The sequence below is a fragment of the Hemitrygon akajei genome, chromosome 25, assembly GCF_048418815.1.
Source record: "Hemitrygon akajei chromosome 25, sHemAka1.3, whole genome shotgun sequence".
In the NCBI taxonomy this organism is placed as follows: Eukaryota; Metazoa; Chordata; class Chondrichthyes; order Myliobatiformes; family Dasyatidae; genus Hemitrygon; species Hemitrygon akajei.
Window position 1 is genome coordinate 45899789 of NC_133148.1, and position 72089 is coordinate 45971877.

Below are 72089 nucleotides of genomic sequence, written 5' to 3' on the forward strand. Positions count from 1 at the left end.
GAATGTAAAACCAAGGCTGAATTTTTGAAAAAGTACAAAACTGCAAATGTTCACAAAAGATGAACAAAGCACAACTCCATAGCACATGAGTGTCAATTGTAAACTGACTGGCAAGAGCCTGCGATGCATCACTGGTGCAGATGGCTGGTGCCTGAGGATCAAACAAGTATCAAACTTGTATTGAACAGTTGTGGAACAACTACAGAACAAAAGTCCTTCTTTCCTAGTTTGACTTATTGAACATTTTTTTAAATTGAAAGCAGATTAATGTCAAAGAAGATAGCATTCTCCAAAAGATGTGCACGAAATAATAAAATCACTAAAAATAATTGCTAAGTTTTAGATTTATTCTCAGTAAATCCCATTTCTAGATCTAAGCTACTTGAACCCCTGTTATAGATTTTTTTTTCTACAAATTGGTTTTTGGTTAATACTTTTTGCATGAGTGGGGTTACTTTTTTATTATTATCACTGGGGTACAATGCACCACTGGTTGGCCATCCCTGATCTAGGTGATTGATACAGATGACAGACAATAATGGGCCCAGCACCAATTCCTGCAGAACTCCACCAGTCATAAGCCTTCAGTCAGAGAAGCAACCATCTGCTACCATCTCTGGCTTCTTCCACAAAGCCAATATCCAATCAAATTTACTGCCTCATCTTGACATATCTGTCAAATCCCTTAGGATTCTCCTTCACTTTGCCTGCTAGGGCAATCTTGTCCATTCTTTTAGCTCTTCTTATTTCTTTCTTAGGGGTTTTTTTGCAGTTATTATACCCCATAAATACCTCATTTGTTCCTACCTGCCTGACCCTGCTGAGCATTTCCTTTTTCTTCTTCACCAGGGCCTCAATATCTCTTGAAGACCAAGGCTCCCTAAACCTGTCATCATTGCCTTTTATTCTGACAGGCACATACAAGCAATGTGCTCTCAAAATTTCTGATTTGAAGGCTTCCCACTTACCAAGAACACCTTTGCCAGAAAACAGCCTGTCCCAACTCACACTTGCCAGATCCTTTCTGATACCATCAAAATTGGCCTTTCTCGAATTTAGAATCTGAACCTGTGAACCAGATTTATCTTTTTCCATATTTCTTTTGAAACTAATTGCATTTTGATCAGTAGATGCAAAGTGTTCCCTTACACAATCTACTGTCAGCTGCCCTGTCTCATTCCCAAAAAAGGCATCGAGTATTCCACACACTCTCGGTGGGACTTCTCCATGCCGATTAAGGAAACTTCCCTGTGTACATTTCACAAACTCCATCCCTTTTATAGAATGGGAGTCCAAGTCAATATGTGGAAAGTTGAAATGACCTACCATCACAACCTTATGTTTTTTACAACTGTCTGTGATCTCCCTACAAACTTGTACCTCTAAATCCTGTAGACTGTTGGGTGGTCTATAATATAGCCCCATTAACGTGGTCATAGCTTTCCTATTCCTCATTTCCACCCATAAAGCCTAAATAGAGGAGTTCTCCAGTCTCTCCTGACTGATCACAAGTAACACCATTCCTCTCCCTTTAATCCCTCCTGCATTGACTTGTCTAAAACAATGGAACTCTGGAATATTGAGCTGCCAGTCCTGCCTCTCCTGCAACCAAGTCTCACTAATGTTTACGGTATCATAATTCCTTATGTTAATCTATGACATGAGCTCATTTGCCTTTCCTATAAAATACTTGCTTTGAAATATACACAGCTGAGAACATTGCTCACACCGTGCTCAACCTTTTAATTCCTGACATCTATCTCCAGAATCTCTCCACTATCTTTCCTGACCCTCTGGTTCTCATCCCCTGCAACTCTAATTTAACCAGCCCCCACCCACACCCCCCATGCAGCATTAGTAAACCTTCCTGTGAGGATATTAGACCCCTTCAGTGCAGATGCAAACCATCTGCCCTGACAGACAGATGTTTAACTGCACCATTGCAACAGAACATTTCCCAACAATGATATGTTTCATTTAGTTAGCGTCACACATGAACCAGATGAGGAGCAGCAAAGTTAGTGGGGGCAAGGAGCCCTCACACAGTGATCCAACATCTTTGACACAAATATATTGTCTGATCAGTGGTTGGCACTCTCACCTCTTTGTCAGATGGCCGTAGGTTCTAATTTCTTTGACCATTAGTTGACAGCTGATCACTGGGACTCCTGATGCAGGAAGGGTTTAGACACCATAGATACAAAGACACCTATTTCTCCCCAAGTGTGCGTCACCTACCACACCTCATGTCGAAGGTTCCTTATTTCCTGTCTCCAAAAATCACAGCTAAAACATTTTCAAATCATATTTATTGCACTTGGATCGGTACATTGACACAAACAGAGATTTAATACATTGTGCAGTCCCACACAGGGTTGAAATCCATTCAAACATGGCAGAAGAAGGTCTTAGGATGTACGTACAAACTCAGAGGTTTGTGGTGAATCATGTTTGTTCCTTAATTTGGTTCTTGATCTTAATTTCATTCTTAATTATTTTAAAAGGTCCAGATCTTAAACATGTTTTAATCAGCAAAATAACCCTCTGTGATAATTAATAATCATAAAACTAACAAAACTAGGGTTTCATGGATTAAATCACGCAGTATTACACACAAGATTTAAAACTATCAGTCAGAACAAGTGAGACATTGACCAGGGTGGGTTTGCTGTGAGATTTATTGATGCTTCGGAACAGGTTGGTTGTGAGCGACTCATGACCCACCACACAGGAGAAAGTGGTGCCGCTCTTCCACTCCTCAGGAGAAACCTTCAGCTGACTGGTCATTGTGTTCCAGCCTCTTCTGGGGTCCTTGGTCACCGGCTGGTTCACAAACCCTGTCTTCAGAAGGGTGTCATTGGCCATCCAGGCCACATAGATGTCTGCGGGAGAGAACTTGGTGACCAGGCACATCAAGGTCACAGTCTGATCGGTGTCTACCTCATCCGATGATGGGGGGAGGAGGTAGACGTGAGGACGAGTCACAACACCACCTGGAACAGAGAGAATCTCAGTCAGAATGAATCTTCCAATAATTCCCTCCTTACCCAACACATTCTGGTCTTGTACCTACATGAACAATTTCTAAATCTGAGAGACTTCACTTTATCTGAAACTAAAGGCTTTTCCCTTTCTGCTCATCATTGGGATTTGTGGAGTGGAAATCTTGAACCTGCTGCATTTTACAGCTTCCAGCGAGGTTAGTCCATTCAGTTCAATCAATGGGAGTCGCTGAACACAGCAACTCGACAGAAAGTGGAACTCAGCCCCTGGACTTGCATCATCCTGTGCTGTTTGTTCCATCTCCCCTGGAGCAGGGGTGGCAGTCTCAGCTGTGTACGTGTAGAGGGAGTGAGAACCTGTGGACCTCTCTCCCACAGAAAGCACTTGAAGAATTATCATGTAATATATTCAAGAATGGGTTGGATGTACTTCTTCATGTGAATGGGTCAAAGGATATCTGGAGAAAATAGGAATATTGATTGAGTTTGGATGACCAGCTGAAACCAAACTGAATGGTTCAGATCGAGAGCCCCAGTGACCTGCTCCTGTTCTCATTTTCTATCGTCTATCACAGTGCTGGATGGTGATAAATCTGTTCAATTGCTGAGATCAGACTCACACTGAATTCTGTCCACACGTACCTGTGTCCTTCCTGATGGATTTCTTCACCGGTGTTGGCAAACTCTCGTCCTCTATCACACACGAGAACTCAGCCCCACTGTTCCACTCTGCAGCAGGGACAGTCAGTCTGCTGGTGATCATGTCTTCACCTCCATTGCTGTCTGGACCCAGAGTCCTCACCCCATCTTCCCTCTTCCTTCCGTCCACCTGCCAGGTTACACTGAATCCCTGTAAATCACTGTGAACCACCTCACACAGAATGGTTGCTGTCCTCTTTGTCCAGATCTCTTCGAAGGAAGGTTTGCTTAAAGTGACTGAGGGGTGGGTATCTGAACAGACATCTGGGAGAAACGTCACAATTATTATTTCCCCATTTCCCAATGGATGAATTTCTCACTGACAAGACCAGCATTTCTGTTCGTCTCTGGTCGATGATTTGCCAGTCCTATCAAGAGGAGATGAGACCAATCTACATTGGTGAAGAAAGGAATCTTCCCTAGGGTAGACACCCTGAGGGAATGTAAATGAACAAGATTGACCCTTGCATTGTTTTTGCAGTTTCATGGTCACTTAAACTGTTGCCAGCCCTTATTAAAACAAATACAGAAAATAACCAGTATTTCAGACTGTGTTGGTGGAACAGGAAACAGAGCAAAGTATCACGTGAAAATCTTGCAGAAAATACACTTCATATTACAGAATTTATGAGAAACATTTAGTTTTTGTGACTAATATTAAATGCACACTTTTTCTCTGTTAGGTGTAACTAACATTTGCTTCTGCTTTGTCAGAATGTTGTGTGTTCAAGCCGCCCTCCAGAGGCTTCTACACATTGTCCAGGCTGACTATTCCCACACAGGAGCAGAGGGAGAGCTGCTCTGCTGGAAATTCAGTCCCAGCTGAGACTCTAATCAGAGGCTGGGATTATGTTCAAAGGTAAAGGGAGGGAGCATTTTGAAGATGAGTATAAGCGATTTCCAGAGTGTCTGTCCAGTGAAATGATCTGGATTCTCCTCCAGTTCTGAAAGTATTTTCTGGGATACTATTGTTTCGATGGTGAAAATGTGGATTATGTTGGTTGAGAGCGGAAAACAAACCGATGATTGGCCAATTTAAGTGCCAAGCGAGATTAAAAAGATGATGGCATTGAGGCTGAGTCAATGGACAAACCGGTATTCAGCTCACTACTCTGTGAGGCTTCCCTCACCTCAGCACTGAACTGACTCTGCAGCTGCGGCCTGCAGCCATCGGCACTCACCTCAGCACTGAGCCTGGCTCCGTGGCCGTGGCCTGCAGCCATCGGTCTCCTGGACCGGTTGCAGTGCTGAACTGGTGACGTGGCTGTGGATTTACTTCAGGGGACTCTGCAGTTCAGGTTCAGTGGATTGTTTGTTTGAATCTTTATATTGTTTACACAATTTGTTCTTTCTTTTTCTCACATTGGATGTTTGACTCTGAATTCTATTCTGTTTCTTTGCTTTTTGAGTGTCTGCAACAAGAGAATCTCAAGGTTGTATATGGTGCACAGACTTTGATAATAAATGTACTTGGAATTTTATCAGTTCCCTCATATAACTATACCAGAACTACACTGTGATTTAGTGTTGACCTTGAATTCATAGCACAATGTAAACAATTTCAAAAATGGGGTGAGGAACCAGGACCCTACCTTGGACGTTCTTCACTTGCTTCTTGATACGGGTGTTGGAGGGGGGATGAATCACTGTACAGCTGAAGACTGATTCTGTCTCCCACTCCTGTAAACTCACGGTCAGGAAGTGTCTGGCACTGAAAGTCCACCCCTGCTCCAGAGCGGTCGGTGTAGCGGTGGTGTTGGAGGTGATCACGGTGTTGTGTTTCTCCCAGATGACATTTATTTGGTCCGGGTAGAACCCAGAGACCACACACTCCAGTGTGGCCGTTTTCCTTTTCTTGGTCTCTTCCTGAGGTGGAGGCAGCAGTCTGACCTTGGGACTTTTTATCTCGACTGGAATAGACAAGAAAACAGGAATTCTCAAACATTTTGACTCCGGTAACTAATGCTGGCCATTTAATTGCTGGTCTCTTGCCCACCTTTGGTACTATTGGTCCGTGCTGACACTTGGGAAGATGAAGGAGATTCCTGAGCAGAGCACTCGTACTCCACCCCACTGAACCACTCCTCCACACTGATCTGGAGTTCGCTGAGGACTCTGTATCGGGACCCGTCCCTCTCCGCTTGATGGGTGTGAATTCCTTTAGTTTTCTCCTTCCCGCCCACGTGCCAAGAGATGTGGATATCTTCGGGATCTGTACAGAGAACCGTGCACTTCACTGTCGAAGTCTTGCCGATCCACATCTCTTCAATGTCGGGATTTTGAATAAAGACTGACAATTCTGTGGATTAGAAATGGAAATGCTCAGAATCTTACTGGAGATATTTCTATTGGTTGCATTAGGTCAAGACAGATCATCAGTAAGATTGCTGCACTTAATGTAAACAGAAACACCCAGGACTGAATCACGTGTTTCACATTCCTCCAAGTTTTGATTCAGAAAAGAAAATCAGAACAAAGGATGTGCTAATCAGTTTTGAATCCCTTTCTAATAACTGTACCAATTGGTTCACTGTGAGACAGAGAAGCGTGCAGATTTCTCAGCAGAGATACAGCTCAGTATATTCTTTGCTTGGAGACTCAGTGCCATTGATCAGTAACAATGAACACTGTGAATCAATGAGAATCCCTTTCTCCATCTGGGCTGAGCCTGGGATTCATTCAGTTTAATAACTTCACATCCTGACATTCCAGTCTTACTGTGGCTGTGCCTCTCCTCATCTCTGCAACCTTCACCGCCAACACAAACTTCAGAAAACATCGTGTTCTTTCAACTCTGCTCCCTCATACACCTGCACTACTTCTGCTGGTGCCTGTGGTTTTAGCATTCCTGCTGACAAACATTGAAGCCGCTGTCTCTCTTGAAATGAGCAGCCATGGTCAGAGTGCGTTGTTAAGTTGCTGGGCTGATGAACTGGGAAAATAGTTTCAAATCCCAACCTGGTGGATGGGAGTGTAAATTTAATTCATCAGTGCTGTTTGGAATAGAAAGATGTCTATGGAGGTATTTGTAGTGTCATTCCCTGTGATCACTTCCGGAGAGAAGTCCCATCTGATCCGGCTGGTCTGTGACTCCAGACCTGCAGCAACACGGCTGAACCTGAATCACCATCAGGAATGAGGCAGCAAGTCCCTCAGTTCCAGAGTGATCAGTGATTGATAGGAAATGATAAGTGAATAAAACAGCTCTTTGATCAAGTGTTGGGTCACCTGTCCTCTGGGTTAGTGTCAGTTTTGTGTGATTGCACTCAAGTGAAGTTGCTGAGGCCGTCTCCCAATGCACGACCATCAGTTCACGTACACTGCAGCTCTCTGCACTTTGTGTACACCATTTACACACTCGGTCCCCTTTTGCTCTTTGACATTTAGTGTGGAGGCTGATTGTGTTTGTGTCATGGTTGAGTCCTTCAGTGAGACTGTGAGTCAGTGTCTTTGTCTGAAGAAAGAGCAGATGTAACACACACTGTCCAGTCTGACTGGGACGGATCATCTGACAAAGTATGATGTGTATTTCTTAACCTTTCTCATGTCAGTAAGATTATGAGCAATTTTCTTTTAAAACAGAAAGTCCATGGGTGTAGTCTAGATGATCATTGTTGTTGTGTAATATCACAAATCTGCAAACCTCGGTGTACACTGAAGGGTCACGGAATTGTGAATCCCAGTTTAATCAGCACTGTGATGTTGTTAAACGTGTTTTGGCAGATTTCTCAGTTCGGTCCCATATCAGCCTGGTCTTGATGTTCAGCAGTCCCTGGGAAATGCGATCCTCTCATAAAACCTGACGAAGTCAAGATCGCTCCCCTTATTGCTGAATTATTCCACAAGAAGCATAGCATTCTGACAGTGCTTGGGTAATTTTAACAAAACATTGTCCTTTCTGACATTCTTTGGGATCACTGTGTTTCCCTCTTGGACTGAATTCAGTGTCCCGCACGTGGATCAATGTAACTTTAACAAATTGTCTGATCCAGGAATTACACACAAAGCATGTCAGATTGGACAGGAGACTGGGTAGACCCCTGTGTCTTGTCTCACCAATTTGTCTTGTGCCCAACATTATCAAAGGGTCATCCGTCCTTTGACTGAGTCAATTTGGAATTTCAGCCCCATTCACCTTCATCACCTCGTGCCTCACAGCCACTGGGTGAAAAACAGGTTCCAGTTCTTGCTGACTGGAGTCAGACAGGAGGGAATCTGGCCAAGGAAACTAGAATTGGGATCTGAGTCACACTGAAGCAACAATGTCCACAAATGAATGAGTGTATGGACAACCAGAAACACAAGAGGTTCTACAGATGCTGGAGATCTTGAACAACACACACAAAATGCTGGAGGAACATGGGAAGTCAGGCAGTGTCTATGGAGGGAAATAAACAGTCGATCTTTCAGGCCAAGTGACTTCACCGGTACTGGAAAGGAAGGGGGCAGAAGCCAGAATAAGAGGTGGGTGGAGTGGAGAGGAATACATTCTGTCAGATGAGAGGTGAGACCAGGTGAGGGGGAAGGGTGTGGATGGGGAGGGGGTATGAAGTAGAAAGCTGGTAGACGATAAATGGAAGAGATAAATGGCTGAAGCAGAAGCAATCTGACAGGACAGTGGACCATGGAGGAAATGTTCAAGAGGAGGGGAACCAAATGTAGATGATGGGCAGATGAGGAGAAGTGATAGAATGAGGCAGTATCTAATATGGGGGATTAGAAAAAAAGGGGATTAAAGGACCGGGGGGAGATTACTGGAGGTTGCAGAAATTAGAACTCAAGCTATCAGGCTGGCAGATATCTGGATGGAATATGAGGTGTTGCTACTCCAACCTGACTTTGGCCTCACCAGGGCAGTAGAGGAGACCATGGACAAACATGTCAGAATGGGAATGGGAAGTCAAATTGAAAAAGGTGGCCACAAGGATAATAGAAAGTTAAATAGAAATGTGATTGGAGAGGTAGTCAGTTTGAATCGTGTTTTCTTCTCTCTTTGTTAAATTTCCATCCCAATGGATACCAGGGGCGGGTCGGGAATCCATGGATAAATGGATTGTTATGAAATTCAATGACGAATTGTATACACAGCCAATCACTTTATTTCACACTTTCCTGCAGAACAATGATACTGTAGGGTAGAACCATCGGAGAATGTTGCATTGAGATTACTCTGGTAAAAGAACCTTGGCACAGGCTCCGAAAAACAGCTGGGACATTTTCCACCTGGAAATGGAAGATTCATAGATTTAAATGTTAGATATTTTCAGCTCTTTTCCCATGCTTGGAAAAAAGGGAGCCCCACATATTCCCACTCTCTATCCTCTGTATATCGCATCCTATTGGGATGAGGTTGTGTCAGCCATGATAAATGCATGTGTTCTCTGAACCTGGTCAAGGATCTGAGGACACAAGGTCACAACATTCACTCGAGGATTGGGCATCAATTCAAAAATAATCCAGGCACCTACATTTCAGTGAGTGGTCAATCGACAGAAGAGTCTCTCAGGAAACACTGGAAACAGACTCTGGGGACTGAAGCAAATATGAAATTGCAGAGATATTTTTTGAGGAACTAACACTGAGAAGACAGTGAAAACTGGAAAGGGAGATTTTCTCCAGATGGTAAAGCATGGGACGTGAGCTTTGCTCACTAACTTATTTTCATTATAACTGCAAACAGAGACAACTAAAATTATTGAGACAGAATGGACAGGTGACCTCACCTTATACCTTTCCCACCCAGTAGATGGGGTTAAAGCTGCTGGTGATATGAGTTGATTCAAAGTGCAAAGATCATCTGTACATCACACAACCAGATTGACAGTAGGGACAGGAATTGTGTGGGAGTATCAGTTAGGTAGTTCAGTTAGGTAGTGCTGTAAGTTAATTAATTTTTCTTCAGACATCACTCACCCTCTTGATACGTCATGTTGACCTGACCACTAAAACCGGAAGGTGCGTGATTCACTTCACAAGTATATTCCTGTTTCTTGGTCCATTCCCGCACAGGCACTGTCAGGTAAGCGATTGTTTCAAATCCACCATCAGATCTCCGAGTGGAAGGGAGAACGATGCCTGCTTGGGCAGATCCAGCTTTTTTCCAGGATACTTTAACGTTGTCAGGAGAGAATCCAGATATCACACAGCCCAGGACAGCATTTGTTTGACTGTGGATCACCTCCCGGGATGGAACAAGGGAGCTGAGCTTCGGAGCTGTAACACATTTAATATCTGTCAGTACATGATTGCTTGGCCCATGCTTTAGATTTCATTCCCCCTCATCCCGGGCTAGTTCCCCAATTCCAGCCCTCTCAAGAATGTTGTTAATTTACTGATGATCTGATGGCTCACACCAGTGAGTGGGAGGGCTGGGTGTATCACTTGGGCCTCCCAGCAGTGTGTCCCACTATGCTATGATAATGCAGAGAGGTGGGTCATGGGGTTGAGGTGCAGACCTGCCGTGATCTAATTGTTTAATGGAGAATGACTGATACCAGCTCCTGTGAGCAGGAGTACATGGTGTGGTACTGTTTCCACTGGCGAGTTTGGGAAACACAATTTTACTTTCAATGGGAAAGAAGAACAGATGGACAGGAGGGAATTATTTTGTTGTATCTGCAAAGGCTGGTTCAGATCTGTGAGAAGATGGTTAAAGAAGGGCAGTGGGGTGGATTCCTTCATCACATTCACCAGGGATTGCTTTTACCAGAAGAGGGGGAAGCTGCAGGGTGGAGGGGAAAGTGCAGGAGGAGTGGGGTAAAGTTTAAATTGTTGTTCTATGTGCAGGGGTACGATGGGCCAGCGGTCTCTGTATGTGTACAGGAGCTGATCTGTAGGGAGGTTTTTGTGGGATGGGATGGTGGAGAGGTTCCTGAAAGGAGTGGATACACTGGAGGCAGATCAGCACAAGTTGTTTCCTCCACCCTCCACTGATACGGAGTTTCATTGAGTTCAGGAGGACGTCTCCCCCCATATCAATTCCATACGTTTTCTCACTGTCATTTTGGTGAGGAGTCATACTGCCGTTGTAAGATTAGAATAAAGGAGTTAATTGCCATGCCGAACATTATCTGACAAAGGTTCGTGTTCCAGATTTACGCTCTGAGATCAATGCAGCTTTTAAGAGAAAATTATGTCTCATACTAACATTGAGGTTTCTGGAACTCTGCTGTCACCGTCCCTGCCTTGCACGTGTAGACTTTATTCTTCTTCCAGTCTGCCGCAGAGACTTCGAGCAAGCTGCTCATCGTGTACTTTGAATTTTGCCCCAACACCGCCGGGTATTTCTTGATTCCTGTGGTGATGTCCCCACTGTTAGTGGACCATGTCTGACTGATGCTCTCAGGCTGATAGTCCTTGACCAGACAGAGGAGCCTGATGCCTTGGTCAGATTCTATGTTGCAGGAAGGAGTGATGTAGACTGATGGTGTGAACTTGACATCTGAAATAGAAAGAAATTCACAGAAGTTCTGTAAATAAATGCATTACTGGCAGAGGAGACATGTTATACATTACCATTACTAACTACTGTGCTGAAGTCTGAGACACATAAGCTGGGATGCCCACCCGACCCCTCCACTGTACTGTAGTAATTTTATGTATTGCACTGTACCTCAGCCACTAAAGAAAAACAAATTTCATGACAGATGTGAGTGAGGATAAACCTGATTCTGATGTGGGTCTCTATTGTGGACTGAGAGTGGGAAAGGGAAGGGAGTGAGAAGCATCAGAGAGACATTCCGGAAAGATCAATAAACCAATTGTTTTGAATCAAGTGACCTTGCCTGTTGTCTCAGAGCTGGTTGGAACTGCACCCGTGCCAACTGCTGCCCCTGCTCTTTCACCTGCCCCACACCCCTCCCATGGCATTCCACTCTCACCATTCCCAACATCCTTTGCTCTCACCAGATTTACAAACTCACTCTCCACTCCTCTTTGACAAATATGTTACTACGGAAAAGTCTTAGGCACGCTAGCAATATACATAGGCCCAAGATCTTTGCACAGTACTGTTTATAAATGAGTAATTTCCAAAATTATTCACCCCATGAAACAAAACTCTCACCACTTCAACACCCAGCTGGGAATCTGTGTCACTGAGCTCAGAGGCTATGGATCAGTCTCACAGTGGAGGCTTGAGCCCACAGTCACAAGTGTGCCCCAACACCCCACCCAGAACCGTACTGAGACAGTCATCCAATGTCCGATGTGAAGTCGATGCCAACATTGCGTTTGCCTTCTTTACCACAGACTCAACCTGTAAATTCACCTTCTGGGAGACTCGCACGAGGACTCCGAAGTCTTCTGCACTTCTGATGCACCCTCTGCACTACTTGATGCATCTGACACCGCCTCAAAATTCAACCCATGCAACTGAGGAAGAACTTCAACCGCACCGAGCCTGTGGGAATTACAAGCCAAACGCCTTCCCAACACACCAGGCCAAGAATCGCACTGAGATGAATGGTGACTGTGATCCTTTGACAAGTCTAGTCTGCGAGGGAATCATTGAGGTGGAATCCCCAGTTTAATCCTGGGAACTCCAGCAAGGCCCCGTGTCATGTGGTGGAGTGTGGTGACAGTTCTGGTGGCATCCGTCACTCAGTAAATCTTGGTGCACAGTGGTCTGTGGAACTGTGAGACTGACTCCAGTGTAAGTGGCTAGACACTGGTAAATGGTTCACTTCGGGAATGCCAGCTACAGCCAGCACCATTCAAACCACAGTATCTTCAGTTTCCCTTGTATTGAGCAGCAGGGGAAAGGGATGGTCAGCTGTGGTCTGAGGAACCTTGCTGCTGTTTATCAGCGTCAACCCCTCACAACAAGGGAGTTATGGGATCAAAGACCTGGGACCATCAGTAATCTGTGTCTATCTATTCATCTACCACACAGTCAGTAACTTTAAATTCCTGGGTGTCACTATCTCAGAGGACCTGTCCTGGACTCAGCATATAAATGTAATTGCAGAGGAAACAGGACAGTGCCTCTACTTCCTCAGGAGTCTGTGGAGATTTGGCATGATGTCTAAAACCTTGATAAACTTCTATAGATGTCTAGTGGAAAGTGTATTGACTGGCTGCATTACGGCCTGGTATGGGAACAGCAATGCCTTTGAATGGAAATTACTGCAAACGATAGTGGATTCAGCCCAGTACGTAATGGGTAAAGCACTCTCAACCATTGAGCACATCTACATGAAATGCTGTCGTAAGAAAGCAGCATCTATCATCAAAGATCCTCACCACCCAGGCCGGGCTCTTTTCTCACTGCTGCCATCAGGCAGAAGGAACAAGAGCCTCACGACTCACAGCACCAGTTTCAAGAACAGTTACTACCCTCAAGCATTCGGCTCTTGAATAAAAGAGGATATTTATGCTCATCTATTGAGATGTTCCCATAAATAATGATCTCACTTTAAGGGCTCTTTACCTTGTTATTTATTGCTATTTATTTAGGGTTCCATTTCAACAATTTATTGTCTTCTATGTTCTCGCTGTTTCATTGATCCTGTTTACAGTTACTATTCTATAGATTTGCTGAGTATGCCCACAAGAAAATGAATCTCAGAGTTGTATGTGGTGACATATATGTACCCTGATAATAAATTTTACTTTGAATTTTCAGACTTCAAATGAAGATTTTCCAATGGCGGGGAGCATTAGGATTTGTAGGCTAAAAGTGACCATTCCCTTCCAACATCACCCAAACAGACTAGATTGTCATGTTGTAGTTCCGCTTGTGGACAAGTGACACACTGCAGAAGTACTTGCTGGGTTGGTAAAGGCCCTGGGATGTTCTGGGGTTGTAGAAGCCAATAAAAAACAAATTGTTTTCATCAAAATAGGAAAGGTACGTTACATCCGGAGTTTCTCCGGTTACTGGATGATTTCTGGATGATTTCCCTCCAGGATGAATTTATATTCAGTAATATAAAACTGGAAACAGTGTAGTTGCCAGAAATCAGACTGACGGAGTTTGGTGAAAGGTCACTGATGTGAAACATTAACTCTGTTTCTCACCCCACAGATGTTGGCAGTGCAGGAGGCACAATAATGTCAGTCGGTGAGATTTGCAGCTGAGGATCTTTTACATCCCAGGACCAGCAGGTGGTAAGTACAGTTCTGTCTGGATCAGTGTTCCTCTGGGTCTTTATAAAAACACCCATCAAACTGATAGCAGGGTGCTGGGGTGAAGAGGGGAACTGGATCTGGGTGGGTCACAGGGTGCTGGGGTGGAGGGGAACTGGATCTGGGTGGGTCACAGGGTGCAGAGGTGAAGAGGGGAACTGGATCTGGGTGGGTCACAGGGTGCTGGGGTGAAGAGGGGAACTGTATCTGGGTGGGTCACAGGGTGCTGGGGTGGAGGGGAACTGGATCTCGATGGGTCACAGGAGCTGGGTATTTGTACAAAACGATCGATGGTGAATCAGCAGATCGGTGGAGGTTCAGTCTGATTTCAGTCTGTATTGTAGTAAGTGGATAGAACATCGGGGAGTATGAACAACAGATGGGCAATTTTATTTATTTATTCGTCTTTTGGAATCTGGGCTTTGCCGGTAAAGGCTGAATGAATTACACATCTGAGCTGTCATTCAGAGGGCTTTTGGAGACAAACACATTGATGGGTCATAAATAGGCTCATAGAACACATAGAACATGGAACATAGAAAACCTACAGCACAATACAGGCCCTTTGGCACACAAAGTTGTGCAGAACATGTCCCTACCTTAGAAATTAAGAACTAGGCTTACACATGGCCCTCTATTTTTCTGAGCTCCATGGACCTATCCAAAGGTCTCTTAAAAGACCCTATTGTATCTGCCTCCACCACCATTGCCGGCAGCCCATTCCACGCACTCACCACTCTCTGAGTAAAAAACTTACCCCTGGCATCTCTTCTGTACCTACTCCCCAGCAGCTTAAACCTGTGTCCTCTTGTTGCAACCATTTCATCCCTGGGAAAAAGCCTCTGACTATCCACACGATCAATGCCTCTCATCATCTTTTTCACCTCTATCATCCTCCATCGCCCCAAGGAGAAAAGGCCAAGTTCACTCAACCTGTTCTCATAAGGCATGCTCCCAATCCAGGAACCATCCTTGTAAATCTTCTCTGCACCCTTTCTATGGCTTCCACATCCTTCCTGTAGTGAGGCGACCAGAACTGAGCACAGTACTCCAAGTGGGGTCTGACCAGGGTCCTATATAGCTGCAAAGGGTAAGGATGGTAAGGACCAGAGATCTCCTTCCCTGAGGGACATCAGTAAAACTGAAGGGTCATCATTACTAATGACTAGATTTAAAAACAATACCAAACAATTACTAAGATGATGGAAATCTGACCACAGATCCAAATCTGTTGCAGAATATGATGAACTGAGTTTAGATTTGTCAGTTTTGTTGTGGTGGTAACCGTGGACTGTTCATCCATCCCTCTGCACTACTCATCTGTTTTGATGTACTGCCCTGTTTCCCATCACTCCGAATCCAACCTTGTGCCTGTCCATTGGATCACTGTGTCCACAGTGTCCTGGACAATATTTCTCCTTCAATAACATCACCAGAACAGACTGTCTGATCGTTCTCACCTTGCAGTTTGTGGATTCTGCTGTGTGCAGAGTGGCTCCACATTCCCGACTCTACAACAGGGCTGTACTTTGTAACTACTTCATTGCCTGTGAAGAGCTCGGGGACACCATGAAAGGTGTCTGTAAATGTCAGCACTTTATCTCACAGCCACTTTCACTGAATCACCAGCAACACTGGTTAATGTAGGAAAACACTCGTTAAACAAACCCAGTCGGGGGATGGAGGAGGGCAAGAAATTAGAGCAGTTGCTCCGTCTCTGAACTGAGAATAAGCAGTTCATTTGAACAGTAAAGTTCAACTCGTGTCCCGTGAGTGTGTGATGGGACAGGTTGGGGGAAGCTTCACTCTGGGTCTAACCTCTGCTGCCTCCGCCCTGGGAGGGATGGGACAGTGCAGAAGGATCTTTGTATCTAATCCGTGGCTGCCAGGACAAGACATGGGAACTGTAATCTGCATTTAACTCATGCTCTGTGTACTCTGGGGTGCTTGTTGGAATCCCTTTGAGGAAGCATTTCCCAGATTTACAAGATAAATACTGATTCCATTGAATGACAGAGCAGAGAGTGAGGCCATTCATCCGATAGTGTCTGTGCTTCCCTTTAGCTGAGCAAACCCAATAAACCCATTGGTCTCTCTGCTCTTCCCTGTATCCCTACAAAAGGCGGATCTCCTCCTGTTCCCTCTCTACACTCACTATTGGCCACCACCATCATTCAGGCGGCGTGTTCCAGATCACAAACGTTCATCAACAAACCTTCCCTTAAATGCTCGCCTACTACACATTATTGACTTGAACGCTTCCCTCCCCACCCCACCTGCACCACTCCCCCTCCCCCACCCACCAATGCAAGGCTGCCCGGAATGTGTGAAGGAATTGTGATTTCAATTCCCTGCCTTACCCTCCTGCACCACTTCCCCACTGCCTTCTCAACTCCAAAATTCTTCCCCACCATACCCCACCTCCTCACCCATCAGGGAATAAAACTAAAACCTTAATCCCATCAATTAATCCTGGGATATCGCCGATACTTTTGCTGTATCCCGGGACGGACCTCACACCGGACATTACATGATGGGACTGACACCCACCTGTACCCTGGGGATATTGAGCCATCAACCAGATCATACATGTGTAACCATTCCCTCAGATTATGTCTCAATCCCATTACCTTCAACATGAAAGCAGCCGACAGTAAAACCCGATCCCAATAACTTGACACTGAACAGATCCATTGTTGTCACTGACAGGGAACGAGTTCAACTGCACTGAAACGCTCAGCCCCTGAACGTGGCTTCAGTTGGTGCTGAGGATCAGAAGCCAGACTTGAACCAAACACTGAGCTCACTCAGCACAACCGGCCGGTGTCAAGGCACAGTCTGGTGACAAGATCCGACCCCATTCCCCTGAGCCTGTTCCCGGTCTGTGGACAGTTCACTGGTGGGGTGGGGTATGTACCCTTGTACTGTTACTGGGCTCTAGAGAAACCCGCCGGTTCGGGGAGATTCATGTACTCGCTCTAAATATCTCACTGATATCAGTTAAATCACCGAATTCGCCAAAACCGTAAATAAATAAAATACTAGTGCGTGAAGATACAATTGAGAAGTTGGTCTTACCTGAAGTCACTGTCAGCGAGGTTCCTCCGCCCCAGTAGTAAAGATAGTCACAGTGCTCCGTCTCCCCATTCACCCAGTGCAGTAACTTCACTTGCCCGTCACATCCAATAATCTCAGCAAAATGTCAACATGATCCCTGTCCGGACCGGGAGCAGCCGCTTCCTGGATTTCCATCCCAAACTCCGTCCTTGTCTCTTCCTGGCGTGTGATTAAAAGAGGCATTTTCACAGTTTTCCTGTCTGTGGACAACGGCTCCCGCCATCACCCGGAATCAGAGTCGAATCCTTTTTGAGCTTTTAGTTGTTCAGAAATGGACATTTACACCCAGCAGTCCGAGTCAGGCTTCAGGGATTTGACTCTGGGAAGCAGCAATGCGGAATCCGTGGAGACAGACTGCGCTGCAGACGCTCCTTTGTCGGGACCAGTTTCTGTTCAGCTCCCCGTCACCGTGCTCCATATCACAGTGCTTCACCGCAGGTCACAAACCGCCTTCATCACATCCAGCCCGAAATCCAGTGGATCCCAGAGCCGGCCAGCGGATTTATTAAACCCTCCCTCTGTGTCCGGGTATCCCACACAGCGGGTCCCAATCTCGGCCATCCCAGTCCTGAAGTGGAGATGATATAACCCACCGGGACCTTTCACTGGGCTTCCACTGACAGCTCCTCCTCGGTGGTCCCGTTCCCTTCGAGCACATCTCCAGTGGAACTTGTTCCCACTCCCAGATTATCCACTCGGGATCTGATCGATATTCACGGATCCCGGGGTAAAGGCCAGTGGAGGCACCCGAAGAGCGCAATTTAAAGAGTTTTGTTGCGGTAGGTTTGTGTATGGAGGGAGCCGCCATCTCTCACACTGTGCCACCCAGTTATAGTCACAGTGATACACCGCCGTACGATAACCTCCGCCCTCTCACTGTCTCCCAGCACAGTCACTCCTCAGTCAAACCGCACTAGAACACCAAAGTGTCTCTGATCATTAATGTTCCTCATGGCCCGACCATTTACTGTCACGTGTGGACGAAGGACCGACACCTGACCAGGTCGATCGGTGATCCCATTCCCACTCACGGCGCTTGGCTCCGAGCTGCCCTCTGAAGTGATCCGCTGAGCCCCTCGGCCCATCCATCCAGCATCTCTTCTCGGGAATCCCCGCTGACAACCCGCCTTCCATTGCGTGGACGAGCGGATGTGGCCCAGAACGACCGGGATACAGCTGTGGCGATCACTGCTGCCCTTTCCCTCAGCGCCCGAAGGGCAGGCGCTCTCGCTGGGTTTTTGTCCCGGTCCAGTCCCGGTCTCTCTCACTGTGTATCCCGCACAGTAATAGGTGGCCGTGTCGTCCAGTCTCAGGCTGTTCATTTGCAGATAAACGGTGCTGCTGCCCTTGGAAACCTCGAACCGGCTCCGGAATTCAGGCGCGTAATACTTGCTACCACCACCCCATACAGCGGCCAGCCATTCCAGCCCTTTCCCGGGGACCTGTTTCACCCAGCTCACGCCATTGCTGCTGAGGCTGAACCCACTGACGTCACAGGTCAGTCTGTGGGACTGTCCGGGCTGTACCACCGCTGACTTGGGCTGTGTCAGCACGACGTCGGACCGCACGCCTGTCAATAAAAAAGAGCAGAAATTAATAAAATGTTCCACGGGCAGGGATTCACAAAGCCTCCGAGAAACAGCCGGTCCCGGGAGGACGACAAGCCGCGGGACACCCACCTGCCAGACAAGACAGGAGGAGACAGAGATAAGGAACGACCCCCATCGCCCTGAACACTGAGCCGGACTTGGACACTGTTGAGATCGGCGGCTTCAGCTCAGGCCGGCTTTGTCCGGAGCCGCAGTGAGCGCTGTTTAAATAGGGACGTGGGCTGTGAGTGAGAGAGGGAGCCGCGGTTTGAACAGGCTCTCACACACTGAAACCAGAGGCGCAGCTTCCTGTCCCCGCCCACAGCAGCGATTTCAATTCCCCAAAAGATGTTTGTCTCTGCAACAGGCGGCAGGTCAGCGGCAGTGACCAGATCCGGATTAAAGATCTGTCACACTCTGATCGATTCATCAATTTCAGCGATGAACAGTTTGTGTAAACTGAAACACACAGAATCCCAGCGAGAGAGAATGAGAGACACTAGTCAGTGGACAGAGATCCCTCTGAGAGACAGGGACTGAGGGACACCAGTCAGTGGACAGATATCCCTCTGAGAGACAGGGACTGAGAGACACCAGTCAGTGGACAGATATCCCTCTGAGAGACAGGGACTGAGAAACACCAGTCAGTGGACAGATATCCCTCTGAGAGACAGGGACTGAGAGACACCAGTCAGTGGACAGATATCCCCCTGAGAGACAGGGACTGAGAGACACCAGTCAGTGGACAGATATCCCCCTGAGAGACACGGACTGAGAGACACCAGTCAGTGGACCGATATCCCCCTGAGAGACAGAGACTGAGAGACACCAGTCAGTGGACAGATATCCCCCTGAGAGACAGGGACTGAGCGACACCAGTCAGTGGACAGATATCCCCCTGAGAGACACGGACTGAGAGACACCAGTCAGTGGACAGATATCCCCCTGAGAGACAGGGACTGAGAGACACCAGTCAGTGGACAGATATCCCCCTGACAGACAGGGACTGAGAGACACCAGTCAGTGGACAGATATCCCCCTGAGAGACACCAGTCAGTGGACAGATATCCCCCTGAGAGACACGGACTGAGAGACACCAGTCAGTGGACAGATATCCCCCTGAGAGACAGGGACTGAGAGACACCAGTCAGTGGACAGATATCCCCCTGAGAGACAGGGACTGAGAGACACCAGTCAGTGGACAGATATCCCCCTGAGAGACAGGGACTGAGGGACACCAGTCAGTGGACAGATATCCCCCTGACAGACAGGGACTGAGAGACACCAGTCAGTGGACAGATATCCCCCTGAGAGACAGGGACTGAGAGACACCAGTCAGTGGACAGATAACCCCCTGAGAGACAGGGACTGAGAGACACCAGTCAGTGGACAGATATCCCCCTGAGAGACAGGGACTGAGAGACACCAGTCAGTGGACAGATATCCCCCTGAGAGACAGGGACTGAGAGACACCAGTCAGTGGACAGATATCCCCCTGAGAGACAGGGACTGAGAGACACCAGTCAGTGGACAGATATCCCCCTGAGAGACAGGGACTGAGGGACACCAGTCAGTGGACAGATATCCCCCTGAGAGACAGGGACTGAGGGACACCAGTCAGTGGGCAGATATTCTCCACAGAGACACAGTCTGAGAGTGTCTTTGCAGGAAAATACATTGCAGTAGAAAGAGTTACCACACAATTGCCTGCCTGCACTCATAGCATGAGAATCAATGTTAAACAGAGATTCCTGGTGAAAATGGGTGGAATTTACACTTTTAAGATATTTTCTCTGTCAGGGACCTGGCAGCATGAATTTCACTGCAAAACCCTCAGCAGTTCTCCCCACAAAATCTCTTTGACCTGTTTCAGCCTGTGAGAGGAACAGGACATTTGATGCAGGGAACTCGGGAATTGAAGCCACACAACAGGAGAAGTTGTTGTCGTTGGTAACACGATGCTCCCCAGTGGGTTGGCAGACAAGTGCTGCTGAACGGTCCCTATTGAAAGGAAACTGATGGGGGGAGGGTATCCAATGTGGCAGATCAGCAAGGTGGGTAATTCTGTGTTCCCACCCTGGTGATGGGAGTACTGCATGTCCCAAATCTTGCATCTTCACTAAAGTATAAACTGTGCTGATTGAATTACTAATCACACCAAAGCTCCCCCCTCTCAAGCTGTTTTGCCATCACTCAGCAGATTTCATGATTCCATGGCAAACCAGAGCAGTTTCTACAGACTATGAAGTACCTCTTAAAGTGGAGTCTCTGGTGTCACAGAGGGAAGGTGGGACCCAAATTACACAGAGCAACCTCTCTGAAACAGCATTGAGATATAAAGATTCAGATTCAGATTCAGTTTATTGTCATTTAGAAAACACAAATGCTATGCAGTTAAAAAATGAGACAACGTTCCTCCAGAATGATATCACAAAAGCACTTGACAAAATAGACTACACCAGAAAGTCCACATAACGTTTGGCAATCCCCAATCCAGAGTCCAGAGAGGCTGCTGCGTATTAATATCACGCTACCATCTTAGCGCATTCCCCGGAAAGGAGCTCCAATCCCACCAGACAAAACAAGACCACAAACTAAAGCTACAAGACCTGCACAAAACCACATAGTTACAACATATATTTACAACAGTGCAAACAATAGCATTATTGATAAAAAAAATACAGACCATGGGCACAGTAAAAATAATCTAAAGATGTTAAAAGACTAAGTTCAAAAGAAACCAGCACACAGTTTCCACAAGTCCTCAGGGTCCCGATAGACTCGTCATCCCATGCCAGCGGCAGAAGGGAATCCCCCGCTATGGACTTCCACGGCGCCGCCTGACTCAGCCTCGCAGACGCAGCACACAATGAAAGCTCCGTCAAACCCAGCCTCGCAGACACAGCACACAATGAAAGCGACCTGACCGCAGTGAACTCCGAGTCAGTCAAACCTCCGAGCCTCCGACCATCCCCTCCGGCACAGGATCATCCTCTGCCGAGCGTATTAAGATGCCCCCGCCAACGGCCATCGGCAACGCGACCCCGAGGACTGGGGGCCTGTTCTTCCCAGCAGAGACCTAGACCTCACAGCAGCAGCAGCAACGAAGAAGGTCTTCCTGGAGATTTCCAGATGTTCCTCCATGCTCCCACATCCGTTTTTCATCGATAATGATTGTGCACGGCACCCCGCTTCACAAATAACAGATAATCAGCTCCGGAGTGGCCACTGCAAGCTGCGTCATGCCGCCATCTTGGCGATCAGACATTCAGTCTGATCAGACAAAGAGATCAGACATTCAGTGATGCTGATTGAGCGATCAATTTTTTGGATGCATAGTAGAGAAATTTCCAAATCTTTTACATTCACCTGACACAACAACCCCACCAAGACACCAGTCAAAATGGCGATTCATTTTTTTCCTCCAAGAGGACCACAAATTTTTGTAGGGTTTGTGTGCCTCAATAACCCAGAGATCTATGTTGACTTGAGTCAGGGTCTTGTGCTTTAGCTCTAGGTAGGGTCACCCATGCTAGACAGGTCAAAGTGTAGGTGCCAGACGAAGAGTGATCCACCATTCCTCCAAGTTCGGAGTTTCAGGTCAGGGTTAGGGAACCTGACTAGTCAAAAAGAAAAATAATTTTTGTTATGAGACACTCCTAACCACGCTATCTTCCAGATTTAGAATCTCTAATTCTGCAGAGTGTGGATAGCTAGTTGCAGCTCTTTTAAGGTTCAGGATGATCCCTCTTATTGACAATCATGTTTTGGGCTCCAAGAATTGAGTATTTAAAGAACATCTGAACTGATGTTCGGTGCTCAATCGTAAGCCCTACTGGTGATATCATCTATCGTTTGTTTTATGTTCAGTTCCCAATCCAGTTTGATTCTGTGTCTTGAACTTTGCTTTGGATACTCCGGCATTTGGGTCCAAACCATCCTCATCAAGGACTCTCATCACAGTTACAGAAACAGCAATGAGGAATCCTTCTACATCTGAGTGCGATGATATTCCCTAGTCACCACCCGGGACTTGCATGGCTGACAGTAGTGAAAACTGAGAGAAAGCTACTGGCATGGTAAAGGAAGCAATGAACTTCACAAAGACCAAGAGCAAAAATGTTTTTTGGAAATGTACTAACCACGTACAACACTGCAAGCTCACACAAATAACCACAGTAATGTGTCTTTACAGCCAACACACACTGGTGTCAGTGAAAGCAGATGGACAGGGTCTGGCAGACTAAAAGCCGTAACTGGTGAAACAGTTCTATATTCAGGAAGGGAAGATGGTCAGCATCATGATGGTGTAGCTGTCATTTTGAAGAAAGGCATTGAGAAGTGCCCGCTGGAGTAAAAACCAATCAACAGTCGGCTGGTGAGAGTCAGGCTGAGAGTGAAGCAAGTGAACATGATTGTGATCCAGTGCTATGCTCCAAGTAACAATAGTGACATTGAAGAAAAGGACATCTTCTACAAACAACGGAGGTAGAGTTAACACCACACCATGATGTAATCATCATAGGAGATCTAAATGGCAAAGTGGGAAATAACAACTCACACTGTACTAGGGTCATGGGCACACAAGTAAGTGAGACAATGAATAGCAATGGATAGCAACGGTGAAAGACTGGTGGAATTCTGTGCCGTGAACAATCTGATCATAGGATGACTCTCTTTCCACAAACTGACATAGTGTTCGCCCAATGGATGTGACAAGATCCAGATTGACCATTTGATGATCATTGGTATGTGGAGCCAATCCCAGCAAGGTATAAAGGTGAAGAGGGGTGCAGATACAGGAAGTAATCACAATCTTGTTGTAGCAGTGATGAAACTCATGCTGAGAAGCACTGGACCAGAGCACATGTACAAAGACATTTTGATGTTGAGTTCAAGGACACCAGTGTGCGATCTGCTGTCACCATTCAACTTAAGAACAGATTTCAGGCCTTTGACGAGGATGTGTCAGTGGACAAGGTCAACACAATGTGGAAACAGATTGTGTCAGTGTTCAAGGAAATCAGCGAGGCTTGTCTACATTACAGAGCTAGAAAGAAAAACAAAAGAATGGATACTGCAGGAAACATGAACAGCCTTAGAAGAAAGATGGAAAATCAGGAGGAAAGTGTTTGATGCAAAGTCAACACAAATTAAAGTGAAACTTCAACTGGCAAGAAAGTGAAAAGCTTCAAAAAATGGATAAGAGAGTCTACATGGAAAACCTAGCAGTGGAAGCCACAGAAGAAGCCAATCAAGGTGATCAGGAAAATATATGCAAGATGTCAAAATTGGTATGCAAAAAGCTCCAGGCCAGATCCAGTTGTCCCATGAGAGATAAAATTGGTTTGGTTTTGACAACTAATAAAGATCAAGGAGCACGATGGACAGTGTATTTCAAAGAATTACTGAATAGAACACCACCAGATGAAGACCCTGACATACAAGAGTTAGCAATGGATCTAGACATCAATGCAACCCAAGAAAGAAGAGATTGTTGCTGCGATTAAATCATTAGAGAACAGCAGGACATGATATTTTGAACACCGAACTGTTCAAAGCTGAACCAGAAGTTCCAGCAGCCATTCTGCAATCACTGTTTATTATAATCTGGGAATGGGGACAAGTACCCAAGGACTGGACAAAGGGAGCTATTGTTAGGATCCACAAGAAAGGAACACTAAGTGATTGAAACAACTGGTGTGGAATCACACTTCTGTCAGTGACTAGCAAGGTTCTCAACAAAGTCATTGTCCAGTGGATTACAGATACTGTTTATGAGTGCTTGAACAAGGAGCAAGATGGCTTCAGGAAGAATAAAGGTTTTGTCAATGAGGTCTTCAGACTGTGGAATGTCATAGAGCAGAACGCAAAGTGACAGTGACAACTACACACAAATTTCATGGACTTTGAAATGGCATTTGTTAGCATCAACAGGGAGAACCTCTGGTGAATTCTCGGGCCATAGAGGATTCATTCCAAAATTGTCCTGCTTATCTTGAGTTTGTATACTAATTCCACATTTGGAGCATGTAAAGTTCTAGTTATTGCATTACAGGAAAGAAGTGGGTACTTTGGAGAGGGTGCAGAGTAGATTCAGCTTAGTGTTGTTTTGATTGGAGCATATTAACTGTAAGGAGAGATTAAGATAAAACAACAAGATTGATCAACGAAGAACCAAGTGGTGCTAGCAAAGTTTAAACTGGTCACTGGTGAGTAAGTGCCTCTTGCCAATATCGTCAACTATGGCTCCCATCACTTTACTGAACGTTGTGTAGATGAGTTGGGCCATTATTGTCTAACTAGATTTGTCCTGTATTTCGAGAATGGACATACTGGGCAACTTTTCCCATTTTTGTGCAGATGTCAGTGTTGTATCTGTACTGGAGCAGTTCAGTTGGAACCATTAGTATAATGGCATTGGGCCAGGGCACAGATTTCCTGTTTGCAGCATAAATAACCACCACCTTCAATCTGAGCCAATCTCTGTTTTCTTCCCATAGAACCCAATATTTATGTTTGGTTTAAGTCAGCTTTATATTGTTACTTCCCAGAGGACAGATGTCTCCATACTTGCATGGACCCCTTCTCCCTTCAGACTTTCAGTCCCATTAGTCAATCCTCTGTTCAATAATACTGTACAAGAATTGCTTATTGGTATTGGTCCCTGAATCAGAAAAGTATTTCTAGGCCTTCGCAGCGAGCTTATTATTTTTAGTAAGCCTATTTCCTCTGGAAGGTCCCCTGTTCAGATTAAGTCAAGCCACATCTCCTACAGGAAGCTGAGAAGGATATAGCCTCTATATCACTGTCCAGTTTCATCCACCTGTCAAGAAAGAAAATATGAAATGTGTTTCTGGTAAATCAACAGCTGCACACAGAGATTCTGTACAAATTTATCCCATGCACTGTGTGTCAGAAGGAGGTTGTTCAGCCCTCTTTCTTAAGCTGATCTGTGTCCAATCTCCATCTACCTTCTTTGGCTCCACATATATTAATAATTGAACAAACAAAATTCTATTAATTTTGAAGTTTCAACTGACACTCCCCATGGCCCTCCAGTCTTGACCATTTCTCAGGGAGAGTCCCAGATTTCCAGTGCCCTGTATACCCTGAAATAACAGATTCTTTGTGTTATTCTTCTGTGCCATCCTTGAATGTTTTTAAGTTGCCCAATTGCACTTGCTTTCAATTTCCACTCTTCAGGGAACAGAAGACCAGACCTAATATGCTAACTATCCCTGTCCCAGTAGCACTTCACTGGCCCCCGTCCCAACAGCAATACCAAACCCCTCCCAGCCAAGGAAAGTACATCCGTCCTGAAGAGTGATGCCAAGAATCACTGCCAGTGCTCCAGATGTGGTCTAACTAGATCTCTAATCCATAGCTGTGTCATATCCACCAGTCTGTATCCCTGTTTTCCTCATTAACTGCAGCACATGAGAACTTTAGCTTAAATTCATCCTTAGGATTAATTAGAACCCAAACTTGCCATGGGTCTCTCATCCAAAGTAAACCTTCCACATTCCCTCTTTCCACTGGGATTGTTTATTCCCTTATGGAATCTGTGTCAGTCAGCTGACACAGCAGAAACAAGACCTCTCTTGAAACATGAGCTCACCAGAAAACAACCTCTGTGATTGTGGGCAGTTTACCTCCTTATGTTTCTCACCACACCTGAGTATTTTCATGTGTACCTGCCTCAACCTACCATTGGCTTGTATTCATTACAGTTTGTTCGAAATTTTCTAGGCTTACAGCTGTAAGTTAAAAATCTCACAGCTGGCTAATCTGATCCAGCTCCCACTGCCTCTTTGTCCCATTCTGAATTGAGATATGGAACATGCTCCACTCTACTCTCTCTACACCCATGACTGTGTGGCTAGGCACAGCTCAAATGCCATCTTCACATTTGTCTGTTGTTGGCAGAATCTCAGATAGTGATGAGGAGGTGTACAGAAGTGAGATAGATTGGCTGGTTGAGTGGTGTCACACCGACGACCTTCACTCAATGTCAGTAAGAATAATGAATTGATTGTGGCCTTAGGGAAGGGAATGTGGGGGTACACACATTAGGTATCACTGAGGGATCAGCAGTGGAAAGGGTGAGCAGTTTCAAATTCCCGGCTGTCAACATTGCTAACTGGGTCCAACTTATTGATGAAATGACAAAGAAGGAACATTAGAGGTTACATTTCATTGGGTGTTTGAGATGATTTGGTGCCTCGAAAAGCCGCATCCATCATTAAAAACTCACATCATACAGGACATGTTCTCTTCTTATTACTACATCAGAGAGGAGGTACAGGAGCCTGGAGACACACACTCAACAATTCAGGAACAGCTTCCTTCCCTCTGCCATCAGATTTCTGACCAGGCAATGTATCAATTTATCAACACTACCTCATATTTATATATACATTTATTGTAATTTATGATTTTTAATGTGTTGCACTGTACTGCTGCCACAACACAACAAATTTCACTACATACGTCAGTGATATTAAACCTGTTTCTGATACTGATGGGAGTGAAGGCAGAAAATAGTTGAGTCTGATGATCTGATATACCTGACCGTAGGTGACTGGTCTGGGCCCAACTGCTGCCACTGGGAAACAACAGTTCCTGAGAAAGAGTTTGGGAAGGAAAAATGAAGGGAAAATAAAGAGAGAGGAACATGCAGAGCGAATGAAGGAGGAAGAGGATACGAGACATGAAGTGGGAGAGAATGAAATGGAGAGGAAGTGACAAGAAGGGTGACAGAAAGGGGAAAATGGAAATGAGAGAAATATGACATGGATATGCAGTGAGTGAGGGGGAACAGGAGAGTGAAAGTCCTAGGAAGAGATAAAGAGAGTCGGAGAGGAACATGGTGAAGAAAAGTAAACTCAATAGATTTTGTTTCCCTCCTGAAACTCTGGTACTACACAGACTTAAATGAAATGTACAGCACAGGAGCAGATTCAGACCAATAATTTCATGCCATTGTTCATATTCTGCATGAACCTTCAGTCACTCCATCTTTGTGCAACTGGGTTATCTTTTCCTTCTGTTCCCTTTCTCCACATTCACTTCTGTGGAGAGATCTACATTCTCCCCACTCCCTGGATAAATAATCCAAATAGTTTTAATCCTCCTGAAGACTGAACCACCTTTCTCCTCCACCCTATCAGGTAATTTTATGTGGAAATGTGCTTTACACTTCAACATTCTCATGACCCTCCTATCCAGGGTGTATTTGAGCATCAAAACCATTCACGTGTTACTAATGCAGTCAAAAATGTCCCCCTGTTTTCACAGGGAAGAGCCCTAAAGTTGAACCCAGTACATTACAGCATCGAGGTGACAGTGTCCCGACTGGGAGAATTTCATGGGACTGGGTAAGAGTACAGATTGCTTTTTGTCGAAGTTAAAGCATAGGTTTCCATGCCTGCATTTACCTGGGTGAAACTTCATGAAACCCCAGTTCTGTTTGCTCCATTGTAAGGATGTGGAGGCTTTGGAGAGGGTGTAAAAGACGTTCACGAGCATGTTGCCTGGATTACAGAATATTACCTGTAAGGAGAGGTTGAACAATCTTTGACTGTTTACTCTGGAGCGTAGGCTGAGAGGCAACCTGATAGAGGCTTATGAAAGTATGAGAGTCATCAATAGGGTTGTTACAAGAATCACCCCTTGTAATAATAATCTGGGAAGGACAGAGAATCTGTATTTACTGACAAGTAACTTTTATTGTCTCAACTCAAAAGCACGTGGGTTCACAAACTAATTACCTGTGTGCACCTGACTAGAATCCCTGACCCTCCATGAACAGTCAATGAAGACAAAAGGTATTACCCGGGAAAGGAGTCAACGCTGGCCAGGCATTCCTCATGGTCCCAATCTCCATGTATCAGTGAGGTCCTACTTGTGCACAATGGTTGGTCTCTGGTTACTGGAGAGTTATCACCCTTGTTTATTTGGAGTTCCTGATTCTTACAGTGTTGCTCATCAATTGAACTAGTGGATCTCCATCCCATTGGCTCAAGGTCACCTGACCTACCTCAGTCACCTTCTTACTGGTCATTGTACAGGGCTACACTAACATTGTTTCATGGTTCTGCCCATCCCAGCCTTGTGTATTTGAGCCTTTCAACTCTGACCGGCCCAAACCAGTTAAATGAAGTGACCCAGACAGCGTCAAACAAGATAACAGATTTTTTTTGTTTAACACAAAGTACACTGCAGATGCTATGGTCAAATCAAGACGTACAAAAAAGCTGGATGAACTCAGCAGGTCGGGCACCATCCGTTGAAAGCAGTCAATGTTTCGGGCTGAGACCCTTCGTCAGGACGTCAAAGATTTTTTTCTTTGGTAGGTCTGGCATTTTGCATAGTAAGTACCTACTCATTCAAGAATGGTCTCTGATTTAGCAGGTCATTACCTGAAATTCCTTGCATCCACATTCAATTGCTCTGATTAGATCACCCCAGAGTAACAATCAGCTCAGAGTCCAAAATGTGGGGGAAAAAGACAACTGGTTTGTCTGCCTCGCCTGTCCTTGATTAGGCTGGAGTTTCTTCTGGCGGACAGGGTAGACAGTCAGAGTTATTTTTCCAAGGTAAAATGTTGTATCCAAAAATACATAGACTTAAGGTGAGGGGTATAACATTCAAAGGAGATTTGTGGGTTGTATTTTTTACACAGACAGTGACAGGTGCCTGGAGTGCACTGGCAGGAGTGGTGGTGAATCAGCATGATAGTACAGTTGAGATACATTTGAAAAAGCACATGACCATTCAGGATATAGAGGGATATGGATTCTGTGCAGATAGTTCAGTTTAGATTAATTTGGTGTTCTGGTTGTCACAGTCATCATGGGCTGAAGGGCCTGTTCCTGTGCTGTACTGTTCTGTGTTGTAGGTTTACTTGAAGCTCAGTAACTATTTGTTATTAATAGCTGACAGATGTCTGAAACTCTGCGATAACATTAACACTCAGTCCTAACACTTCCTCTCCGGTTTCACAGGCAGGTTTAATTTGAGCAGGGGGCCCTCCCAGTGGAGCTGTGTTACTAACAAGAATAAACACACTGCTTTACATATGGAAATACAATTCTACCATTGTGCTTTGCACCAACCAACAGGTTCACGTTTACCATACAGAATGAAACGAAATGAATCAAAATCAAAGGTCAAAAGACACAGAGACAGCAAGACCCTCTCCTCGTTACAGAGCATTTGCCACGTGTCAGAAACGGGCTCACTGTAATGATGATTGAGTGTTACTGATTGATTTATTGATTATGTTATGGGAATGAGCAGTTCAAATGTATGTACACCTGCACTTTATGTTCTGAAGTAGTTGGGAGACTCCCACCAACTACTTAAAGTGTGTTTGCTCAAACTGAGCACAAAGGTCCATCTTGGTGATCAGATAATTGTGAATTGTCATCAATAAAGTGAAAAAGAAGGAGAAACTAAAAGATGCCACAGACTGCCTTGTCAACATTACACCGATGGGTGGGTAGAATCCCGGTGTGACATGCTGATGTTTGTTGATGAGAACAATTGCTGCCCAGTGAATAAAGCTTAGACTGAAACAGCAACACAGACCATAATCACTTTGGATCACTGTGGGAATTGGGGGTTATCATTGGCCTGGAAGCTCTCAGGCCCTGAAGATCAAGGATAACAAACTTGCAGATTCAGAGACATTCAATAATCTGTTATCTAATTGTCATTGACAGGTTATCAGCTGATGAGGTCTGCAAGAATAGATGTGTAGTAAACCTTTCTCTCTGGCATCAGGACAGTAAAATTTGTAGTTTTACTCCTATAAGAGCCTTGGGCCAATAGCTTGCTGTTTGATTTTTGTGTTCACCTTGAATTAAATAACATCACCTGACCTGGATTTGAGTCTCTTTAAACCGTGTATCAATCTTGGTAAGAACATACTGATAGATCTCACAATACCTGTAAATAATTGTCCCGAGGAAGGTACCAGGATGATACTATCTTATTATTTTGGGAAGTTGGCCCTTTCAGGTTTTGGATTGGACTGCATAGTTGTAATTTTCATTGTAGTTTAACTTTCTTGTGTTTGTTTGTTTTTAAATAATAACTTATATACATGTAATTGCTCAGTGAGTTGCGGGTATCACATTGCTCGAATAGGGACTATTTTATTGTTTAATTTAAGCAATGGAATTTGAATAGAATGTCTGCTACCAGTTTTCAGCAGTCATAAGCAACGGGTTTTAATGCCCCTTCTTGACTGCTGAAGAACGTTGAGTTCAGGACCCAACACAAGTTTAAGTTTTAATTAATGAATCCATCAGACAGGCTGGGAAACCCAGCATTTGGTAGTGCAGTGGGTTAGCAGAGTGCTTTACGGTGCAGGCAGCCTGGGGTTCAATTCCTGCCACAGCCTGTAAGGAATTGTAATGTCTCCCCAAGAATGTGTGGGTTTCCACCGGGTACTCCGGTTTCCTCTCACAGTCCAAAGTCTAAAATACCTCAGTTTGGTACTTTAACTGGTCACTGTACATTGTCCTGAGATGAGACGAGGATTAAATCAGGATTCCTGGGCAGTGTAGCTCGAAGGGCCAGAAGGGCCTATTCCATGCTGTATGCCAATAAATAAATGAATTAAATAATTTACATGGACTTTACTGATTTTTCCCATGAGTTCATTCTAAAAGTATTCCTGAGTTTCCTCTCACCCTCCTCCATATGGGAGTCCAGTCCTACTGTCAATTACTCTGTCTGAGGAGCTTCCTCAACAAAGTCCACAGATTCATTCTAATGAATTTAAACCTGCAGTCTGTGTCTTTCTCTTCCTCTTTAATTTAAATCCATCTTATGGATGTCCTTTCCATTCCCTTCACTCTTCCATCACTCTGTGTCAGACGTCTCAGTGAGTCAGTAAATTGTGGTGCAAACCATTTCAGCACATCATCCCGTTGGACTGAGGTATTGCTTCCAGATTCCTCCTCTGACCAGACACTTCCTCACCTGCCATTCCCTCTCCTTCTATGACCTGACATCTGATTTATGCTCCTGTGAAACACCTTCTGATGATTTCCTATATTAAAGCCACACTGTCAATGCAAGTGGTTGCTTTTGGGCAAAATTGTCCAATTATTTTGCATTGCAGACCAACCACGTCCACAAATGAACCACAAAAGTTTTTGATGATGAATGGGGGCTGAGTCGCAAGGAAGTCACATTTTCTATTAGAATGTGCAAGAGCGTAGAAAATAAAATCAGAAAACAGCGAGGTAGACAGTGTCTGGGAAAGAACATTAATCACTGATGATTCAGGTCTGCATTCCCCTTCAGACTGTAGTGGGGTCACACTTATCTCTTTTGATGGTTAGTCCGGGGAACACTTACAAGGGCTTCCGTACTCAGTCTGTACTGTTTCCTGTAAGTAGAGAGATACAGCACAGAAACAGGCCCATCATCCCACTGAGTCTGTACTAACCATTAATCACTGAGTCTGGCTTAACCATTAACCATTGAGTTTGTACAAACCATTAACCACTGAGTCTATACTAACCATTAACTACTGACTCTGCACTAACCATTATCCAGAGTCTGTACTATCTACTAACCACACTGAGTTTGCACTAACCATTAACAACACTGATTCTGGACTAACCATTAACCGCTGTGTCTGCACTAACCATTATTAACCACTGAGACTGCACTAACTATTAACCACCTTGCGTATAATTTCCTTTCTTCTGCCTCTGCCCCTTCTTAAAAAGTGGAGTGACATTTGCAATTTTCCAGTCCTCTGGAACCATTTCAGAATCTAGTGACTGTTGAAAGATCATTACTAATGCTTCCAGTCTCTTCAGCTCCCTCTTTCAGAGCCCTGAGGTGTTGTCCATCTGCTCCAGGTGACTTCAGACTTTTCAGCATCCCAAGCATGTTCTGCTTAGTAATAGAAATGACAATCACTTCTGCCCCCGACACTCTTGCATTTCTGATTTTGCTGCTGTGTTCCACAGTGCAGACTGACACAAAATACTTACTAAGTTCACCTGCCATTTCTTTGTCCCACATTGCTACCTCTCCAGTGTAATTTTCCCGTGGTCCGATAGCCATTCTGGTCTCTCATTTTCTTCATATATATCAGAAAAATTTTGGTATCCTCTTTTATGTTGTTGTCTAGCTTACCTTCATATTTCATCTCTTCTCTCTTTATGTCTTTTTTTTAAGTTGCCCTCAAGTTTAAGGCTACATCCACACTAGACCGGATAATTTTGAAAACGTTGGTTTCATGTATAAACGATAGGCGTCCACACTATGCGTTTTTGAAAATATCTCTATCCACACTGAAACGGAGATTTCGGCGAATCTCCTCCTGCTGGGCATGCGCAGGGCACATTTACCAAAAACAAGCGACATGTTTGGTGTTGAATCTCGCTGTAAAAGTGCGCGTTTGTGTAGTTACAGACAAGAAAAACTTAAAACAACAGACAGCTGTTGGCTCTCGTGCAGGAGAACTTAAAACTAAAAAAAAAAACAAATACTTGAGTGTACGGCGGCAACCGACAGGGAGTTCAATGACAGATTGACCCGGCTGACGACGAACATAGGAAAACTGACCAACTCTGTTGCATTAATAAAGCACCTTGTTAAATGTATAAAACATGTCTGCATCAGTGTTATCTTGTATTTCCATACAATGTTACATTAGGCTGTTACACATCTATTGTCAGAGAAGTACTTGCATAAATAGGTAAACCACCTTCATACAAGCAAGGACAGAAAACAGGGCAAAGTGAGTATACTTATTTATTCAGTAAGTTATGGGTCAAAGTATTTGGGAGTACATTTCTAACTCTTCTAGCTTCAGTCTTGTTGCCGTCTGTTCCGAAGTTGTTAGGTTGCGTTCAAGAAAACAATGAAATGGCGCGCTGCTGTCTGATAACATTTTCAGAAGTCTCCGGTTATGCCGTCTACATTGATCTGCCCGAGCAGCGTTTTCAAAAATATCCACCTTGGAAAGCGTTTTTGAAAAGCTCCGGTTTCAGGAGACTAAAACACCGTTTTAGTGTGGACGGAGGGTAAAAATGAGAGGAAAAGCTTCGGTTACGGATTTATCCAGCGTATTGTGGATGTAGCCCAAATTCAAGTTTATTATCATTCAACCAGATGTGAATGCCCATCAGTACAGAATAACAAAGCAGCATTTCTCTGGGGCCAAAGTGCAAAACGCTGTATGAGCAGTCATACACAGTACAAGCTACATTTAGCACATGCCAGACAGAAAGCCTTCTGTTGGTTTTTGCTCTATTATATGCCCTCTCTTTCCCTTTGTTCTGTCTTTGATTTCCTTTGATAGCTATGATTGTTTCATCCTCCCTTTAGAATACTTCTTCATCTTCGGGATGCATCTTTCCTATGCCTTCCAAAGTTCTCCTAGAAACTGCCATTATCCCTCTTACTGACCCCTTCCAATCAACTGTGGCCAGGTCCTCTCTCATGTGTCTGTAATTCCCTTTACTCCACTGTAGTACTGATACATCTGATTGTAGCTTCTCTTTCTCAAAATGCAAGCTGAATTTTATAATATTATGATCTCTTTCTCTCGAGGGTTCCTTTACCATAAGTTTGCAAATCAAATCTGGTTCATTACCCTACACCCAATCCAGAATTGCTGTTCCACTTTTGGACTCAACCACAAGCTGCTCTAAAAACAATTCATAGGCATTCTACAAATTTCTTCTCTCGGGATCCAGCACCAACCTTATTGTCCCAATCTATCTAAATATTGAAATTCCACGACTATTTGAACTTTACCCTTTTTACATGTCTTTCCTCCCACCCATTGTAATTTGTATCCCTCATTCTGGCTACTGTTCAGGGGTCTGTATATAACTCACAGCAGGATCTTTTTACCCTTGCACTTTCTTAACTCTGCCTACAATGATACTACATCTTCTGATACTATGTCACCACTTTATAAGGATTTGATTTCTTTTTTTTTTACCAACAGAGGCACCTCCTCCCCTCTGCCTACCTGCCTATTCTCTCAACACAATGTGTATCTTTGGATGTTAAGCTCCCAGCTATGATCTTTCAGCCACGATTCAGTGATGCTCACAACATCATACCTGCCAATCTCTAACTGCACTACAAGACCTTCCAATATTACACCTTCAGTCCTGTATTCATCACTCTTTTTGATTTTGGCCCCAGTTACACTTTAACTCATTCACATGACTTCAATTTTGCCCATCTTCTACCTGTCCTTTCCTCTCAGCCTCACTACACACCACATCTAGTTGTATACTGTTACGTACCCCGTAACTGGGTCACTTACCAGCAAAGATAGAGAGGTCCATTGAAGTCTGATGGTACTATTTTTAACAGTATTTATTGATAAAATACACAAAAATAATATCAATGCAAACATACAGATAATATACGTTGTCAATACTAAATCTAAAAGCGTGGGTATAATAATAATCAATAAGAAATAGCTCTATCGTTGTCTAGGGGATAATGTATTGTCCGATGGAAATATAAAAGTCGCTCAAGTTCATTCAAGCTGCAGCTTTTGGTTGGAGAGAGAGACGGATTAAAACTTGCCCATTCCTTTTATGATGTCAATCCTTCGAGAGTCGTTGGGGCTGATTTCTCCTTTGTTGTTAGCTAAAGCCGTTCTTCTGTGGCAAGGCCCACCAATTCCGAGGCAAATGGAAAAGGACGCACGTGGCTTTCCACCGGCTTTCGCTATTACGCTGTTACAGGAATTCTAGCGTTTCTTCTGGTGCTACTGAAGGGCTGTTCCCCAGTCCCTCTTTTATCCTGACTCACAGGGTCTCAGATGTCAATCAGGGTGGAATGATGCCATCCCCCAACCAGCCCACGTTGCCTGAGGGCCTCCATGAAGTACAGTACTCAATACACAATTCCGTCTCCAAGAGACAATGACCTGTTCCATGGCTTTGTATCGCTGGGGCCAGGACATTCCAAACGTCTCTCTCTCATTTCCTGGGTCTCCTGACCTGACTTAATAGCGATCTTGTGATTCTCAAAAAGGAGGGGGGGGGGGCACAGGCGTAACAATACCAACTGATGGATCCTCAGCTCCATCACTCTGCTTCCCATCCTCCTGCCAACTTCTCGCACTAATTGCAGCCAACTGAAAAATATGCAGTAAAGTCAAGAGCGAAGGTTATCAACATTACAGTGGGATCTTGTTTAGCTGAATAGGTGGACTGAAGAGTGGCAAATGCAGTTCTATTCAGGGAAGTTCAAGGTTTGGAAAGTTAATCCAAGGTAGGACTTCCACAGTAAACGATAGGATCCTGGAGGGTAATGTGGAACGGATGGGCCTTGGAGTTCAAATAGAAATCTGAAACAGAACCTCCAGTGCAGTAATCTTTCGATTGCTGCCTGTGTCACGTGCCTGTGAGGATAAAAATAGGATGAGTTGGCAGATGAAAGTATGGCTGAGATACTGGTACAGAGGGCAGGATTTCAGATTTCTGGATAAAAGGAGATTATAGTTGGGAGTTGAACATCCAAGGATACACATTCTATCAAAAGGATAGGCAAGTAGTCAGAGGTGGTGGCACAGAAGATGTAAATCATTGTGGGTAGAGTTAAGGAACTGCAAGGGTAAAAGGCCCTGAAGGGAGTTATATACAGGGAGTTATATCCAAACAGCAGCCAGGATGTTGGTTACAAATTACAATGGGAGACAGAAAACACAAGTCAAAAGAGCAAAGTTATGATCGTCATGGAGGATTTCAAAATGCAGGAAGATGGGGAAAATCAAGTTTTTTTGCTGATTTTGGATTCCAAGAGAGATAATGTGTGGAATGCCTAATAGATGGATTTTTAGAGCATCTTATGCTTGAGCCCACTAGGGGATCAACTATTCTGGATTGGGTGTTGTGTAATAAACCAGAGTTGATGTGGGAGCTCAAGGTAAAGGAACACTTAGAGCCAGTTGTCAAATTATGATAGAATTCACCCTGCAATTTGAAAGGGAGAAGCTAAAGTCAGATTATCAGAACATACAACAGTACAGGACAGGAACGGACCCTTCAGCCCACAATGTTGTGCTGAACCAGCTGAAAAATAAATCAAAAATCCCCTAAAACTAATCCCTCTGTCAGGAAAGGGGCCGGATGGACCCAAACGCAGGACGCAGACACTGAAGTACTAAGGGAAGGACAGGATGGGGATGCCATGGCATTTAAGGGTAGAGCTGGGGTTCAGGTAGATAGAGTGTCAGGCAGGCAGAGCGGAGCGGGCTCCTGGAGTTCAGGCAGGCAGAGCGGAGTGGGCTCCTGGAGTTCGAGTTCAGGTAGACGGGCTCCCGGGGTTCAGGCAGACAGAGCGGAGCGGGCTCTTCGGTTCAGGCAGACAGAGCGGAGTGGGCTCCTGGAGTTTGAGTTCAGGTAGACAGGCTCCTGGGGTTCAGGCAGACAGATCGGAGTGGGCTCCTGGAGTTCGAGTTCAGGTAGACGGGCTCCCGGGGTTCAGGCAGGCAGAGCGGAGTGGGCTCCTGGAGTTCGAGTTCAGGCAGGCAGAGCGGAACGGGCTCCCGGGGTTCAGGCAGGCAGAGCGGAGCGGGCTCCTGGAGTTCGAGTTCAGGCAGGCAGAGCGGAACGGGCTCCCGGAGTTCAGGCAGGCAGAGCGGAGCGGGCTCCTGGAGTTCGAGTTCAGGCAGGCAGAGCGGAGTGGGCTCCTGGAGTTCGAGTTCAGGTAGACAGAGCGGAGTGGGCTCCTGGAGTTCGAGTTCAGGCAGGCAGAGCGGAGCGGGCTCCTGGAGTTCGAGTTCAGGTAGACAGAGCGGAGTGGGCTCCTGGAGTTCGAGTTCAGGCAGGCAGAGCGGAGTGGGCTCCTGGAGTTCGAGTTCAGGTAGACAGGTCCCCGGGGTTCAGGCAGGCAGGCAGACAGGTCTAGGTGACTAGATAAGCTGGCGGAGAGCCATCCCTGGGTGGGCCGCATATATCCCAGGTAGGGCCGCCTCCCAGGCGGAAACACCGGAGGCCTGGGCAAGACGCGAACCCCTGGGTGGGTGCGGGGAACAATCCCAGAGTTCAGGCGGAAGAGGAGGACGGGGCAGAAGAGAGCCCTCCCTGGGTGGGCTGCATATGTCCCGGGTAGGGCCGCCTCCCAGGCGGAAACACCGGAGGTCTGGGCACGACGCGGACCCCTATGCGGGTGCGGTGCACAATCCCGGGGTTCGTGCGGAAGAGGAGGACGGGGCAGAAGCCCCACCGGGCAGCAGCAGTCCGGCCGGGCCTGCCTGATGGAGGCAAGGGATAAGAACGGGCATAGGTCTAGGGTGACCAACACAACAGCCATAATAGCAGGAAAATCAGGAAAGGCCGGCAGACAGCGCAACTGCGCAAACAAAACAAACAAGCGGAGAGGCGGGACCAGCACATGGGAAGAAAGGTGGGGGAGAGGACCAACCTGGCAGTACTGGTATGGGGCAGAGAAGCATGATGAGGAGTGGATCTGAGCCCGGGCAGGATAACAGAATGCAGAGAAGAGTTCAGAGTCAGCGGAGAAACAGAACAAAACGACCACCCACCTGGTCCCAGTCCCAAGGCCCCTTATAAACACCTGCAGCTCAATGAGTCACAGGTGTGCCTCCTTGAGCCAGGAGGGTCCTAACTAGTTCACGGGTGACGGGACGGGCAACTGCAGGACCCGGAGTCCGGAGCTCTCGGACTGGATCGAGACCCGGAACACGGATTCCGGACCGGACCGGACCCTGACACCCTCCATTTCCCTCATATTCATGCACCTATCCAAATATCTGTCAAAAGTCTCTAATGTATTTGCCTCTACCATCACAGCAGGCAATGCATTCCAGGCATCCACCACTCTCTGAGCAAAAACTTACCCCTCACATTCCCTTTGAACCTACCTCCTCTCATCTTCAATGCTTGCTGTCTGGAATTAGACATTTCTATCCTGGGAAAAAAGATACTCTGTTAACTCCAACTATGCCTCTCATAATCTTATAAACCACTATCAGACCTCCCCTCAGCTTCAGCCATTCCAAAGAAACCAACCCAAGCTTGCTTAGCCTCTCATGATAGCACATTCCTTCAAAACCAGACAGCAACTTATGAAACCTCTTCTGCACCCTCTCCAAAGCTTTGCAACATCCTTCCCATAGTGAGGTTACCAGAACTGTATCCAATCCTCTAGAATTTCATAAAATTGCAACACAACCCTTTGACCTTTGAACTCAATGCCTCAACTAATAAAAGCAAGCATTCCGTAAGACTTCTACCTGTCTAGCTGATTTCGAGCAGCTATGAACTTGGAACCCAAAGTCTCTCTGCTCAGCAACACTGTTAAGAATCTTGCCCTTAACAGTGTACTGCCTCCTTGCATTTGCCTTCCCAAGGTGCCAGACCTCACATTTATCTGGGTTAACCTCCATCTGTGATTTCTCTGCCCTCTACACTATTCACAACTCCACCAATCTTGATATTATCTACAAACTTAGTAACCAACCCATCTACATTTTCATTCAGTCATTTATATACATCACAAACAGCAGAAGTACCAGCACAGATCCCTGCGGAACACCACTAGTTACAGACCTCCAGCTCAAATAAGTTCCTTTGACCACAACCCTCAGTCTTCTCTGTGCAAGCTATTTCTGAATTATAACAGCCAATTCAGCATGGACCCCATGCATCTTAATCTTCTGGATTAGTCTCTCATGAGAGACTTTGTCAAGCACCTTACTAAAACCCATAAGGACATCTTTCACTGCCTGACCTTGATCAATCTGTCTTGTTACCTTGTCAAAAAACTCAATCAAGTTGTTAAGACACGACCTGCCCTGCGCAAAGCTATGCTGGCTCTCCCTAGTTAGGCCATGGGTTTCCAAAGGCTCATATATCCTATCCCTAAGAATTTTCTCCAGCAATTTCTCTACAACTGACTTGAGAATCTCTGTTCTATAGTTCCCAGGATTTTCCCTTGTTCCCCTCTTAAATAGACATACAACATTAGCTAATTATCAGTCATCTGGGACCTTGCCTGTGCCGAGAGAGGAAACAAAGATACTGGTTAAGGGCCCAGAAATCTTATCTCTTGCCTCCTTCAATAACCTGGGGTAAATCCCATCAGTCCCTGGGGACTTATTCACCTTAATATGTATTAGGAGCCCCAACACTTCCTTCTCATTAACCTCTAAACACCCTAACATATCTATGCACTCAGCTCTGATCTCCTGGTCCTCCATGTCAATTTCCTTGGGAAATACTGAAGCAAAGTACTCATTAAGTACCTCACTCACCTTCTCCACATCCAAGCAAATGTCCCTCTCTTTATCCTTGAGTAGCCCTACCCTCTCCCTAGTTATCCTCTTGTTCTTGATGTATGTATTGAATACCTTGGGGTTCAGCTTAATCCTACTTCCCAAGGACTTTTCACGGACCCTCGTGGCTTTCCTAATTCCTTTCTTTACTTCTTTTCTGGTTTCTTTATACTCCTCATGTGCTTCATTTGATTTTAACTTCCGAAGCTTTACATGCTTTTCCCTTTTCTTCTTGTCTAAATTCATCACCTCTCTGGTCATCCAAGGCTCTCTTATCTTTCTATCTCTGTCTTTCCTATTACATACCTTTCTTATACTCTGTGCAATTGATCTTTAAACACTCTCCACATGTCTGATGTGGACTTGACAGAAAAAAGGTTTGCCAAATAACTCTTCTTAGTTCCTGACTAATGCCCTCATAATCTGTCCTTATCCAATTTAAGAATCTCCTGCAATGACCATACCTGTCCTTATCTATAGATGTCCTGAAAGTTAAGGAGTTGTGGTTACTGTTCCCTAACTGCTCATTCACTGAGAGGTTGATCACCTGGCCAGACTCATTACCCAACTTCAGATCCTATACAGCTCCTCCTCTTGTTGGACCGTCCACTTATTGATTTAAGAAACCCTCGCAAATACACTTTACAAATTCTGCCCCATCTAGAATTTGGGGCAGATTCCAGTTTATATTAGGGAAGTTGAAATCCCCCATGATAAAAACACTATTATTTTTACACATTTGCTTAATTTGTTTATGTACCTGTTCCTCAATGTCCCGGGGGCTATTGGGGGTCTGTAGTACCATCCCATCAGTGTGATTACACCTTTACTATTCTTGAGTTCCACCCAAATGGACACAGTGTCTGAACCTCCATTATGTTTCCCCTCAGTGCAGCACTGATATTCTCCCTGTTTAATACTGCACATCCCCCCTGCTTTTTTACCTTCTCCTCTATCTTTTCTAAAACTTCGAAAACCTGGAATATTAATCACCCATTTCCTGCCCCTCTCTCAGCCAAGTCTCTGTAATGGTCAGAACATCGTGGTTGCATTGACTGATCCATGCTCTAAGTTCATCCCTTTTACCCATAATACTCCTAGCATTAAAACACACACACACACTTCCAACTACTGTATCCGTCCCATCATACCACAGTTATTTTGATTTTGCCTCTCAATACATTCCCTGACATCTTCCTTCTTGTCCAATACTTCAGTTAAGTTTCCCAGCCCCTGAAAACCTAGTTTTAACCCTTGTGAGTAACATTAGCAAACCCCCCAGCCAGGATATTCATTCCCCTCCAGTTCAGGTGGAACTTGTCTCTCTTATACAGGTTAGCACTTCCCCAGAAAATGTCCTAGTGATCCAAAAACTTTAAACACTGCCCACATACCATCTCCCCAGCCACTCATTCATCTGTGCCATCATCTCATTCCTATCTGCACTAGCCCATGGCATCAGGAGTAATGCAGAGATTACTATCTTGGAGGTCCTTCTCTCCTATCTGTTCCCTTAACTATCACATCCTGTATCAATACCGTACTGCCTGACTTCATCCTTCCCCGCTGAGCCTCAGAGCCTGCCACAGTGTCACTAGCCTGGCTGCTGCTGTTATGCCCTGATGGGTCATCCCCCACAGCAGTATCCAAAGAGAATGTTGCTGAGGCCAATGGCCACAGGGGAGCCTTGCAATGGCTGCTTAATCTCCTTACCTCTCCTGATGGTCACCCATCTACTGTGCGAAGCCCATATTCTGCGTGTGACCCCCTCATTAATAGTCTCAACTAAAATGTCTTCAGCCTCCCGGATGATCCTGAGTACATTCAATTCCAACTCCAGTGAAGTATTACACTGGAGTAAAGGGAATTACAGAGTCATGAGGGAGGAGCCTGCCAACACTGAATGGAAAGAGACACTAACAGAGAGAAGCAATGGCAAGTATTTTGGAGGCAGGATGACATTCCCATGGCTGACAAGGAAAGTCAAAGCGAACATAAAAGTAAAACAAATAGCATATAATAGAGCAACAACTAGTGGGAAGTTAGAGGATTGGGATGCTTTTCAAAATCAAGAGAAGGCAACTAAAAAAGCCCTGAGGCATGAAAAGATGAAATATGAAGTTAAGCTGGTCAATAATATCAAAGGGGATGCCAAAAGATCTTTCAGATATATAAAGGGTAAAAGTGAGGTGGAGTAGATATCGGATTGCTGGAAAGTAACACTGGAGAGGTAGTAATGGGGGATAAGGAGATGGTGGACGAACTGAATAAATATTTTGCATCAGCCTTCACCGTGGAATATGCGAGCTGTACACCAGGGTTTGCGAGTGACAGGGCATAAGTGAGAAGGTGCTTGGGAAGCTGAAATGTCTGAAGGTAAATAAGTCACGTGGAACAGATGGACCACACCCTAGATTTGTGAAAGGAAGCTGAAGAGATTATGGAGCTATTAGCAAAAATTTTTCAAGAATCACTAGATTCTGGCATGGTTCTAGGGGACTGGAAAGTTGCAAATGCCATTCCACTCTTCAAGAAGGGAGAGAGGCAGAAGAAAGAATATTATAGGTCAGTTAGCCTGGCCCGAGTGACTGCAAGGGTAAAAGACCCTGAAGGGAGTTATATACAGGGAGTTATATCCAAACAGCAGCCAGGATGTGGGCTACAAATTACAATGGGAGACAGAAAACACAAGTCAAAAGAGCAAAGTTATGATCGTCATGGAGGATTTCAAAATGTAGGAAGATGGGGAAAATCAAGTTTTTTTGCTGATTTTGGATTCCAAGAGACATAATGTGTGGAATGCCTAATGGATGGATTTTTAGAGCATCTTACGCTTGAGCCCACTAGGGGATCAACTATTCTGGATTGGGTGTTGTGTAATAAACCAGAGTTGATGTGGGAGCTCAAGGTAAAGGAACACTTAGAGCCAGTTGTCAAATTATGATAGAATTCACCCTGCAATTTGAAAGGGAGAAGCTAAAGTCAGATTATCAGAACATACAACAGTACAGGACAGGAACGGACCCTTCAGCCCACAATGTTGTGCTGAACCAGCTGAAAAATAAATCAAAAATCCCCTAAAACTAATCCCTCTGTCAGGAAAGGGGCCGGATGGACCCAAACGCAGGACGCAGACACTGAAGTACTAAGGGGAGGACAGGATGGGGATGCCATGGCATTTAAGGGTAGAGCTGGGGTTCAGGTAGATAGAGTGTCAGGCAGGCTGAGCGCAGCGGGCTCCCGGAGTTCAGGCAGGCAGGCAGACAGGTCTAGGTGGCTAGATAAGCTGGCGGAGAGCCCTCCCTGGGTGGGCTGCATATGTCCCGGGTAGGGCCGCCTCCCAGGCGGAAACACCGGAGGCCTGGGCGTGACGCGGACCCCTAGGCGGGTGCGGTGCACAATCCCAGGGTTCGTTCGGAAGAGGAGGACGGGGCAGAACCCCCACCGGGCAGCGGCAGTCCGGCCGGGCCTGCCCGACAGAGGCAAGGGGTAGGAATGGGCATAGGTCTAGGGTGACCAACACAACAGCCATAATAGCAGGAAAATCGGGAAAGGCCGGCAGACAGCGCAACCGTGCGAACAAAACAAACGAGCGGAGAAGCGAGACCAGCGCATGGGAAGAAAGGTGGGGGAGAGGTCCAACCTGGCTGTACTGGTACGGGGCAGAGAAGCATGATGAGGAGTGGATCTGAGCCCGGGCAGGATAACAGAATGCAGAGAAGAGTTCGGAGCCGGCGGAGAAACAGAACAAAACGACCACCCGCCTGGTCCCAGTCCCAAGGCCCCTTATAAACACCTGCAGCTCAGTGTGCCTCCTTGAGCCAGGAGGGTCCTAACTAGTTCACGGGTGACGGGAGGGACAACTGCAGGACCCGGAGTCTGTGGCATGGTTCTAGGGGAGTGGAAAGTTGCAAATGCCATTCCACTCTTCAAGAAGGGAGAGAGGCAGAAGAAAGAATATTATAGGTCAGTTAGCCTGGTCCGAGTGACTGGGAAGAAGTTGCAGTCGATTGTTGTGAATGAAGTTTCAGGGTTCTTGGAGGCACATGATAAAATGGCAAAGTCTGCATGGTTTCCTTAAGGGGAAATCTTGTCTGACAAATCCACTGGAATTCTTTGAGAAAATAACAAGTAGGATAGACAAAGGAGAGCCAGTGGATATTGTGCGCTAGGATTTTTAAAAGGCCTTTGCCAAGGTGCTACACATGAGGCTGCTTAGCAAGATAAGAGTCATGGTATTACAGGAAAAATTATAGCATGGATAGAGCATTGGATGCCTGGCAGGATGCAAAGTGTAGGAATAAAGGAACCTTTTCTGTTTGATTTCCAGTGACTAATGGTGTTCCGCAGGGGTCTGTATTGGAACCGCTTCTGTTTACATTGTGTCAGTGATTCGGATGACAGAATTGATGGCTTTTTGATCAAGTTTGCAGACAATATGAAGATAGGAGGAGGGGCAGGTGGTGTCGAGGAAGCAGGTAGGCTGCAGAAGGACTTAGCCAGATTAGGAGAACGGGCAAAGAAATGGCAGATGGAATACATTGTCGGGAAGTGTATAGTCATTCACCTTAATAGAGGGAATAAAAACATAGAATATTTTCTGAATGGGGAGAAAACTCAAAAATCCAAGATGCAAAGGGACTTAGGAGTTCTCGTGCAGAATTCCCTAAAGTTTAACTTGTAGGTTGAGTTAGTGGTGAGGAAAGCAAATGCAACATTAGCATTCATTTCAGCAGACTAGAATATAAAAACAAGGATGTAATTCTGGGCTTTTATAAGGCATTGGTGTGGCCTCACTTGGAGTATTGAGAACAGCTTTGGGCCCCTTATCCAAGTAAGGATGTGTTAACATTGGACAGAGTTCAAAGGAGGTTCATGAAAATGACTCTGGGATTGAAAGGTTTATTGTATGAGGAGCATTTGGAGGCTCTGGGCCTGTACTCACTGGAATTTAGAATAATGAGCGGGGATCTCATTGAAACCTTTCGAATGCTGAAAGCCAGGGGCCAGCGAGTGCAACCTCAGAACAGAGGTACATCCTTTAGAGCAGAAATAAGGAACAATTCCTTCAGCCTAAGGGTGGTGAATCTGTGAAACTTGTTGTCACATACAGTTGTGGAGGCCAGGTCATTGAGTGTATGTAAAGCGGATGTTGATAAATTCTTGCTAAGTCAGGGCGTGTAAGATTATGGGGAGAAAGGTAAGATAATGCGGTTGAGAGGGAAATGGATCAGCCATGGCGGAGCAGCCTTGATCAGCTGAATGGCCTAATTCTCCTCCCATATCTTATGGTCTATATGGTTCACAGGAAGTGGAGTCACAGGTAGACAGAGTGGTGAAGAAGACTGTTGGTATGCTGGCCTTCATCAGACAGAACATTGTGTCGAAAAGTTGGGAGCGCATGGTCCGAATGAAGAAGGCATTGGTGAGGTTGCAGTTGGAGTATTGTGTTCGTCTTTTATTCATCCTGCTGCTGAAATGTTATTATTTAGGACAGAGTGCAGAAAAGATTTACAAGGATATTCCCTTGACTGAGTTAAAGGGAGAGATTATCTAGGCTAGGACTTTCCTTGGAGTGAATATACAAGTAACTCTACAGAAAATATACTTTGTATCTTGGAGTCACAGTCTCCGTGGATAGTCAACATGACAGTGAGATGCGATGCTTTCCTGCTACTGTACTTATTTATTAAATCTCTAACTTCCTCAGCTCTGTGAAAAGCTCTGACTTGCAGGAGATTGAGTGGTGATTTTATAGAGATGCCTAAAATGAAGAGGGACATGGAAAGGAAAAGTTCCCTCAAAATGCTGTCAAAGTGACTAGCTAAGATGGGCATCTTGGTTGGTATCAATGAGTTGGCCAGAAGGCCCTGCTACACCCCATGACCCAGCGATCTTGGTCTCAGGGGCAACGCAGGCTGTTTTTCAGGAGGGTGAACCTTCGTAAGGTGGCAGGTCCCAATGGAGTACCTGGTAAGGCTCTGAAAACTTGCACCAATAAACTGGCAGGTGTATTCAAAGATATTTTCTATCTCTCACTGCTATGTTTGGAAGTTACCACCTGATTCAAAAGTGCAACAATTATATCAGTGCCCAAGAAGAGTAGTGTGAGCTGACATAACAACTGTCATCCAATAGCACTCACATTAACAATGATGAAATGATTTTAGAGATTTGTCATGACTAGAATCAACTCCTGTCTCAGCAAAGGACCTGGACCCACTGCAGTTTGCCTATTGCCTCAATAGGTCTACAGCTGATGTGAGCTCGATGGCTCTCCACACAGCCTTGATCACCCGGACAATACAAATAACTATGTCAAGATGCTGTTCATTAACTATGGCTCAGCGTTAATACTATCATTAGTCCAGTTCTGAACAAAAAGCTCCAGAACCTGGGCCTCTGTACCTCCATCTGCAACAGGATCCTTGACTTCCTAACCGGCAATCCAGAAACTGTGTGGATTGGTCATAACATCTTCTACTTGCTGATGATCAACACTGGTACATGTCAGGGATGTGTGCTTAACCCACTGCTCTACTCTCTCTACACCCATGACTGTGTGCTTAGACATAACTCAAATGCCATCTATAAATTTGCTGATGATACAACCATTGAGGCAGAATCTCAGATGGAGATGAGAGGGCAGACAGGAGTTAGATATACCGGCTAGTTGGATGGTGTTGCAGCAACAACCTTTCACTCAAGAGCTGATTGTGAACCTCAGAATGGGTAAGACGAGGAAGCATGAACCAAATCTCATAGAGGAATTAGAAGTGGAGAGAGTGAGCAATTTCAAGTTCCTGGGTATCAAGATCGCTGAGGATCTAACCTGGTCCCAACATATTGATGCAGCAATAAATAAGTCAAGACAGTGGCTATGTTTCATTGGGAGTTTGAGGAGATTTGGTTTGTCATCTAAAACACTTGAAAACTTCTACAGATGTACTGTGGAGAGCATTCTGACAGACTGCATCACTGTCTGGTGTGTGTGTGTGGGGGTCTACTGCAAAGGATCAAAGCAAGCTACAGAAAGTTGTATAATTAGTCAGCTCCATCATGGTGGTAGCCTCTGTAATATCTACAACACGTGCAACTTACAGTGGCCAATTAACCCACAAACAAGCATGTATTTGGGATGTGGAAGGAAGACATATTTCAATGTGTGATGTCAATTGAAGAGCTCCTGCAGACTCAGGGACTCCTGATGCTCCGGAATCCTCCTGTGCACTGTTTCATCCACACCATCCAGCAGTGTCTCTGTGCCTGGCTGTTACTCTGACACCCAGAGACTTAGTTATTGTTGGAGCAGCCAGTTTAACTGAAGGTTCAATATCTTGAGGTGTTCCTCTGACCCCTAGTGGTTGCAGCTATTATTTTAGGGTAACAAATTATTCAAATCAAATCTGCTTCATTCAGAATTGGCATCTGAACTCCAACAGGAAGAATGAGATCATCATTGAAGGACAAATAACTACACGCGTTGCAATTAAGAGATAAAAGCTACTGAAATTACAGGACAGCTACTATCTGAGAGAAACAAACTAATATTGCAAGCCTTTCATCAGAGCTGAGGAAATTAGACATTTTAAGGTTGAAAGCTAAGTACAATATCATTAAAAATTCCATCTCACTCTGACCTCCACTCTCCACGATAACCAAAAGACCAAGTCACTGCTGTTTGATCTCCCTTAAAATTTGCTTGGAAGAAATAAACAATTCCACTGGGATCTCATTGGGGTTGTGGATTTTAGAAAGAAGGATGTGTATGAGAGGATCTGGGTATATCAGGATGAGAGAGAAAGGTGACAGAGGTGGAAAAGTTGACCTGAAATTGGTGAATTCAATATTTGTAGTATCAGATTAATAACTCAATTAGAGTATGTGGAGTATTCCTCTAACTTTCTTTTAGCCTCACCATGGCACTGAATGACGCCAAGATCAGACGGCTTACTGTGGCAATGGGGAGGGGAATTAAAATGGCTTCCAAGTACGGGCTATAGATGGCCATGGTGCCTGAAGTGCAGATATTTACTAAGGTGGTTTTTTCGTCATCAGTTGGGTCACCTTGAGAACACTGAATTCAGTAGTCAATAATGGATGAAGATGTGAAGGTTGAAGGCTGGTGACATGAAAGAAAAGGGAATTATCACACAGTTTTATCTGAGGGAGATATATTCAGTACGGTGTTGTTGGAAATGGAGATTTGGGACAAGTCTCAATCAGTCGGAGCACGAGATTGAATTGAAAGTTGCTGCTCTTTCTGAAAGGACAATATTTCAGATGTCCCACATTGGAAGGCCACCTCAAGAACAGATGCCACAGAGATGGAGAAACTGAGAGGAAGGAAAGGCATTCTTACATGAAATAATTTGATGGAAGGTTAGTCCTGGTAGCTATGGAAATTAGTGAGCTTGTGGTCATTGCAGGTGGACCTAGAAAGGGTAAGTTGGTGTTGGAAATGGCCCAAGTGAATCTGAGGTTTTGGAGGGAAATGGCTAATCAATGTTTGGGGTGAAGGCCTTTCATCTTAATTGAAAGAGTAGAGCAGAGATCATCACCGTAAAGAGGTGAGAGAGTGGGCTGGGACAAGAGCTAGTTGTCTTTGTATTTTCTTTAGTGACATCTGAGGTCCCAGATGTCTGCAAAATTGCTAATGTTTTTGTTTGTAGTTATTCAGCAAATTATAGATCATTGAGCCTCACATCAAATGTAGGGAAATGATGGGAAAAGATTCACAGGGATAGGATTCATTCACATTTGAGTGATGATCAGCTTGGCTTTGTGCAACAAAATTCCTGCCTTATGAGCACCAGCTATTTTCTTTTTTTATTAATTTTTTGAGTTTTTACAATGTGACAAAACAAATAAAACAATAAAAAAGAGGTTTATATAGTGCAAAACAAACATATCCAAAGTACAGTTCATAACAATTAAGCAAAGCACCCATAGTAGAATTGTATAAAGTTAGTTACCACCCCACCCTCCCACTACCCAACTCCAAGCCAACCTAGATAGATAGATAGATAGATAGATAGATAGATACTTTATTCATCCCCATGGGGAAATTCAACATTTTTTCCAATGTCCCATACACTTATTGTAGCAAAACTAATTACATACAATACTTAACTCAGTAAAAATATGATATGCATCTAAAATCACCCTCTCAAAAAGCATTAATAATAGCTTTTAAAAAGTTCGTAAGTAGTTTACTTAAATACATTGAGTCCTAACCCCGACACTTTAACATATCTTACTCCTGGCGGTTGAATTGTAAAGCCGAATGGCATTGGGGAGTATTGATCTCTTCATCCTGTCTGAGGAGCATTGCATCGATAGCAACCTGTCGCTGAAACTGCTTCTCTGTCTCTGGATGGTGCTATGTAGAGGATGTTCAGGGTTTTCCATAATTGACCCTTACGATATGTAACAAAATTAATCAGAACTATATCACCACAGAGCTGTATTTATAAAAAGGTGTATTGCCTACTACCTAATCTATAATATTTTTCAAATAAAAAAAACCATAAATCTTAATCTGGAAGTTAGAAGTAAGGGATTTAAATGAAAAAGGAAAAAAAGGGAGGGATGCACCCTTAATCTAAGAGGGAATTATGAAAATATTCAAGAAATGGCCTTTTGGAACTTTATCTCCGAATTAAGAAGTGAATAATGAATTTTTTCAAGGTCTAAGCAGGACATAATATCTCTGAGCCATTGAGCATGAATGGGTGGGGCAGCATCTCTCCACCTAAGAAGGACTGCACGTCTGGCCAAAAGAGAGGCAAAAGACAATGTACGACGCTTAGTCAGAGTTAAATGCATGTCAGCTTCTCCCGAAGTACCGAAAAGAGCAATCAGAGGGTTAGGTTCCAAATAGCAATTAAGTATATGAGATAAAATTTTAAAAAAATCTCTTCAGAATTTCTCTAAGCTAGGACAAGCCCAATACATATGAATAAGAGAGGCCTTGCCCCCTTTGCACTGATCACAACAGGGACTAATATCAGGATAGAACTGCGACAATTTAGTTTTAGATATGAGCCCTGTGTACCACCTTGAACTGTAAAAGGCAGTGGCGAGCACATAGAGATTTTCTTAGCTATTTTCTTAGGGCTCGTCTCTTCTATACATTTGCTTTTTTCCTGTCCATGTGATGCACCATCAATAACTCTTGGAGACATGAGGCGAGATATAGACTCTTATTGGCTGGAAGAAAGAACAAGCAGCAATTGATCACCACACTGCATCCTGGAGACTGAGACCGGGGCGGTGTCCCCAATCGCCTTTATACCGGGGTCCGTGGGAGGAGCCATGGTCAGTGGGAGGAGCCACAGGAGCAGTCAGCAAAGGGGGTGTGTCCAGACAGGTATATGTAGTTCACCACACCATGCTTGGAGCAAAACTCTCATGAGAATAGGAGCAGAGTGGTCTGGAGAAAACTGAAGCTGAATACAGTAAACAGGTTATTAATGAGCAAGTCCTATTTTAGAGCACCACAGGCAACAGCTTCCACTGCCTTACCAATGACTGACAGTCAGCTGATCAGGCCACAGTGGGAAGAACAAGGATCTGACAAACCTTCTGGCTAGGCATCTCTCTTTTATTTCCTAATAATCATACATTTATCTCCCTCCCTGTCTCGCTCTATGGACATATGATTTATATCTTTATATTATTGATCAGTATCTTTATCAATCTCAGGACACAGACTGTCAAACATAGCTTCTTTTCTGAAGACTCTTGCAAGACCAGAGCAAGAAGGACTCACACTTTCCCCTCCCTGAATGAAAGAGTGGTAGATTATAACAATTCAGTGGTTTCACATCATCTTTTCCCTCAATTCATGGTATGTGAATTTCAGGTTCCTTTAATGTACTGAAGCAAATTGTTCTCAGTTTTGCCGGGTTTTTAGTCTGTTTCTCTGGATCACTTTGCCACCCTCTCTATTACTGTTGCAAAGTCAGAACAACAGTAATACAAAAAAATTAATTATTCACAGCAATTTCAAATCAACTGGAAAAACATTCAACAGTGAACTGTTACTTTCAGCCTAATGAACACGGAGACACTGTGTACAAAGTCACCCACTGGTGAGGGGTTAACGTACACACATTGAAGGATCAGTCCAGGTACACTGTGAAAGTCAGCAGTACCCTAGCAAGTTGCACAGAATCCCCTCACTTGACCTGATGGAGAGTGTCCTGAGGAGGAAGTCCAAGAACTCCAAAGTTCTCAGGAAATGGAGGCACAAAACCTGTTTGTAATCCTGACAAATCAATAAGCAACACACACAAAATGCTGGAGGAACTCAGCAGGCCAGGTCTATTGATGCTGCCAGGTTCTCATTATTCTTTTAAAGAAGTTAACTCTCAGATCTCTTTTAAATCTCTACCCTCTTATCTTCTATATGCACCCTCCTGTGTTGGACTCCCAACCCTGAGGAAAAGCCTATGACCATCCAGCATTCCATACCCCTCATGATTTTACAAACTTCTGAGGTCACCCCATACTCCCCTCCACTCCAGATAATAAAGAACCAGTATGGCTTACCTCACCCTATAACTCAGGCCCTCTAGTCTGGGCAGCATCCTTGTACATCTCTTCTGTACCATTTCCAGCTTGACAATGTCTTTCCTATATCAGAGTGACCAAAACTGTACACAATACTCCAAGTGTGACCTCATCAACAATTTACATAACTGCCACATACTCTCCCCACTGTTGGACTCCATGCCCTGACTGATGAAGGCCAGCATGCTAAACGCCTTCTTCACCACCGTCATCTCCTCACAATCTCTATCAGCACAGTTGCACCACAAGGCTGTGTGCTTAGTCCCCTGCTCTTCTCACTTTATATTTATGACCGTGAGGCTAAGCACAACTCTAATATCATATTTATCTTTGCCAATAACTCCACTGCTGTAGGCTGAAACAGATGTGGTGACGAATCAGCATTTAGGGGAGAGATTGGAAATCTGGCTGAGTGGTGCAACAACAACCACCTATCACTCCATGTCAACAAGATCGAGGAGAGGATTTGACTTCAGGAGGAGGAAACCGAAAGTCCAAGAGTCCTCATCAGGGAATCAGAGTTGGAGAGGTTCAGCAACTTTAAATTTCTCAGTGTCAGTGTCATTACGAAGAAAGCACAGCAGTCTCTACTTTCTTACCAGTTTGCCAAGACATCAAAAAGTTTGCCATTACTTGGCGTGACATCAAAAACTTTAACGAATTTCAACAGATGTGAGGTGGGAAGTATATTGACTGGGGCTTCATGGGCTGGAATGGAAACACCAATCCCCTTGAATGGAAAACCCCAGTACATTATGGGTAAAGCCCTCCCTCCCAATGAGCACAGAAACAAGGAGTGCTCTTGCAGGAAAGCAGCCTCCATAATTGAGGACCAACACCATCCAGCCAATGCTCTATTCTCAGCAAAGAAGAGCAGGAACCTCAGGAGCCACACCATCAGGTTCAGGAATAATTTTTAACACTCAACCATCAGACTCTTGAATCAGAGGGGATATCTTCACTTAACTTCTCTTGCCCCATCACTGAACTGTTCCCCAAATTTGAACTTTCAAGGACTCTTCATCTTATGTTTTCAAGATTTATTGCTTATATATTATTATTATTTCAGTATTTTCACCCTTATCTTTTGCACATTGGTTGTTTGTCTGTCCTGTTGGATGCAGTCTTTTATGGATTCTGTTTTGTTTCCTGTATTTACTGTGAGTGCTCAGAAGAAAATGGATCTCAGGGTGGTGTGTTGTGACATCTATGTATGTACTTTGATAATAAATTTACTTTGAACTTTCAACTGGTACAGCTGATTTCAGTGAACTGTGTACTTGGATTGGGAGGACCCTCTGGTCCACAGTACTCATAAGAAGCCTGCCATGTATTGTATGTACTTCCCTGGTTTGACCGTCCAAAAATACATCATCTCACTTTGATCTAATTTGCTATTCCTTAGCTCTTTTCTTGAACAGATGAAGATCTTTTGGCAAATCAATGTTACTTCCTTCATATCAACAAGACCACCTCATTTAGTATTATCAGCAAACTTGTGAATTGTGCCTTGTACATTCACATTCCAACTAATTTACTCGAATCACAAATAACAGAGGTCCCAACACTGATCCCTGGTGACCACTAGTCACTATCCTCCAGTCAAAGAATTCACCTTCAACCACCACCCTCTGCTTCCTCACATCATTAAACACACAAATTATCAAGATGGTCTTTCAAAGGAAACAGTCTCTCCATAGACAACCTTTCACTGTTAAGGTAGCTAATGAACCTTGCCTGCCAAATCTATCTCATAGCCTCTTTTTGCCCTCCTGATTTCCCTCTTAGACCTGGTCTTAAACTTTTTATATTCATCGAGTGATACCTTCACATCCAGCTGCCTAAACTCATTGTACACTTCCTTCTTTTTCTTTACCAGAGTCTTGATATCTTTTGACAACCAGGGTTTCCTGAACTGGGTACATCTACCATTCACACTAACAGGAACATGCTGCCCTTGGACTCTTGATTCACCCTTTTAAATACCTCCCTCTTGCCAACTTTTTTAAATCTTCAAATAGAGGCACTCAGTCAAACCAATCTAGATCCAGCCTAATTCCTTCAGTTGGCCTTGCTGCAGTTAAGGACTTTGCCATGTGGACCTATCCGAAAGGAAAATGATAGCTCCCGTTGTTCTCTCTTTCTTTCCCATTACTACTTTAAAACTAGAATTGTAGAATAGTGATCATTAGACTCCCCAGCTTACACTTCAGTTACTTGGCCAGCCTTTTGCCTAAGAGGAGGTTCAGTAGTTCTCCTTCCCAAATATTTTCCTCTATATAATTTGTGAGGAAATTGTCTTGAACACCCCACACAAATTCTTCCCCATCCAGGCCCATTGCTCTCTGGGTGACCCAGGTGACTCCAGGATATTTGATATTTCCTTTGAGCGCTTCTCTACTGTTCTCACACCTATGTGCAATAATTCCTCAATGTAGGTGATAAATTTGTCACGTGTGGCTGTGTATATCCCCCAGCCCACTCCTCTGCTAATGCTGGTGAGGTACTGCTTGACTCTACCTCGCCATCAGTGACTTTCAGACCAAACACCCCGGTGATTTTAACCATGCCAACCTAAAAGCAGTCCTGCCAGAATTCCACCAGCTTGTTGATTTTGCTAACAGAGGTGAAAGTACACTCGACCTGGTTTATACGAACAAACCAGTTGCCCATAAAGCAGTGCCTCGACCCCACATTGACTCTCAGACCACTTATCTGTAATGCTAATTGCAGATACAAACGGGACAAACCAGTTCTAAAGGTGGTGATTTCCTGGTCTGAAGCTGCAATCTACCCATGGCAACCATGATAACACCGAGGAATATGTGGATTCTGTGAGCAGCTACATAGAGAAGTGTACTGAGGATGTTACCATCACGAAGCGCATCCGGCTGAGGGTAAATCAGAAGCCATGGCTCACTGCAGAGCTCCGTGCACGGCGGAGGGATCCTGATGCTCCCTTTAGATCGGGGGATGCGACACTTCTCAGGGAAATAAGAACTGTGCTTTCCCGCTCCATCAGGAATGCGAAATGGGAACATTCTGAGAATTTACAGCCACTTCTGTGATATCAGAGACGAGAGGCGCATGTGGCAAGACATTCAGAGCTTTTCAGACTCCAAGTCTACCCTGTGCGTCAGAGACCAGGATGCTTCACTCCCTGAGAGGCTGAATGTCTTCCACACCCGGTTCAATGCACAGAACAAAGCACTGAAAATGAAGGCACCTGTCCTCCCTCGGAAGCAAACGCTGTGCCTGGCTGAAGCTGAGGTGAGAAAGACCCTGGCCAGAGTCAACCCACGCAAATCTGCGGGACCGATGGTATAGCAGGTCGGGTTCGGAAAGACTGAGCAGCCCAGCTGACAGAGTTACTGACGGATATATTCAACATTTCACTGGAACAATCTATTGTATCCTCGGTTTTCAAGGCAGCAACCATCATTCCAGTGTCAATGAAGGTGACAGTAACCTGCCTAAATGATTAACGTCTGGTGGCATTAACATCAACTATTATGAAGTGCTTTGAACGGCTGGTCATGGAGCACATTAAAGCCTTTCTCCCGGCTGCATTGGACCCTCTCCAGTTCACTTGATGCTCTGATGATGCAATAGCCTCTGTCCGCCTCTCCGTCCTGTCCCACCTGGAAAATTGGGTCTCATACGCTAGACTGCTGTTTATAGACTTCAGTTCGGCATTCAGGACCATCATACACCAGAAACTGGTGGGGAAACTATCCTCGCTGGGTCTTCACAGCCCCTCAGCAAGTGGACACTGGATTTCTTTACAGCAAGGCCGCAGTCAGTCCGTGTGGGCAGCAACGTCTCCAGTTCCAAGCAGTCGAGCATCGGGCAGGAATTCCCAACAAAAGACAGTGTGAGAACAGCTGAGAGGATCAAAGGGATCTCCTGACCATCCATCGGAGGAATTTATCAGGGGCGCTGTATACGCAGAGCCATTAGTATTATTAAGGATCTCAACCATCCATTCAGCACCCTCCTTTCTCTTCCTACCATCAGGCAGGAGGCGACTATGCATAACAACAAGAATGGTCAGGATTTGAAAGAGTTTTCCCCCCAGGCCATTCGGCTTCTGAGCTCCCCGTCACATTGAATTCGAAGTGTCACTGGTTAATCTGTTCCAGTACAATATTTAATATAAATGCACTTTAGTTTGTTATTTATGTGTGATTCATCTGCAGATTTTATCCTTACCTTCATAAATCATCACATGTTATGTGTACAATTGTGATTTACACCCTGATTCAGAGAAACGTTGTTCCATTTCAATATACATTATATGGTTATATACATGTACAAACGTTTGTATATAGTTAAATGACAATAAACTTGACGTGACTTGATGAAGTGATGTTGAGTCGCTGGAATAGGAAAACCTGTGGAATCTCCAACAGCGAAAGATATGGGTGTCCCAATGTTGTTTTAGCCTCGAACATGGACGGGTTGGATACTGATGTCGCCATCTGAGTGAGGGGTTCAAGAGAAAGTCAGCTGCAGGAACAAGGTAACAGGTACACATTGAAGAAGGGTCACCTGGAAGGAGGTGGATTAGCTGTGAAAAATGAGATATTCGTCCCAGTGGGCGGTGTTAACAGTGATGTCAATCATGTTGAAAGGCAGCCAACACTGAAACAGCAGCACCTCAGGAACTTCATGGAACTGCAAAGTGATACTGACTCAACAGAGACCTCTAGTGGCTGACGTGATGATGACAGTAATGAGGTAATTGGTCTGGCAGCCATGGCAGGACTTGTCCCAGTAAAAATTCAGAGAGTGAAAACACACAAGACTGATGATGGAGAATATAAAAGGAAATAGGAGGTTTGTCATCAACCACTAGTTCTAGAAAAAAATAATGAATGATTTAAGGAAGTTGTTGGGCTGAACTTCAATGAATTAAGAATATATACAAATTACATCCATATAAAGGCATTCAAATTTTTGTTACGATGCCAATACTCAGGAAATAAGCCAGGATACAAGCTTGACAAATAGTTTAGAGATTCCTGACATGCCAGACAACTAACCTCTGATTAACAGAGAAGCTACCTCAACTAAGTACTCCTGCCACTTCCAGTCTATCTTTACATCCACTAACGGACTACATTATTTTACCAAAGTGCAAAGGGTTTTGAGATGGGTCAGTAATAACGGACACATTTTCAAGATGGGTGAAGCCATCCCAGCAAGAAAAGCTCCTGCCACACACACAGCCAAAACTGAGATTAAGGACTTTTTAAAAGCTATTATTAATGCTTTTTGAGATAGTGATTTAGATGCATATCATATTTTTTTACTGAGTTAAGTATTGTATGTTATTAGTTTTGCTACAACAAGTGTATGGGACATTGGAAAAAAAGTTGAATTTCCCCATGGGGATGAATAAAGTATCTATCTATCTATCTATCTATAATCCTAGATGGGGATTGCCATGCCACATTGACTCTGACCAAGGAACACATTTCACTGGAAATGTTTGTGAAGAGTGGCATCATCAAACAACGGCTGACTAAATATCATGAGCAGACATACCATGGCCTACAGCTATTCCTTTGCTTTGGGCAACCCCAAACAACAACACAAAACTGAACATAGAACATAGAATAGTACAGCACATTACAGGCCCTTCAGCCCACAATGTTGTGCCGACCCTCAAACTCTGCCTCCCATATAACCCCCCAACTTAAATTCCTCCATATACCTGTCTAGTAGTCTCTTAAATTTCACTAGTGTATCTGCCTCCACCACTGACTCAGGCAGTGCATTCCACGCACCAATCACTCTCTGAGTGAAAAACCTTCCTCTAATATCCCCCTTGAACTTCCCTCCCCTTAACTTAAAGCCATGTCCTCTTGTACTGAGCAGTGGTGCCCTGGGGAAGAGGTTCTGGCTGTTCACTCTGTCTATTCCTCTTAATATCTTGTACACCTCTATCATGTCTCCTCTCATCCTTCTCCTCTCCAAAGAGTAAAGCCCTAGCTCCCTTAATCTCTGATCATAATCCATACTCTCTAAACCAGGCAGCATCCTGGTAAATCTCCTCTGTACCCTTTCCAATGCTTCCACATCCTTCCTATAGTGAGGTGACCAGAACTGGACACAGTACTCCAAGTGTGGCCTAACTAGAGTTTTATAGAGCTGCATCATTACATCGCGTCTCTTAAACTCTATCCCTCGACTTATGAAAGCTAACACCCCATAAGCTTTCTTAACTACCCTATCTACCTGTGAGGCAACTTTCAGGGATCTGTGGACATGTACCCCCAAACCTCTCTGCTCCTCCACACTACCAAGTATCCTGCCATTTACTTTGTACTCTGCCTTGGAGTTTGTCCTTTCAAAGTGTACCACCTCACACTTCTCCGGGTTGAACTCCATCTGCCACTTCTCAGCCCACTTCTGCATCCTATCAATGTCTCTCTGCAATCTTCGACAATCCTCTACACTATCTACAACGCCACCAACCTTAGTGTCGTCTGCAAACTTGCCAACCCACCCTTCTACCCCCACATCCAGGTCATTAATAAAAATCACAAAAAGTAGAGGTCCCAGAACAGATCCTTGTGGGACACCACTAGTCACAACCCTCCAATCTGAATGTACTCCCTCCACCACGACCCTCTGCCTTCTGCAGGCAAGCCAATTCTGAATCCACCTGGCCAAACTTCCCTGGATCTCATGCCTTCTGACTTTCTGAATAAGCCTACCATGTGGAACCTTGTCAAATGCCTTATGTAGATCACTTCCACTGCACTACCCGCATCTATATGCCTGATCACCTCCTCAAAGAACTCTATCAGGCTTGTTAGGCACGATCTGCCCTTCACAAAGCCATGCTGACTGTCCCTGATCAGACCATGATTCTCTAAATGCCCAAAGATCCTATCTCTAAAAATCTTTTCCAGCAGCTTTCCCACTACAGACGTAAGGCTCACTGGTCTGTAATTACCTGGACTATCCCTACTACCTTTTTTGAACAAGGAGACAACATTCGCCTCCCTCCAATCCTCCGGTACCATTCCCGTGGACAATGAGGACATAAAGATCCTAGCCAGAGGTTCAGCAATCTCTTCCCTTGCCTCATGGAGCAGCCTGGGGAATATTCCGTCGGGTCCCGGGGACTTATTCCTCCTAATGTATTTTAACAACTCCAACACCTCCTCTCCCTTAATATCAACATGCTCCAGAACATCAACCTCACTCATATTGTCCTCACCGTCATCAAGTTCCCTCTCAGTGATGAATACCGAAGAGAAGTATTCATTGAGGACCTCACTCACTTCCACAACCTCCAGGCACATCTTCCCACTTTCATCTCTAATCGGTCCTTCCTTCATTCCTGTCATCCTTTTGTTCTTCACATAATTGAAGAATGCCTTGGGGTTTTCCTTTACCCTACTCGCCAAGGCCTTCTCATGCCCCCTTCTTGCTCTTGTCAGCCCCTTCTTAAGCTCCTTTCTTGCTACCCTATATTCCTCAATAGACCCATCTGATCCTTGCTTCCTAAACCTCATGTATGCTGCCTTCTTCCACCTGACTAGATTTTCCACTTCACTTGTCACCCATGGTTCCTTCACCCTACCATTCTTTATCTTCCTCACCAGGACAAATTTATCCCTAACATCCTGCAAAAGATCCATAAACATCGACCACATGTCCATAGTACATTTCCCGGAAAAAAACATCATCCCAGTTCTCACCCACAAGTTCTAGCCTTATAGCCTCATAATTTGCCCTTCCCCAATTAAAAATTTTCCTGTCCTCTCTGATTCTATCTTTTTCCATGATAATGCTAAAGGTCAGGGAGCAGTGATCACTGTCCCCCAGATGCTCACCCACTGACAGATCTGTGACCTGACCTGGTTCGTTACCTAATACTAGATCTAGTATGGCATTCCCCCTAGTCGGCCTGTCAACATACTGTTACAGGAATCCATCCTGGACACACTTAACAAACTCTGCCCCATCTAAACCCTTGGAACTAATCAAGTGCCAATCAATATTAAGGAAGTTAAAGTCACCCATGATAACAACCCTGTTATTTTTGCACCTTTCCAAAATATGCCTCCCAATCTGCTCCTCGGTATCTCTGCTGCTACCATGGGGCCTATAGAATACCCCCAGTAGAGTAACTGCTCCCTTACTGTTCCTGACTTCCACCCATACTGACTCAAAAGAGGATCCTGCTACATTACCCACCCTTTCTGTAGCTGTAATAGTATTCCTGACCAGTAATGCCACCCCTTCTCCCCTTCCCCCCCCCCCATCCCTTTTAAAGCACTGAAATCCAGGAATATTGAGAATCCATTCCTGCCCTGGTGCCAGCCAAGTCTCCATAATGGCCACTACATCATAATTCCATGTATGTATCCAAGCTCTCAGTTCATCACCTTTCTTCCTGATGCTTCTTGCATTGAAGTACACACACGTTAGCCCTTCTACCTTACTACCTTTATACCCTTTATTCTGCTGCTCTTTCCTCAAAGCCTTAGATCTGGCTTTACTCCACGCACTTCTTTCACTGCTCTATCGCTCCCATCCCCCTTGCAAATTAGTTTAAACCCTCCCGAACCATGCTAGCAAACCTACCAGCAAGGATATTGCTCCCCCTCGAGTTCAGGTGCAACCCATCCAATCTGTACAGGTCCCACCTTCCCCAGAAGAGATCCCAATGGTCCAAAAATCTAAAATCCTGCGCCCTGCACCAATTCCTCAGCCACGCATTCAACTGCCATCTCCTCCAATTCTTACCATCACTATCACGTAGTACTGGCAGCAATCCTGAGAACGCCACCCTTGAGGTCCTGTTCTTCAGCCTTCTGCCTAGTTCCCGAAACTCACACTTCAGGACCTCATCCCTCTTCCTGCCTATGTTGTTGGTCCCAACATGTATCACGACTTCTGGTTGCTTTCCCTCTCATACCAGGATGTCCTGAAACTGAGTCCATTTGAAGATATGACGGGGGGGACCTGTGTCACTACTGGGAGCTCTCAATCTGAGAGAGGATAATATGCATTTTTGTCAGATAGCTTAATTAATTATTGTTCAAAACCAACACAAGCTGCTCAGCCTGCTTCTCAACAGGTTTCTGTTGATTGTAGTGATGCACCCGAATGAGGACACACCTTGATTCCTGGTGAGTGGGTTCTGGTCAAGGAACCACGTAAGAAACCCCTGAAAGCATGGTTAGAAGGTCCTTACCAAGTATTGTTAATTACCAATTCAGCAGTTAACATAAGCGGATACACGCCAGCCACTGCAAACGAGCTGAAGTAACTCCAGATTTAAACAAATACCGTGGGAAGACTTCAAGCACAAATATAATTATTGGACATTTTCATTGGACATCATGAAAATAAATCTATATTTTTGTGTTTGTTTAAAAGTAATTACTCTGAATTTTCAGACGTGATTCTACCAGGGTCATTATAGAATCAAAAGGGGGTACTGTAAGAAACCACTGTTTTTTTAAAAATAATTCTTTATATAAGATTTGTCTTTTTTGACTTTTACAAAATCATATATTTGTCACAGTGTGTGATGGTTCATCCCCAATCACTGGCACAAAGCGGTTAAAGGAATAGTTTCCCACCTTTCTCATTTTTTCATTGGCTATTAGCACATTATGCACATGATGTAATTGTTTTAGTAATCTAGTTTATGCACTGGCTTATTTTCTATTTAAGGAATTTCTTTATTTTGTCCCTCATAGCCTGAGGGTAGTGGTCACATTTTCAAACATTCTCGTTCATCATAAACTTTCCTCTTCCCCACTGTTTTCCATATTTGGGGACCTCACATAAAGTAAGACACAGTCATTTTTGGCTTTGTCTGGGAAGGTATATATGTCAGAAGTATACACCATTGCAAGATGCAGTGAATAACTAATGCCAAACAAATCTGTGCAATGTCCATCAAAAGTGGGGCTGTAACCAGAAAAACACCAATATCCCAATCCTTAGGAGAAGTCTGAGAACTTAGCTCTTGTATTTCATCTCATTGTCGAGTCATATTTTTGAAGCATCCGGTCGATAAGTACCACATTCTTTCCCAACAAGTGCACAAACACCATCTTCTTTTGCTGAGATGTAGTCCAGGGCCATCCTGTTTTGCACAACAACTACTCACAGATTTTGCATTTCCTGATTCATAATCAAAACGCTTTTATAGTTTCATTAGCGAGAATTTGTTTTTTTTTTGTAATCTGGTTTTTATTGAAGTTCATCATCAAACAAACATTTCCATAAGAAGTATTTCAGATATTGTATATATATATATATATATATATATATATATATATCATATAGTCATATATGCCACAAATCTCCACATAATATATATCTGAGGTATACACTTATAGAAAAGAGAGGAAAGAAAGAACAAGCGAAAGGAGAAAACTATGTCTAAGTAGGGAGTGATCTTTTTTTTACAACATATTCATTGATTTGTGAGAATAAAATCAGGCCTATGAGGCATTATGTAGTTAAACCATTTTTCCCAGTATGAATCAAATTGTTCCAGCTTATGATTAACAGATGCTGTTATCTTCTCCGTTTTGTAAATGTCCATTGTAATTGCCAACCATGCCTTTAAGGTTGGGCTCTCCTGTGATAACCATTTCCCAGTAAGAGACTTTTTTTTACCAGCCACCAGCAGTATATTCATTTTACATTTAAAGATGTCTTGAAGGGCACTGTGTATCCCACTCCAATGGTCTTTGATTACAGGGCATTCCCAGAAAAATGATAATGGTTTGCATTTCGATTTCTACAATTTCTGCAGCAAACAGGGAGGTTACTATCATAATGGGATTTCTGAGAGGGTGTAATAAAATACCTTATCAAGGTTTTCCATCTGAACTCCCTCCATTTCTGTGAACTGGTACACTTCCATTGATACCTCCATATTATTGTCTGTTCTTCCTCAGATATAATTATCCCTCCTTCCTTCTCCCATTTTGTTTTAATGGATCAAGTTGAATGTGTTTTAAGATTTGACAAACCCTTATACGCGCTTGATATAATTCTACTAGCATTATCTGAATTATATGCTTTTCTAAATAGCTCTATCAAACATCTACTTGCCTTGGTTACATTTTTAACCGTCCTATTATCATATTGTCACATCTTTAAATACTGATAAAAGTCTCGTTTTTCTAGTAAGTGTTTCTCTTTAAGCATTTCAAAACTGAACAGTGTTCCTTCTTTCATTATATTGCAAAGAACTGTTATTTCTTTAGCTGTCCAGTCCTTAAATCTAGCATCCAGTTTATTCAGCGTAAAATCCGAGTCACATGCACACCATTTAAGAATTGCAATATCTCCCTCTAGTTTATATTCTTTTATAATAGTTTTCCATATTTTAAGAATCCATTTCACCCATGGGTTATCAATAGTACTTATGTAACTTTGTAGGTTGTTATCAGCCAAAATTGCCTATATGGGGATGGGAAGTACCTGCTCCTCAATGTTTTTCCATTCAGTGTCATATGATGGGTTGCACCAACACATCACAGCTCTCAACTGTGCTGCAAAATAATAATCTCTAAGAGAAGGTAGGCCCATTTCCCCCCCCCCCCACTTTTCCTTGGCTAATTGCAAAGCTTTGAAATGAACCCCAGCCCTTTAACCTTGCCAAATATATCTTGATAACATTTTATTCCATTCATTTAATTGATTTTGGTTAATCTCTATTGGTAGGGTTTGAAAGAGATATAATAGTCTGGGCAATAGTTTAATCATTGAACTGAAACTAAAAAAAAGGAACTACGTTCCATCTTGTTATATTTTCATTAATTTTTTTATATATAGGCTGATAATTGCATTCTGATAATTTTTCCAAATCTTTTGGCATAATAATGCCCAAATATTTGAAAAACTCTGCCCTGACCAGGGATATCTGCTTTCAATTTTGCTTGGTGGGCTATAGTTATATGAAAGTAATTAGGTTTTATCTATATTGATCTTGTATCCTGATAATTGACCATATTGTTCAAAGGATTGCATCAATTTAGAAAAGAGTATGTTGGTTGCCCAAGATAGATCAAAATGTCTTCCACATAACAAGCCAATTTATACTCTGTCCCTTTAATAGTAATTCCCCTGATATCTTCATTTTGTCTGATGTATTGAGCTAACGGTTCCAGATATAATGCGAAGAGTAGCAGTGACCATGCACAACCCTGTCTCGTGCCTCTTTCTAGGGTAAGATAAATATCCATTGATTTAAATCCTAGCAATAGGGTTGTCATATATTGCCTATATAGTTTTAATAATTGTGTCTTGGAAACCAAATCTATGTAAAACTCTGTAAAGAAAATCCAATTAACCGAATCAAATGCCTTTTCAGCGTCCATGCTTATCACTATTGCTTCGATTTTATTTTTTTTGTATATTTGAAGAAGGATGTCTGAGAATCAGAACGGGAGTGCTGCGGAAGCCATTTTGATTTTTTGCTTCTCATTGGGGTTAAGAGAGACGGGACTGTGCAGGCGTGTGAATTCCTTCAAGGAAGCGCGGAAGAGTTAAAAGGACAGAAATCCTGAATTGGGTTTAATTTGGAGAAGGAAGGCTGAGAATCAGAACAGGAGTGCGGCGGGAGCCATTTTGATATTTTCTTCTTGTCATCGGAGTTGAGAGGCGGGACTGCGCACGCGTGTGATGTCGGGCAGGGAAGCCCGGAAGATTTAAAAGAAATACAACCTTATACAGCGGGCAGCGGAGTGAGCCGGGAGCAGAGTGAAGGTTTAAGGGCTTTGGCTCAACGGGCTTAGGCAGAAAAAGGCGAGGCAAGGTAGGTTTAGTTTTCAGTTTTTCCTGTTATTTGAGGAAAGGGGGAATTATAAGTGTGAGGGCAGCTTGTTGTTCTCGGTGTCGGATGTGGGAGGTCCTGGAGTCTCCTAGCCTCCCGGACGTCCATACCTGCGCCAGATGCGCTGATCTGCAGCTCCTGAGGGACCGTGTTAGGGAACTGGAGCTGCAGCTCGATGACCTTCGTCTGGTCAGGGAGAGTGAGGAGTTGATAGAGAGGAGTTACAGGCAGGTGGTCACACCAGGGCCATGGGAGGCAGACAAGTGGGTCACGGTTAGGAGAGGGAAAGGGAAGAGTCAGGTACTAGAGAGTACCCCAATGGCTGTACCCCTTGAAAATAAATACTCCTGTTTGAGTACTGTTGGGTGAGGGGTGGGGGGGTGACAGCCTACCTGGGGGAAGCAACAGTGGCTGTGCCTCCAGCACAGAGTCTGGCCCTTTAGCTCAGAAGGGTAGGGAAAGGAAGAGGAAGGCAGTAGTAATAGGGGACTCGATAGTTAGGGGGTCAGATAGGCGATTCTGTGGATGCGATCAGGAGACCCGGATGGTAGTTTGCCTCCCTGGAGCCAGGGTCCGGGATGTTTCTGATCATGTCCAAGATATCCTGAAGTGGGAGGGTGAGGAGCCAGAGGCCGTGGTACATGCAGGTACCAATGACATTGGTAGGAAGAGGGAAGAGGTCCTGAAAGGAGAATATAGGGAGTTAGGAAGGCAGTTGAGAAGAAGGACCACAAAGGTAGTAATCTCAGGATTACTGCCTGTGCCACGCGACAGTGAGAGTAGGAATGGAATTAGGTGGAGGATGAATGCGTGGCTGAAGGATTGGAGCAGGGGGCAGGGATTCAAGTTTCTGGATCATTGGGACCTCTTTTGGACCTGTACAAAAAGGACGGGTTGCACTTGAATCCCGGGGGACCAATATCCTGGCGGGGAGATTTGATAAAGCTACTGGGGAGACTTTAAACTAGAATGGTTGGGGGGTGGGAATCAAATTGAAAAGACTAGGAGCGAAGAGGTTAGTTCACAAATAGAGAAAGTTTGTAGACAGTGTGTGAGGGAGGATAGGCAGGTGATAGAGAAGGGGAGCGCTCAGACCGAAGAAGAAAGAAAAAGAAGATAATAAAGTTGTTTGCACCGTTAGGGGTAAACAGAGAATAAGATGTGGAGAATTTCTTAAATGCATTTATTTTAATGCTAGGAGCATTGTAAGAAAGGTGGATGAGCTTAGAGCATGGATTGATATCTGGAAATATGATGATGTAGCTATTAGTGAAACACGGTTGCAGGAAGGATGTGACTGGCAACTAAATATTCCAGGATTTCATTGCTTCAGGTGTGATAGAATTGGAGGGGTAAGAGGGGGAGGTGTTGCATTGCTTGTCTGAGAAAATATTACAGCGGTGCTCTGGCAGGATAGATTAGATGGCTCATCTAGGGAGACTATTTGTGTGGAATTGAGGAATGGGAAAGGTGTAGTAACACTTATAGGGGTGTATTATAGACCACCTAATGGGGAGTGAGAATTGGAGGAGCAAATTTTAAGGAGAAAGCAGATATTTGTAGTAAGCACAAGGTTGTGATTGTGTGAGATTTTAATTTTCCACACATAGACTGGGAAGCCCATTCTGTAAAAGGGCTGGATGGTTTGGAGTTTGTAAAATGTGTGCAGGATAGTTTTTTGTAGCAATACATAGAGGTACCAACTAGAGAAGGGGCAGTATTGGATCTCCTGTTAGGGAATGAGATAGGTCAGGTGACGGAGGTATGTGTTGGGGAGCACTTCGGGTCCAGTTATCGCAATACCATTAGTTTCAATACAATTATGGAGAAGGATAGGACTGGACCCAGGGTTGAGATTTTTGATTGGAGAAAGGAGTGGATTGGGACAATTTGTTTTATGGGAAGGATGTAATAGAGAAATGGAGGTCATTTAAAGGTGAAATTTTGAGGGTACAGAATCTTTATGTTCCTGTTAGTTGAAAAGAAAGGTTAAAAGTTTGAGAGAGCCATGGTTTTCAAGGGGTATTGGAAACTTGGTTCGGAAAAAGAGAGAGATCTACAATAAATATAGGCAGCATGGAGTAAATGAGGTGCTCGAGAATTATAAAGAATGTAAGAAGAATCTTAAGAAAGAAATTAGAAAAGCTAAAAGAAGATATGAGGTTGCTTTGGCAAGTAAGGTGAGTAAGATTGGAGGATAACCAATGTTGTTCTGCTTTTTTTAAAAAATAAGAACGTCTCGAGACGGAAACCAGGATATTATAGGCTGAGGAGTCTGACATCAGTTGTGGGAAAGTTATTGGAAGCTATTCTAAGGGACCAGATTTATAAGTATTTGGATAGACATGGACTGATTAAGGTTAGTCAACAGGGCTTTGTGTGTGGTAGGTCAAGCGGAACCAATCTCAGAGTTTTTCAAGGAAGTTATCATGAAAGTGGATGAAGGCAAGGCAGTGGGATGTTGTCTACATGGACTTTAACAGGACACTTCACAAGGTCCCGCATGGTAGGTTGGTCAAGAATGTTCAGGATCATTGCTTGATATGCAGGATGAGGTAGTAATGGCAGAATGAGGTAGTAATGGCAGATGGAATTTAATGCAGACAAGTGCGAGGCTTTGCACAGTGAACAGTAGGGCACTGAGAAGTGTGGTAGAACAAAGAGATCTGGGAATACAGGTCCATAATTCATTGAAAGTGACATCACAGGTATATATAGATTGCAAAGAAAGCTTTTTGGCACATAGGTCTTCGTAAATCAATGTTTTGAGTGTAGGAAGCAACAGAAAATCTGCAGATGCTGGAAATCCAAGCAACCTACACAAAATTCTGGAGGAACTCAGCAGGCCAGGCAGCATCTATGGAATAGAGTAAACAGTCGACGTTTCGGGCAGAGACCTTCATCTGGATTGGAGAAAGATGGGAGTTAGACGTCATCATATAATCATAATCCCACGTAGGATCTATCTCTGCCTCCAGTCTCTTATTTAAATTCCCCCCCCCCCCAGAAGGCCACCGGTCATGTGTCCAACCATACAAGTCACTAGTAAAAGGAATCACATACCTGCTATCTCCAGTTTCCAACCATACCGTATCAGCAGGGGAGCCTGGCGGCACCAGCGGCTGTGCCAGGGATTTCTCCTTTCTTGTTTTCTTATTAATATTTACAGGGAACTCTCTCTCTCTCTCTCTCCTCATTTCTCATCAATTCTACTATTACTACTTCTCATCCTCCTTCAATCTACTTACCCGGTCCAGCAAAAAAATCCAGATCCAGAGTAACAATTATTACATTCTCGTTTACACTTGTGTTCAGGAAATCACATTAAACAATCTTGAATCTTGAGTCCTAGATCCTTTGTGATTAGAAATACCTTCACAGATGTTCCCTCCACTTCCTCCTTTCCAAACAAAATAATTCCATTCTGTCAGGGTGACTCATCGCTCCTCTGATACCGTGTCCTGAATTATGGATAAAATATACATTGGGATAATATAAACAGATATAAAACTGATTCTCTGGCTGTCAGTGATACAGAAATGATGTTAATGCTCCAGATTGTTGTCAGTGATATGATACTTGCACACCCAGACTGTTAGTTGTTCAAGGGTGGGGCTCACATAATCGATGGTGTCTATGAGGTGGGTGAAATGACAATGTAGGAGCAGACATCTGTTTCCAAGTGCAGATGGTGCATGTCATACAGACAGTAGCATCCCCAATCTCCTGAGTACAGTTGTCCTCCATTGTGCTAGAGAATGCAATATGGGAGTTGCTGTCACAGAATCTTCACTGAAGAGTGTGGTACATTCTGTAGATAGTATACACTGCATTCACGGTATATCAGTGGTGGAGGGAATGAACTGGGGTGTGGGTAGACAGACCATATACAGCACCAAATATACTAACATGTGAGGTGCCAACAATCAAGTCTACACATCTGTAAAATAGCAAAGGAGGCAAAGAATGGCCAAAGTACAGTCCCATCAAGAAGGGATCAGATCAAGCCTCTGCAGTCCTGCCACATGCAGGTGTGAACGATGATGGATCATTAGAAGGGAATGAAATGAGTCGACTCCAATAGAACCAACTACCAGGAGGGTGGAGCCCAGCACATGAGAGCTAAAGACAAGGCATGAATGCTTTGTGATGAACTTCCCTCAGAAACGGTATGAAACAGTTCAGATTAGATTAGGTTGGTTTATGGCCGTGTACACCAGGGTGCAATCAAATTCCTTCTTCACGTGAAGCTGGTAGAGAACGGCCAATATACATGATGATAGGAAATATATTTATAAGCAGAGAAACAGCACAAAGGTACAGGGACTGTTGTGCAGTGTGAGGTAATGCCACAAAACAACACACTACAATGACAGAAACAGAATAAAGCAGAGAATGGTATGAGAACGTGGCAGCACCACCAGGAAGGAGATGTGAAAGAATTGATCAGCTCAGGAGACTGATATCAAGGGGAAAAGATGCTCTTCAGTCCGGACATTCCGGTTTTCCAGCTTCTCAACATTCTCCAGAAGGTAGAAGACTGAAAAGGGTATGGTCAGCATGGTATGCATCCTTGACATCACCACGAGTCTTCCTGAGGCAATGCACCGTGAAGACTGACTGGATGGGAGGAATTAACAAGTTTCTGATGGACTGGGCTGTGTTTAACACTCTCTTCAGGTTCAGATGGTCGAGAGCAGAGCAGTTGCTGTACAGGAGTGTGATGCAACCTGTCTGAATGCTTTCTACCATGAGTCTCTAGATTCCTGGCAGACATACTAAATGTCAGACACCTAACAAAGGGAATATGCTAATGAGCTTTCTTGATCACATCATCGGTATGAAGGGACCTGGTGAGGTTGCTGGTGATATGGGTGCCGAGGAACTTGAAGCTGTTGAATATTTCTACAGCAGCTCCGTCGATGAGTTGGTTCTGTACCTGGCCATGCAGTTGTGGGTTTACAGAGAGCAGATCCAGACAACTGGCAGACATCAGGGGTCAGTGCTGGGACATTTGCTGGTTGTCATGCACATCAAAGATTTGGATAAGAATGTACAAGGCATTGTTGGTAAGTTCGTAAATGGCCTTAAAGTAAGTAGTAGAGTGAACTGTGAAGAAGATGATGTTGATTAGCTGAGCAAATGGGCAGAGCAGTAGCATCTGGGTTTAAATTCAGATGTGTGAGGTGTTGCATTTTGGAAAGTCAAACCAGTGTAGGACATTCAGTGTAAATGGCGGGGTCCTGGGAAGTGTTGTGGAACAGAGGGACCTTGGAGTTTAAGCACATGGTTCACTGAGAGTGTTATCAGGGTTAGATAGGATGGTGAGGAATGGTTTTGGCATGCTGGTCTTATTTAGACAGAACATTGATTCTGAATGCTGGCTGGTCATGGAGTGGTCGTACAAGGCACCGGTGAGGCTGCACTTGCAGTGTTGTGTTCATTTTATTCACCAAGATGCAAGAAAGATATTATTATATTGGAAACAATGCAGAAAAGGTTTACAAGGATGCTGTAAGAACTCTAGGGACTGAGTTCTAGGGAGAGGTTTGATAAGCTAAGGCTTTATTCCTTCAAGTGTCGGAGAATGAGGGGAGATTTGATAAAATCACGAGGACTCGGCTGTGATGAATCCACTCAGTCTTTTACCGAAGACTGGGGAATCAAGAACTTGAGGGCTTAGGTCAGCTGACAAGGGCAAGATTCAATAGGAAAATAAAGGATTTTTAAACAGAAATGGTGGAAAATTTGTGGAATATGCCACCAGAGGAAATGGTTGAGTTAAGTAAATAACAACTTTTGAAAGGCACTTGGACAGGTACATGGAGAGGAACATTTTGGAAGGTTATGGGCCGAGCACTGGGAAATGGGTCTCACTTGGATTCTCATCTTGGTCAGCATGGACGGTTTGTGCCGAAGGCTTGTTTCCACGCTGTAGGACTCTATCAATCCACACTGTGAGCAATTTAAAGTAACCAATTAACCTACTGTGGTAAATTATGTGTATACCTGTCTGGACACGCCCCTCTGCTGACTGCTCCTGTGGCTCCTCCCACAGACCCCTGTATAAAGGCGATTGGAGGCACTGCTCCTCCCTCAGTCTCCAAGATGTCGTGGTCGCGTTTGCAGCTAATAAAAGCCTATCTTTTACCTCCCGTCTTCGAGAGTTATTGATGGTGCATCACCTACCGAGAAGCACATCTTTAGTGTGTGGGAGGAAACCACGTTGCAATGTGACATATTCACCTGAAGAGCTCCTGTCATCTCAGGACCTCCTGACACAATGGACTCCTCCTGTGCACTGTTTCACTCGAACCGTCCATCAACCCCTCTCTGTCTGACTGTAACACTGACACCCAGTGGATTGAGGTTGCTATTACAGCAGCCTGCTTGACTGAAGCCTCAATCGTCGTTAGGTTGCATCTGGAATTTCCAGTTGGCGGACAATTTCCCTCCACTCCGCTCTGTCCCAACACTTGTCTACAACATCCCTAGTCTTCTCCAGCTAGGTCCAATCCTTGATGTTATCCAGACACGTTGTTCTTTGCCTTCCTCTTCCTTTCTTTCCCTCCACCTTTCCATATAGCAAGTCTGACAAGATGTTATCTCTCTGCATAGCGTGTCCACAATAAGCAACTTTTAACTTCATACTTTTCTCCAGCAATATCCGTGGTCTATCATCTGCGGACAAAACCCTCTCATTTGAAACTTTCTCTACCCCGCTGATCTTCAACATCCGTCGATAGCACCACATTTCAATAGCATTAATTCGTTTCATGTTATCCTTTTTCAGGGTCCATGTTTCTGATCCGTACCTCAGTACTGACAATACGTAACACTTGAGGAAGCGGATTCTACTTTGGATGTCTACCTTCCGTTTCCATAGTAGATCTTTTAGCTTCATGAACTGGGACTTAGCCATACCTATTCTCCTTCTGATCTCAACTTCACATCTCCCATCATCTTTCAGACAACTGTGAAGATATTCAAACTTTCACACCTGTTCAATGTCTTCTCCATTCACTTGTAACGATACAATCATGAATGAGTCTTAAGTGTTTGTTTTGCTTACCATCATCGATTTTGTTTTCTGAAGGTTGATTTTAAGTCAAGACTTTTCTAATTCACTTTATTCAGCATAATTTGCAGTTCACATTTGCTTTCAGCTAACAACGTGGTGTCATCCTCATATCTGATATGATCTACTTCCAGCCTCCGATTGGAGCACCTGTCTCCTGATGGTCGCATTCCCGGAAAGTCCATTCTCGATAGAGGTTGAACAAATCCGGTGATCCAACACAGCCTAGCCTTACGGCTTGTTTAATACAAGCCCATGGTGATAGCTCATCTTCTACCCTTTCTGTTTCCAATACAAGTTCCTTATTATCTGCACATTCTCCCATCCTGGATCGTACTTGTTCAGCACCTCTACTGCTTTCTGGTGTCTTACTTTATCAAAAGCCTTTTCATAGCCAATAAAGCATAAGTAGATGATCTTTTGTGCATCAATGCATCTCTCCATGATGTTTCTCATCGCAAATATTCCTCCCCATGTTTCTGAGCCTTTACGAAAACCAAACTGCGTTTTTCCAATTTTGTCGCTGATTGTGCCTTTCATTCTGCTGAACACTATTTTCATCAGTAGCTTGACGCAGTGAGACATTATGCTTATCGTCCTGTGTTCGTTACATTTTATTGTCCTTGGCTTTTTTGGTAAGGTGATAAATACCGATTTGCTAAAGTCCACCGGAAGATTTCCTGTCATATAACTGTTGTTTAATATCGCTAAAAGGTTTGTTTTTCCCTTCAGACCAAGTGATTTCAGAATTTCAGTGGAA

The 72089-nt window shown here is 44.3% G+C and overlaps 1 long non-coding RNA gene and 1 gene segment (V, D, J or C); one reads left to right on the forward strand and one right to left on the reverse strand.

Moving 5' to 3' along the window:
* Window positions 1-2292: 2292 nt before the first annotated feature.
* Window positions 2293-17149, reverse strand: LOC140716599 (Ig heavy chain C region-like). The segment is given in 7 exon segments: window positions 2293-2993; window positions 3645-3965; window positions 5294-5611; window positions 5698-6000; window positions 9615-9914; window positions 10849-11142; window positions 16908-17149. Coding segments are annotated over 6 exon segments (1728 nt in total).
* Window positions 13730-31282, forward strand: LOC140716600 (uncharacterized). Its single transcript, XR_012096324.1, has 3 exons — window positions 13730-13811; window positions 28753-28889; window positions 29662-31282. It is a non-coding gene; the product is annotated as an uncharacterized lncRNA (long non-coding RNA).
* The last annotated feature ends 40807 nt before the right edge of the window (window positions 31283-72089 follow it).